This window comes from Cryptomeria japonica, chromosome 5 (genome assembly GCF_030272615.1).
Source record: "Cryptomeria japonica chromosome 5, Sugi_1.0, whole genome shotgun sequence".
NCBI lineage: Eukaryota > Viridiplantae > Streptophyta > Pinopsida > Cupressales > Cupressaceae > Cryptomeria > Cryptomeria japonica.
This window is the reverse complement of record NC_081409.1, coordinates 393999844-394071932: the sequence shown is the minus strand read 5'-3', so window position 1 is coordinate 394071932 and position 72089 is coordinate 393999844.

The following is a 72089-nucleotide window of genomic DNA, read 5'->3' as shown; positions in this document are numbered from 1 at the left end:
ATTCATCTTATAAAAACAAGTAATCAATTAGAAGCAAAAAGGGAAATCACGAATCCCTCCTAACCAAAGAATTTAACAAACTAACAATGAAATGATACAACCAAGCAAAATAGGAATTATGAATGAAATCAATAAAAACTCCCTATTCTGTGACTACGTAGAACTTCCATTGCTCTTCACCTCTTCGTGGTATGATGGCTCTCAGATATTGCGCTGGTAACCTACAAGTGACACAAAGATTCAAAGTTCGTGATTGTTGAAAATGGAGATTGGATGCTCAATTTATAGAAAATTGGAGAAGATTGATTGAAAGGTGGAACAAATTGATCAAGAGGTGTGAACTCAGGTGAGCTCAAATGAAAATTGATAGTTGAACTGCTGATTGTAGGAGTGAAACTCAATAGATTGAATCGATTAATTGTGTTAACTGATTGAGAAAAAGCTGATTGGGGGAAGAAAAAGAATGATTGGAGGAAATAAAGAGGATGACAAAGAAAGCTTAATTTAGAAAAAGCTAACTGAAAAATAGAAATAGAGATGGGAGAGATAAATGATTTAATTAATTAATTGATTGAATTAATTAATTTAGCATGTGCTTGCATTTAGATTTAGATTTTTAATTTAATCTTTGCATGAGATTTTAATTCAAATATTTGAATTTACTAATTCAATTTAGTATTTGAATATATTTAGAACTTGACTTTGATTTTCAATTTGGTTTTTGAAATCATGCACATGTATTTGAATTTGGAAGAAATTAGAAGAATATGAAATTGAATGAAATGAGAATTTGGGGATTTGGAAATGGAAGAATTAATTAGTTAATTAAATAATTTAAAGAAAATGTTTAATTATTTAGAAATGGAATTTAATTAAATAATAAAGATTATTTAAATTAAAGGATTAAATCACAATTAATTAAATAATAAATATTTAATTAATATTTAGAAGAATGTTGAATGATTAGATGATTAGAGATAGAAATTGAATAATTAGTAATTTATTTAAATAATAAAGATTATTTAAATTGGGGAATTAATCATAATTAATTAAATAATAAATATTTAATTAATATTTAGGAATGATTAAAATGATTAAATGATGATAGAATAGGAAAATAGAATAATTAATAAGATGATGAGGAAATATGAAATTCTAAGAAATAGATTAATTAAATTAATTAAATAATAAAGATTATTTAATCAATTAGAGGAATAATTAGTACATTATCAATGAGACATTTTTAGGTGTCTACATTTGCCCCTCTTTGAGACAAAGTCAGAACGATATTGTTTCAAAGAAAACAAAAAATTCTGCCCCAATATGCCTTGGTACTGTTGCATAGTGTAAATATGCCCCCTCGGAAAAGGTGGTCAGAAAATTCCAAAATTGAGACCATGTTTTCGATATCAGTGTAATGAGCAAGCGTGTGAAATTTCATGTGATTTCGAGATCGTTTGAGTAGGCTACGAGGTGTTTGAACCTGGCGGGGACCACGAGCGTCGAGGTGTCAAAAAACCCTAATTTTGAGCTATAAATAGAGATTTTTAGGTTTTCATTTGCTCATTTGCTCTTCAGTAATTCCTTGGTTTTCTCTGCAATTTGTGTGCTTTTTTCTGAGTATTTGATCATCATGGCTGGTTATAGAGCTCGATTGCACCTGTCTGACCGAGTACGTTCATATCAAAGACCTCCCGGGACCGGCGGCATGGTATTTTTCCAATTTTTTCCTAATTATGCCTGTTTTTTCAAAAAAATTCCAAGATCAAATTTTGCTTTGTGTTATGCAATCGCTTGTCGATTTTCACGCATTCGTGTTAAGTGTACCACAAATGTTTCAAATGCTACGCATGCGTCCTAAGTGTTATGCATTAGTGTTAACATGCCGCATTCATGTACATCATTACGCATAAGAGTTTATCATTACACATGCACCCATTTCATTACGCATTAGCTTTAATCATTACGCAAGAGTCATATTTGTACCGCATAAGTCATAACTGTCATGCATTCATTGTATATGTAATTTTTTGTCATGCGTTTGAAAATATTTAAGTTTTTCGGGATCTAATATCTGATATTTTGATCATTTTCTCGTTGCAGGAGAACATTGGAGTGTTATACTGCCGACAAAGCAGACCTAGTGGACTTGATCTTCGAGTTGACTTACCGGATGAGGAGATTGAGCATATCTGATAGCTTGGTCTATACCATGTTTTACATTTTCCAGAGGTTACGGTCAACAAGGCCATGATTACAGCTTTGATAGAGCAGTGGCATTTCGAGACCTATTCTTTTCATCTTCCGACTGGTGAGGCATCCATTATGTTAGAGGATGTATGGTGTCTACTGTGTATTCCCATTCATGGTGAGAGAGTTGTATTTTACCATGATGATGGCATTGCTGGACTATGTGCACTTTTCGAGTGTGAGATTCAGGACTTGTAGATCAGTGGTCATTATGAGATCCCTTGGGCCCGATTAGACTATGATGACCTGACCATTGTATTATGTGGTATTGTTGGTGGTTTACTAATACCTAACAGATGAGGTCATGGGTTTCCAGTTGGATGGGGCAGAGTGCTCCATGACATGATTGTGCATCGTCGACTGTATGCTTGGGGTCCTTGTCTACTTGCCATGTTATATTATCAAATGCATGGTATTGTGTATCTTGGATATCGTTCTATCAGTTGTGGTGTTACTTTTCTTTAGACATGGGCATGGGAGCACATTTCTATTTCAAGGCCTGTTATTCATGTAGACTTGCAGCCTAGTGAGCCTTATGCCTTCTGATACACAACAGGTATCAGGCATAGGGGTTCAGGGAACACCTTGTACTGGAGACATCGGTTTGACATATTGCAGCATTTTATTTGGAGACCTTACTTAGATGGCCCTAGTTGGCCTGATGATGTAGTGCACTTGTCTTTCTACCAACATCAGAGATATCTTATTGGGAGGACCTTTGAGACCCAACAGATTATCAAGATGTATCTTCTAGGGCAGGTTCTTAGACAATTCGGTGAGGTATAGGTGACACCTGTGGTTACTGCCTATTTTGCTCATGTATCATGAGAGGTATCTGATTGGGGTGTGTGCATACAGCCACATGTTGTTTCTACTGAGTTCAATTCTCTACAGCCATTACTCTGGGGTTGGGGTAGAGGTGGAGCGGATCCAAGGACGATGGTGGAGTACGATGCGTGGTTTGCTAGGCACAGGCTAGTGCCTTTTACCGATCCTACTGTTCCAATTACAGCACAACAAATTCACCATCCTAGACAGCAGCTGAGGATAGATGCAGGGGAGAGAGCCGATGGAGTAGGAGAGGGTGGAGCTGGGGGAGGAGATGATGGAGATGAGGGAGATGAGGATGTAGAGATTGGTGGGGACACCGAGTCTATTAGCAGTGAGGATAGTGATGATTCTTCTGAGTCATCGAGCAGTGAGGATGGAGGTGAGGATGAGGATATGCCGGAGCTAGAGGATGTGCATGGTGCTGAGGATGGGAGAGGAAATGTTGATGATGAGCTCGAGACTCTTAGAGCGTGGGTCTAGAGTTTGGAGGTTGAGGTCGCCAGATGAGATATTGAGCGAGAGACTTACCATGCAGATTATGGTGCTCTTGAGGCTGAGAGAGATCATCTCTAGAGGGAGAGAGATGAGGCAGTGCAGAGATGTCAGATTACCATGGATGCCTTTGATCAACTTTTTAGAGCAGGTATAGATGCACGTGACTAGGCATATAGGTATTTCACTGCTTTGCAGGAGTCTATTTATTATCAACAGGCATATGACAGAGCCGTCCCTAAAGGTCAGAGAGAGCCTAGCTTCAGTGCATTTATGGGGAGGAGATCGAGTAGATCTACTTCATGACGGACTAGCAGTGGTGGCATTATGGGACCACCTCAACATCCTGGGGCAAGATCTAGTGGACAAGATCCACCTACAGACAGAGGCAGTGTTGGTTGATCATGTTATCTGAGCCTTCGGGCTTTATTTATTGTATTCACACACATTGTCATTTTTGAGTTATATATATATCACATGCGGGTTTTGATAGTGATCTATGTATGTTTTGCTTCTCCTATATGCTTATATGATATTATGAGTGTTATGATGTATATCTATTCGATTCTATATGATTATGAATGCAATGGTAGTACATGTATGTATTAATGATGTAAATGAATTTTAAAATGAATGCAAATGACTCTATAAAGAATACTAATGGAATCTATAATGAATGTTATGCTAATGAACTCTATAATGAAATGCAAATGAAATGTAAATGAAATCTATAATAAAATGAAAATGAACTCTATTAATGAATTCTTTTTTGTATGATAATGGTTGAACCAATTTTAACTCAAGTACATCTTGAAGAAATGTTAGTTAAATGATAGAAAGAAAAATGGATGGTAGAAAGAATGTGATTTAGACAGAAGGTGAGAAATCAAAAAACTATCAATAAGCAAATGAGATGAAAATGAGAATGAAATTGAATGAATCACGAACCTATGTCACATATTGTATTGCGTCAATATATATTCATCACTAAGCCTTATTATTGAACATTGAAGCTTTAGCGCATCAGGGTATAAGGAACCAAGATGCAAAGATATCTCATTGAAGAAACAAACACGTAGCAGACAAGGAGTGAACCCTCCATTTTGGGAATTGCGTTAGGGGTCAAGGTATCTGTGGCGATTTCACCTTGATGTGAAGGCTCTTATCACAGACACCCACTAGAGCAATTTCCCTAGAATTTCATCGGTTCACACCACAAACAACAAACAAAGAAAAAGATAATGCCCATCATAGCTCCTCTAGTCACTTGTGGACATCCTTGAGTAGCATAGGAACAATATTTGTCACCAAATAAAAAAGATAAAGACTGACCCAGATAAAATTTAGTAGCTATACTAACCTTGTGCCTTCGTTCTCAGTTGTTTGATGTGATGGTTGATAATGTATGATCTCAGAAAGTTGCAGACCCCGTTTAAGACTGGCCTGTCTGATTTTGAGTGTATCCTCTTCTGTTTAAGACAAGATAATGATCACGTTGATATGGATATGATATGATTGATAAGATAGTTTGATCATTTGATTGCAGATGTTTGACTGGATAGTCATATCCTTTGTTAACTTCGTGTGAAGTGTTTGCTGGATATTTGCTAGGGTATTTGTTTCTCACAAGACATTTTATTGCAAGTTTTTCTGATTGATTGATTTTTTATTTTTAGTTCTTTTCCAAGAGCTTTTGCAATGTTTTTGGATTATGTAGATCGATATTTGAATGTTTTTGGTTGATCTTTTCAAGATTGTATTTGAATGTTTTTGGTATTTTTAGATTTTTCAATGTTTTTGGATTTTGTGGTTTTGCGATTTTTTTTGGATTTTGAGTTTTTCACTGTTTTTGGATATTTTTGAAGGACGTTATATGATTTTTAGGATTTTTTTAGGACTTTATACAATTTTTTGGATTTTTTCAGGACTTTATATTATTTTTTGGATTTTTTCAGGACTTTATCTGATTTTTTAGATTTTTTCAGTTATGCCCCCAGTGTGCAGACCTATATGAGATGATTATTTGTAGAATGTATATGGAGACAAATGAATTTTGGACATGACCTATGTGAATGCAATATGCAAGATGAAAATGCATTTCCTATTCGAACAAGGTTGACTGTCTCTATTTTTGCATTGGTAATACACCAATAGAAATGGAGGTGCAAAACATCTCATAGATAAGCAGTCAATTGATCTTTAAGGCCCTTTAGAACATTCATCTCAACACACTTAGTGACTAGGATTTACAAATGGAGATGCGGAAAACTTCCCCATTGGTTCTTGAAACTTTGATCTTCTTTTGCCCATGTGTGTGCAAATGCGTTAATTCCCGCTCTTGTGTTCACTAAAGATCCTTAGCATCCTATATGACTAGCTACATGATTTTTCTAACTTCAAAAGCATCTTGAATAGAGCCTTGCTGCCAGCAAGCCTTGAGAGCTCCGACGAGGTTATAGACTGTAATTTCTCAAATATTGCTCCATTGCTAGGAGGCGTCCATAGCCCTGATGGAGTTACTTGCATGTTCCCATAGTCAAGATTTTTATCACATTTGTATACATGATATTTCAGTTATATATCATTGCTCTATTTTAGATGGATATTTGGCATAGCTCTTTTTCTCTTTTTTCTTTTCTTGCCTTGACTTCTAAGTAATGAAACCTACTTGGGTGTGACAATTACAATGGCGCTGAAGTAGAAATTTAGATTTTTCACTTATTCATATGATCAACTAGGTGTCTAGAATGAATTAGAGGTCTTCTTAATGTGTGAGATATAGCAATTGATAAATTGTGGGTTAACAAGTCTCAAATAGTGAAATCACTACCCAACCATTAGTAAAGTGTCGTCACAGGGTAATGTTGAGAATGAATGACTTTAGAACCTCAAAGACTTCATGTCCAAATATCTAAGAAAGGAAATGACCCTTGTTTTCCTTAGATGCAAATGAATGATAAACTCGAATAGTTGCCTTGTTTTATTGATGCTTCTATATGAAAATGTGGAAAGTTTAAGAATGCGATGCATTTAAAAAAGAAACTATAGGTGATGCAGTGGTTTAAATGATATGATATGCAATGCAGAAAGTAAAACCTAAACTACACAACCCTTAGGTATAATATCGCTTAAGGTGCATGTTGTTCATAGGGTCAAAGAGTGGATCTCCCTCCTTGGTAGCCAAATTATATGCTCCATTGCCTATGACCCTTGTTATAATGAAAGAACCTAGCCAGTTAGGTTTGAATTTCCCTAGCCTTTCTCGTTCCTCTAGGTTCCTTTGATTCTCTTTAAGTACTAGATCTCCCACTTCAAAAGTTCATGGGCAGACCTATTTATTATAACTTTGTCTCAGTCTATTTTGATATCCTTGTAGATGGTTAAACGTTGTTTGTCTTTTTTCATCAAGGGTTTCGAGTTCTTGTAACCTTGCTACCCTATAGTCTTCCTATGATATGATGTTTTGTAAGGAGACTCTTAGAGACGGTATTTCTATTTCAATGGGGAGTATTGCTTCTATACCATAGACCAAGGAATATGGTGTTTCTCCTATAGGTGTGCGTACTCCTGTTCTATAAGCCCAGAGAGCGAGATTTAATTGGAGATGTCAATCCCGTCCTGTGTCAGTGACTACTTTCTTAAGAATTTCCAATATCATTTTATTTGTAGCCTCTGCTTGTCCATTACTTTGTGGATAATATGGTGTGGAAAATCTCTGTTGTATGTGAAATTTGTCACACAATTCTTTCACTTCCTAGTTTTTAAATGGATGTCCGTTATCTGTAACAAAGCACATTGGAACTCCGTATCTACATATAATGTAGTTGAGCATAAATTTTTCTATCTGCTTTCCAGTAATGTATGTTAAAGGAATTGCCTCAACCCATTTGGTAAAGTATTTAGTGGCTGTCAAGGTAAACTTGTGCCCATTGGAAGAAGTAGGGTTGATTTTACCCACTAGATCTAATCCCCATTGTGAAAATGACCATCGTGATGTGATGGGTTGAAGATATTATGCTGGTGTATGAATAAGGTCTCCATGCATTTGGCATTGTTTACACTTTTGTACATACTTGTAAGCATCCTTTTCCATGGTTGGCTAGTAATACCCTATTCTCAGCAATTTCTTTGACAATGGCGGACCACTTTGGTGAGCCCCACATATTCCATCATGGACTTCTTTTAAAGCAAGGTGTGCTTCATTCTCATCCAAACATCAGAGAAGAGTTCCATCGAAACCCTTTCTATACAAAGTATCAGCTATAATGGTGTATTTAGATGCCTGACGAATAAAGGTCTTCTTTTGATTTCTGGACAGATCCAGTGACATGTATTGAGTATGTAGATATGTGTATATTTCATTATACCAAGATGATTCTGGACCCACGATTGCACATACATATTCTAATAGGGGAGTCTCATATGCAGGTAGCATCAACTGTTCTATGATGAACTCAAACTGAGTTTCGTTAGCAGGCATATTCAGAAGAGGTTCTATGGTTGCCATTGCATCTGTTGCCTTGTTTTGTATTCTTGGTATTTGTTTGGAGGTAATTTTGCTGAAGTGTTCCTTGTAATCTTTGACCAGCTTCTTATAAGGCATGAGTTTGTCATCCTTTGTGTTGTAATCATCATTGACCTGTTTTACAATCAACTGTGAATCACCATAGACCTGTAAATCTTGTATTTTCCATTGTATAGCTATACGAAGCCCTATGAGGAGAGCTTCATATTCAGCCATATTGTTGGTACATGGGAAAATGATCCTAAATGACTTAGGTATAACATCCCCTTGAGGAGTAATGAAGAGAATGCCTGCTCTAGATCCATGACTTGTATATGACCCATCAAAGTATAACTTCCACATTACTGAGGTAGTTAATGTAAACACAGATTCATTTGGAAAGTCTATCAACAATAGATGATTGTCCTGTATAGGAGCCTCTGCTAATTGATCAGCTATGGTTTGTCCTTTGATGGCTTTTCTATCTATGTATTCTATATCAAACTCACTCAAGATCATAGCCCACTTAGCCAATCACCCGGTCAATGTTGCTCTGCTCAATAGGTACTTGAGTGGGTCAAAGTGTGTAATGAGTTGCACCTTATGACTCAACATGTAATGTCTGAGCTTTTGGGATGCAAAGATTACTGCTAAGCATGCTTTCTCTATGGGGGTATAATTAAGTTCATAGCCGATCAGAGTCCTACTTATATAATAAATGGCTCTTTCTTTTCCATTTTTGTCATTTTGTGCCAATAGAGCTCCTAGAGCTGAGTTCATTGCTGATATGTATAACAATAGAGGTTGTGCTAGAATAGGAGATATTAACACAGGTGTGTTCAAAATATAATATTTTAGAGCTTGGAAAGCTTCCTGGAATTGTTCTGTCCATTTAAAAGTAACTCCTTTCCTAAGTAAATGTTGGAATGGGTGACACTTATTTGCCAACTGTGCTATGAATCTCCTTATGGATTGAAATCTTCCTTGTAATTCTCTGAGTTGTTTAAGTGTTGACGGAGGTTGCATATCAATGATTGCCTTGACCTTGGCAAGGTCTATTTCAATTCCTCTATTTGATACTATAAACCCTAACAGTTTACCTGTTGTTACACCAAACACACATTTCTTTGGGTTTAATCTGACATTATATTGTTCCAACCAATCAAATATCTATGTAAGAACTGCAAGGTGACTTTCCCTGGTTTGTGATTTAGCCAATATGTCATCCACGTAATCTTTCATTATGTTATGGATCATGTCATGAAACAAAGTTGTCATGGCTCTTTGATATGTTGCTCCAGCATTTTTGAGACCAAATGGCATCACATTCCAGAAGTACGCTCCCCACGGGCATGTAAAGGCCGTTTTATGTTGATCTTATGGTGCAATTTTAATCTGGTTATATCTTGAAAAACTATCCATTAAGGATAGCATCTCATTTCCAGCTATTAGGTCAACTATCATGTCGATATTGGGTAGCAGGAAGTCATCCTTAGGACCAGCTTTATTTAGATCTCAAAAATCAATACAGATTCTTATGCCTCCCGTGGGCTTAGTCACAGGTACCAGGTTGGATATCCATTCCGCATAGTCAATAGGTCTAATAAAACCTACATCCAGCAACTTTTGTAGTTCTATTTTAACCAGTAATGCGATACTTGGATACATTTTTCTCAATTTTTTCTTGTAAGGTTTAACTCCTGGTATCAATGGTAAGTGATGCAACACTAATTCAGAGTCTAATCATGGCATGTCTGAATAGGACCAAGCAAAGTTGATAGGTTGCTGCTTGAAAAAATGAATGGATCTGTCTTTTTCTTCTTTGCTCAGTGATTTTGCCAGATGGATGTTATGTACAACCTCCCCTTCTGCTATGTTTACTTCTTTTGTTTTCTCTGTAAGTAATGCTAAACTTTCTCTTTCTGTAGGAAGATTACCCAAGTCACTTTTATCATTATGGGTAGTTTGATCCTTATCTTCTATTGGAGAAGTACTTTCTTCTCCAAAGTATGTCATTCTATTTAGGTCTATAGCAAACCCTTCTTTATGATCACCTTGCAGAAATCCCTCTCTGACTCCTAGAAATTCTAAAATTGCTTCGTCGTTTTCAAACCAATCCAGCGTTGGTCTTCCTTCTTGCCCCTAATCAATCAAGTGTGAATGTACTAGGGTTAAATCATTACTCCTTTCTTTAGTATACTCTGATAACATGAGGACTTGATTGTTTGACTAACTTTGAGTATCTTCATCATGTATAAGCCTTATTTGATTCCTTAATATTACACTTTCTGATGGGCTGGAATCATGGAGTGATAAGAATTCGTCATTATGAGAGTCTGTCTCACTTTCAATATATATTTCATCATATGAGCTATCATCACTTATTTCTTCTTGTTCCTATGCCTGATTCTGTTGTAGATTGTTTGGTCTTTGTTGGATATTAGTTACCCTTCTTAAGCCTAGTATAAGCCTTTGCAATCTTTCTTCATCTGTTTCGTTAGGTTAGGCCTGAGTTGCTTCTCATGGTAAAAGTAGTGACAATAAACATGGGTGGGATTCAGGTGGTGGGGGTAATCCTGCATCTGTTGCCACATTAGCCTGTACTATTGTGTCAATAACTGCATCATTTTGTAACTAGGTGATAGGTTCTTGCAAGAGTTGTCTCATGTCTTCGCCATCTGATTTTGCGTATGGTGATGTAGGTTCCTGATTACTTGTTTGAGATGAAGATGGAAGTGCCTGTGTGGACAAATTCCTTAGTGATATGTAATCTGATGGTTTTCTTAGTATATCAAGAGTATGATGTCTTGCTTCATTGATATGTTATAAATGCTTGTATCCCAATCCTGGATTTCCTAGATTATCATTAGGAACAATAGGTTCTAGTCTTCCTTGTTTCTATAACCCAAGGCCTGTGGTACCATCATATCTATGTCTTTGGAGTATTTTGAATCCATTTCCATACCGATCTGTGTGTATTCTGGGTATTGTCATATGATCTTCTTCTCTATATATCCAATGGTTAACATCTTCGTTCAAGGATTCTTCCTGTAAGTCACCCCATCTAATGAAAGAGCATGAATCTGTGTATCTGATAATTTCTTTTCCTTTGTCTCACTTTTGCACTATATCTGGTCGATTGCGTAGCACTAACAGGTCGATTGTGTGACAAAATGCAGACAACAAAAAAACTTAAAAACTAAAAAATAGAAAACTAAACCCGATCAGGAACCTGCGAAACCAATTGTGAAGCCCTAGCCAAATTCCTCATCATCCATTCAATATTGATTAGATCATATTTAACTATATAAGAAAGAACTAGGATATTAAATCTGTCTAAGGCCAGTTGTTCTTCTAAATCCTGTATCAATTTTTCTGCTTGGAGAACCTTTTGATAGTGTTTGGCTTCTCTCTGTTGTTTCGTCCTTCTTGCACCTGAAATCTTGAACTGAATTTTTCTTGCCATAAATTTTGTTAATCAAATCATGAAATAAAAAGTAATTTGATGTCGGATTAACTAAATTTAAGACAGAATTAAACAGAACAGATAAGAGACAGAAGAAGAAATTAAACAACAAAGCTTCCTGTGAATGTGTGATCCAGAAAGGGGCGATTGCACGATCGTGACAAGGCAATTGTGTGACCCTGTTAGAACGAATGCGTGACCCCGAAGGGTCGAATGCGTGATTCTGTCTATTCGATTGTGTGATGGAAATATCTTTTCTCAAAATTTGTGCAACCTGCAAAAAAAAAAAAAAAATCCGCACAATCTGCAAAAATCACACAGAACACATAAAAAGGTTAAATTGTTGTTAGTTCACATCGGGTTCACCAAAATGTGCGCTTGTAAAATTCATCTTATAAAAACAAGTAATCAATTAGAGGCAAAAAGGGAAATCAGGAATCCCTCCTAACCAAAGAATTTAACAAACTAGCAATGAAATGATACAACCAAGCAAAATAGGAATTATGAATGAAATCAATAAAAAATCCCTATTCTATGTCTGCGTAGAACTTCCATTGCTCTTCTCTTCTTCGTGGTATGATGGCTCTTAGATATTGCGCTGGTAACCTACAAGTGACACAAAGATTCAAAGTTCGTGATTGTTGAAAATGGAGACTGGATGCTCAATTTATAGAAAATTGGAGAAGATTGATTGAAAGGTGGAATAGATTGATCAAGAGATGTGAACTCAAGTGAGCTCAAATGAAAATTGATAGTTGAACTACTGATTGTAGGAGTGAAACTCAATAGATTGAATAGATTAATTGTGTTAACTGATTGAGAAAAAACTGATTGAGGGAAGAAAAAGAATGATTGGAGGAAATAAAAAGGATGACAAAGAAAGCTTAATTTAGAAAAAGCTAACTAAAAGATAGAAATAGAGATGGGAGAGATAAATGATTTAATTAATTGATTGATTGAATTAATTAATTTAGCATGTTCTTGCATTTAGATTTAGATTTTTAATTTAATCTTTGCATGAGATTTTAATTCAAATAATTGAATTTATTAATTCAATTTAGTATTTGAATATATTTAGAACTTGACTTTGATTTTCAATTTGGTTTTTGAAATCATGCACATGTATTTGAATTTGGAAGAAATTAGAAGAATATGAAATTGAACGAAATTAGAATTTGGGGATTTGGAAATGGAAGAATTAACTAGTTAATTAAATAATTTAAAGAAACTATTTAATTATTTAGAAATGGAATTTAATTAAATAATAAAGATTATTTAAATTAAAGGATTAAATCACAATTAATTAAATAATAAATATTTAATTAATATTTAGAAGAGGGTTGAATGATTAGATGATTAGAGATAGAAATCCTTGCATTTGTTCTTTTATCATACAAGTTTTTAATTTGCATCTCCAACTTTGTATTTCTTGTACTTGCTTCTCTCCTTGCTTCATCTAATTCCATCAGAGCTTCAATTCTCAACTGCATATCATCATCTATATCATTGTTATAAGTTTGGACAAATTTATACATTTCCATCAAATTATTTTGGGGTAACCTTGCTCATATATCATAAACCAAATCAAAAGGTGCACATTCAATTGCTTTCTTGATTGTTACCCTTTTTGCCCAAACAACTAATCTCATCTTTGAATCTTATTCTTCTGTCATGCTGAAACTTTTGGGCACAAATGGAATAATTTTTTTTAAAAAAACAAAAAACTTAGCCTAATAAAACTAAATTGCTAAATAACGCTTGACCGGTCTTGTCTTAACTAAGTTTGGAGTAAATCTAACAACTAAATCAATTAGGCAAAAATAATCTAAATTTAAAAGCGGAATATGAATTCTCCAAGCGATTATTATTCTCTTCCTTAATTAATAAATAATTAAACTCATTGAACAAAATCTCTAATTTAATTTGTAAGAGGTTTTATTAATCTCAAATAACCTATTAATTGCCTAAGAATTAAATTAAATAGCCCTAGCTCTTAGGTTAAATAAACTTATTGTTTATTTTAACAATATGCGTAATTTGTCTAAAATTTGACTAAAAGGATTAATAAAGTCCATAATGAAATTTACCCTATAAAATACAATTAATGTTTGGCCAATATAAATAATTAATTCCACTAAGGCTAAATACTAACAAAAGTTTTGCTTTTTAATTTCCTATAATAATGGAACCAAAAAGGATTTAAAATAAACTTTTAAATAAACTCCTTAATAAGTCTAAAAGTAACACTTATAATCTCCTAATTAGCCAAATAACCCCAACAAGACTTTTTAACCTGAATATAATATATATATGGGTAAATACCTATATGGGTCATTTGTAATAATTATACCTTACTATTTTACTATATACATATATGAATATATATATAATTCTTATAAAATATTTAATGAGCATTACTAAATGATATAGTTCTATCATTTTAGACTAGCTCAAATCTATGGGGGGAAATACCCTATATAAATTTTGGATAGGGTTTTCCCCCTCTTTTTTTTTCTTATTATTATTTTACTTATTCATTTACTTCTTAAAAAGAATGTAACCCTAACTTTTTGAATTCTAACCCATGCATATTTTTTTTTATTTATCTATTTGTATTTTGCCCTAACCCAAAAATTGGGTTAGGGTTTGTGTGTGTGTGTTTTCTTTTGTGCAGGGGCAAGAGAGGCGGCGGCCATGGGAGCCATGAAGGGCGGAGTATTCTTCATAGTTCGTGAGGTTGGAAGCAGCACGCATATTTCACAGGGGGCCGAGAGCATATGGTGGTGCAGGGGTACGTAGGGCCGTCGGCAATGATGTCCCTGTGGGATGCGGCCCGTAGTGGCGGCCAAGGCCGCCCCTATGGGTCGCAACCCGCAGTAACTCCGCGGCCGCCCTTGTGAGTCCCGCCCCACAATGGTGCCTCGACACCTCTGTGGGTCGTGACTCACAGGGAGCCTCGAGCCGCCTAGCCCTCCGCAGGAAGCTTCGGCCCACGGCCTTGGGGGAGCCGAAGGGATTAGCACAAACCCCCCCCATTGGGTGACATCTTTTTTTTTTTTTTAAGTTATTTAAATTATATTTTTCATAATAAAATCAACTTATATATATATATATACAAAATCATGTATATATACATCTGTTTTCTTTTTATTTAACATGCAGATTTTCAGAATGAAATATTTTAAGGTATAAATATATATATATATATATATATATATATATATATATATATATATATATATATATATATATATATATATATATATATATATATATATATATATATATATATCTAAAATATATATATATAGGTATATATTTTTACAATAACACACTTTAAGCAAAACTATAAGTTTCCTTTCTGATTAATCTTTTTATACATGCAGAAATTAATAATTTCATTTATAGCATGATAATGGGTAATATATTCATTTCTAATAGGCTGAATATGCGAGTTTTATATTCTGCCTTCTTTTCTTTTTTTAATGTCATAAGCATTCTGTAAACTAATATTTAAAATACACTCCAACAACAAGCTCTATTTTATATATTTTTCTTTTGCAAATCTTAGATGCTAACTTTAGAAATGTATCACTAATGAGATTCATTTTCCTGCAATTAATTAAATGACAGAAAGTAATAAACTATGACAGCGACTATATTAGCCTAAGAAACATTACAAAGAACAACTTAAAGTTAAATATATTAAAACCTATTTCACTAAATTTTTATTTGCATTTAACATCAAAGGCCTATGTGCATGCTTTTCCCATTTTCCATAAGTTTACTTACATGAGGAAATAAATGAACTTATATTTTTCTATATGACAAGATCACAACAAATATTCTTTTAGTAACTATAGGGACTTGATAAAAGTAATACACATTTCATTTTGCAAAGGTAAATTAATAGAATGAAGCATTTCTTTAAAGCATATTTAGTATACAATGTAGATAACAAATACAAAGGGGTTTGAAAACCCTACTAGTTTCTCTTTTCCTTTGAAAGAGAACTTTAAATAAGATCCATGCATTTCTTTACTTTTGGAAAATAAATACATCATTTGGCTATCCTTTACAAAGCTACAATAATAAGTACAACTCTGTTTTTTTTAAATCTTTTCTGCAACTTAAGTAAAAACCAACAACTAACTTCTTCCTTTTTCCTTCCCATCCCAGGCAACCTACAAATAGAACAAAAGGCTTGACCATCGACTACTCACCTCCCAGCCTAGGCTTACTAGAAGCCACCCCCGAGCTTGAAGAACCAAGCACTAGACGGGTTACACACAAACATTCACAACAAACAAAGGGGTAAACACTCAACAACAAATTTTCCCATCCAAGGCTACACTTCACCACAACTTGTGATGATTTTTCCATGGGTGGAAGTGGACCAAATACCATTGGGGAGACTGCAAGCATGGAACATCTCAAGCCACCTCATGGCAACCAAAATACAACAAAATACATCTCCACACCCTTATGCCCCCCAAAGGCATATAAGCCATATCTTCTCTCCTTATGAACCCCAAATGCATACACAAGGCTATGCAGCAAGGGTCACAAAGAACACCCTTGAGATAGCTCTCCATAAAGGAGAGCCTCTCACCCAAGGCTTTTATAATTCTTCCACCCCAAGACCATCCTACTCTCCCAAGAGTAGAAGGCCTTGGACACTCCCAATACAAGAAACCATAAAAAGAAACAAAGGAAGGAAATTACATTTTCTTCTACAAAGCAAAATACATATACACATTTTTTTCCATACAAACATTTCTCTAAACAAACATATACAACATAAACAAAAGAGAGTAAGAACCAACCTTGATCTGCCCAAAGGTTTGATAGATTTAGTTGGGGATGAGCAACCCAAATCCACACAATTATCTTCACCAACACTTGGCCAAAAGTTCTATCCTACAACTATCCTTCAAAAATTGCATAATCTCCAACAATGGAGAGTGGGTGATTAACTCACAAAGTCCCTAATCCTTGCCTAAGAAGGCCTCTCTCACTCTTTCCAACCCCTTGGGTAAAGTGAGAGTTCCCATTGGTTGGTCTTTTGAACCTCTTACATGTTGCTAAAATTGGAAAGAGAAAAGGTAAGAGAGGATGGGGAAGAGAGTCTGACACCAAAAGGGAAGATTGTCTATCCTAGGAGGAACCTTCTAAGTTGATTTTTCGCTCACCTTGGGAAAACCACTTTTTGAGGTGACTAAACAGTCAAATGGGAGTAGTCACATGTTTAAAAATACCCCTAACCCATAGGTATACCCTTTGGACCTTTGGAAAAGCCCTAAAACTGACCCTAGGAGTCCATTTGACCCCTTAGAAACCCAACTGAAGTTAACCTACGGGTCAAACCTGAGTTGACCACTCCCAAGACTCCCTACCCAAAGAAAATTTGGGACCACACTCATATGTTTGAAATGGCTTTGGTAGAAACAAAACTCCCTCCAAGAGACAAGTCAAAATCAATGACACTAATTAGCACATGTGTCAAGTGACACAATAAAATACATTATAAAACTCACACATGGAATTTGTCTCTTGTAGGATTACACAAATTAATAAAATCAATTTAACACACATGCATCATTTACTTTCACAAATAAAATACAATACAAACGGGGTGTTGTCTCTCCGAATAGACAACTCCTAGCATTACAAACGTACATAGGTCTAGGTTTGGTTCTCCATATTATTTCCATGGTCACATGGATAATTTTCCTGTGCATCTCAATTAACACATTAGTAATTCCAAATAACCATAAATATATTATTAAACACATGAATTCCAATACACATCAAATGCTCATACCATTGACAATAATAAATCAATATCTTATATATTCCAATTTGATTCCACATAAGCAATTATCATAATCCTCAAAATTGATCCATTCATATTATAAGCATCCTATTTCTATCATCAAAGTAAAGTTCTGCAAATCCAATAATTACATACATCATTTCAAAGTAATTCTATTGTAGCAACATATAAAGTTTCATATTCATAATGCATAAAAATGAAGCATCAATATACGTCAATGTTATCCAAATCATGGAATCATATAAGTTCTAAATCCATAATGCATAAAAATAAGCATCCATAATAGTCTCAGTATGAAAATAATAGAAATGGCAGGATGAGTCGGGGTAGGGCCTCACACCCTCCCCCTCTAGGCATGAACTTCCTCCAAGAGTTCATCAAAAAGGTGGGGGTACTGTGATCTCATACATGTTGCATCCTCCCATGAAGCTGTAACCTCATCATAGCAATCCCACTGGACCCTAACTTGGTCTAGCTCTCGATGTTGAAGGGCCAGCATCCGGCATGCCAAAATGCAAATGGGCTCCAAAGCTAGCTGCCCGTCCGACTCCACCTGCAAGGTATCCCAATCTAGAAGATGAGACTCATCATATATATATTTCCGCAAAACTGAAACATGAAACACATCATGGATGCGCGACAGGCTAGGTGGCAATGCTAAACGGTAGGCAACTAGTCCTATCCTCTCAAGGATCTCAAATGGTCCTACAAATCGAGGTGCGAGCTTAGAACCCTTTCCATAACGGATTGGACTCTTATGCGGTCACACTCTCAAGAAGACTTTGTCTCTAACCAAGTAGCTACGATCTATCCTCTTCGCATCTGCATACTTCTTCTGTCTATCCTATGCCTCTCTAAGATGCTACCTAATCAAATCCACCTACTACTCCATATCCTGAACTATCTCAGGACCAATAGCAACTATGTCCTCTATGTGGTGCCAACTCAACGGTGTCCTACAAGGTATGCCATATAGTGCCTGATAGGGTGGCATCCTCAAAGATGTGTGATGCCCATTGTTATAGGCAAACTCCACTAAGGGAAGGTACTCTTCCCATCTGGTCTGGTGATCCATGACGTACATGCAGAGCATATCCTCTAACACCTGATTAACCCTCTCTGTCTGACCATCCATTTCCAGATGATAGGCTGTACTAAAATTGAGCTTGGTACCCATAGCTGCTTGTAGTGCCTTCCAAAAGGAAGAAGTGAAGAGGGAATCCCTGTCGGAAATGATCTTGCATGGGATGCCATGAAGTCTGACAATGTCTTGCAAGAACACCTGAGCTACTACTGGTGTTGTAAAGGTGGTATGAACTGGTGAAAAGTGGGCCACTTTGGTCAACTTGTCAACTGTCACCAAGATGGCATCATGGCAACGAGATGACATAGGGAGACCAATGATGAAATCCATGGATATAGTATCCCACTTCCACTCTGGTATAGCATGAGATTGGAGCAACCCACCTGGATGGTGCTGCTCCACCTTGACTCTTTGACACTCGAGGCATCGGGCTACCAACTGAGCAATAAGCTGCCACATTCCTGGCCAATGGTATAACTCCCTCAAGTCTGCATGCATCTTCTTAACTCTAGGATGTGCCACATAAGGAGCTCTATGAGCCTCCATGATAATGAACTCCCACAATCCCCTAGAAGAAGGTACATAGATGCACCCTCTATGGTGTAATAATCCATTGGTCTCTAAGGAATAATCCACATATTTCCCTTCTAAAGTTTCCTGAGATCGTATAGCCTAGCAAACCTCTAAATACCATCCATCCTCTGGCAACTATTGCATTATCTGATCTCTCAAATCCGTGCCCATAGATATGGTGTATACCTTGTGACGTCTCCTACTCAAAGCATCTGCAACTACATTTTCTTTCCCTTTGATGTAGTGAACATCAAAATCATACTCGCACAAGAATTCCATCCATCTCCTCTCACGTGCATTAAGATTCGGCTGAGTGAATATGTACTAAAGGCTCTGATGGTCTGAGTGTAACTCAAAATGATGACCCAATAGGAAGTGTCTCCACCTCACAAGTGCATGCACTACTGCTGCAAGATCAAGGTCATGAGTAGGGTAATTAAGCTCATGAGTCTTAAGTTTCCTAGACTCAAAAGCTATAGCTCTGCCATCTTGCATAAGGACTGCTCCTAAACCCTCTAGGGAAGCATTTGTGCAAACCATGAAGTCAACTGAGGGATTTGGCACTACAAGGATAGGTGCGCTAGTAAGTGCCTTCTTAAGTTCCTGAAAGGCCTTCTCGCACTTCTCTGTCCACTCAAATTTCTTCCCTTTATGCTAAAGAGAAGTAATAGGATGAGCGACTCTAGAAAATCCCTCAAAAAAATATCGATAATAACCTGCTAAGCCCATGAAGCTCCTGACTTCTGTCACACTGGTTGGCGCTGGCCAAACCATAATGGCTTTGATCTTTGATGGGTCAACTGAGATCCCATCCTTGGATATAACATGAACAAGGTACTTGACCTCTGTTCTAAAGAAAGCACACTTCGACAAATTGCTATACAACTGATTATCCCTCAAACACTACAAAACCTGTCTCAGGTGCTCCTCATGCTCCTTCTCATTCCGTGAATATGTTAATATGTTGTTGAGAAACACAATCACAAAATGGTCAAGGAATGTGCGGAATACTCCATTCATGAGACTCATGAAAACAACTAGGGCATTCGTAAGACCGAATGGAACCATAGTGAACTCATAGTGGCCATATCTAGTGCGAAATGTGGTCTTGTGGATATTGCTATCCACTATCCTCAACTGATGGTACCCTGACTTCAGATCAATTTTGGAAAATACTTTGGCACCCTGAAGTTGGTCAAATAAATCATCTATCCTGGGCAAAGGATATTGGTTCTTGATGGTTACTTTGTTCAACTGATGGTAATCCATGCATAATTGGAGAGATCTGTCCTTCTTCTTCATGAAGATGATTGGTGCACCCCAAGGGGATACACTAGGATGAATGTGGCCTTTCTCTAGGAGTTTCTCAAGCTGCATCTTGAGCTCATTAAGCTCATTTGTGGTCATCCTATATGGTGCTCTTGAAACTGGACTGACTCCTGGAACAAGGTCTATATGAAAATCAATCTCTCTACAGGGCGGCATACCGAGTAACTCTGAAGGAAATACGTCTGAAAATCCCTTAAGGATAGGATGGTCATCAATAGATGTTTCCTTTTCTTCTTCTTCATCTCTATCACTAATGGTGATGGCAAATAATTGGCATCCCTTTTGCATGCTCTGCTTAAGTTGCATTGCAGAAATCATACGAAGAGACATGGGTCTCTGAATTCCAGTGATTACTATGGGAGAACCATGATCATCCTCACACTTGATCTTTTTCAGGTGACAATCCATCTTGGCTCTGTGGGCATAAAGAAAATCCATGCCAAGTACAATGCCATATGATCCAAGTGGTGTAACTCTAAGGTCTACTAAGGTGGTGGTATTGCAAATTTGAAGTTGACATCCCCTAACCTCTGATTCCACTGACACTCTAGCCCCTAAAGCTAATTCCACTTCCCAACTGACCTCTTGTCTAATTGCCACTAACCCGCAACGCTCCACCACCAATGGAGATATAAAAGAGTCAGTAGCTCCTGAATTAAATAATATAGATACACTGCTACCTCTGATCATACCTGCAACCTCAATAACCATGGCCTGATGCTCTACCTGGCGGTTGTCAACTACTGCGAAGACCCTATGGGACTTGCCCATATCCCCAACTATCGGCTTTGATGCTGCCATCCTCTGACTGCTTGCCATCTAACCCTGAGGACACTCCCTCACCATGTGTCCCATGGCTCCACATGTGAAGCAAGTGCCATGTGCTTGAAACTGCATGCCTTATGGTTTGGAGAAGGACTATCCCCTTGTTCTGCTAGAACCACTATACCCACCCCTGGAAGACCATTGAATCCTCGCTGGAGGTGTGTAAGGAGCCTGAGATTGCTGATCTCACCTCTGACCCTGTGACTGCCACTGCTTGGGCTTCACTCCCTGCTGACTTTGTGGAGGCCTTTGCCTCTAGTTCTGCTATGACTGTTGTGGAGGAAGGGATTTGGAGAACCCTGATGTGTGTCTATTGTTACCCTTCCAATGGGGTTTCTGAAACCCATAAGTCTGGGGTGTAGGGTTACGGTTCTAGAACCGATCCCTCGAGTCTTGGGGTCTGACTTGAATCTCCTTTGCTATCAAAGCCTTCTCCATGACAACCCAAAGGCTCCTTGGAGTGGCCATCCTCACCGGTCCTGCTATGCCAGTATTTAGCCCTCTGATAAATCAGTTGACGAGAAGCTTCTCGTCTTTCAGGTAGTCTACGTATGGTAAGAGTTCAAAGAACTTGTTCTCATACTGGGTCACTGAAAGACCCTTCTGCGAGAGGTCATGGAACTCATCCACCCTACGCTGTCTATAATGCTCTGATAAGTACCTCTCCCTGAATCTCTCTATGAAAATCTCCCATGTGAGAGTATCTATCACTAAGCCACACTTATATTCCTCCTGTCTCCACCATGTGGAGCCTATTCCTCGCAATAGGTGGATTGCTGCACATGCCTTTAGATTGCTCTCAGAGGAGTGCAATGCAAAGCACCTATCCAGGCTCAAAAGCCATGCCTCTTCTTCTACCCCGTTGGTAGATCCCCCAAAAGATGGTGGTTGTAGGCGCATAACCTCTCTGATTAGATCCCCTAGATCCCGACGTGCCCTCTCATAATACATTGGTGCTACTACTGGAGGTGGTGCTGGTAGGTGAACAGACTCGGGCTCATGCCTAGCCTGACTCTCTATGGGATTAGGAGGTGGACTCCTACTCCATTCCCGTTCTACTGTTCTATGGCTCCCTAAGTTCTAGTTCTCAACATGATAATCTACTGCCGGAAGCCTATCCTGGACTATGCCAATCAGGTTCTATAGAGCTACCAAGATGTCTTGGTTCAGGTCAACTGACCATTCGGGAGGAGCCTCTGGGTTCACTTCCGGAACTGATTCCTCCCTATCGACCTCTTCGCGTGCCATGCGTTCACGCCTAGGGCCTCTACCATGTTTGCGAGCTTGTCACATAGTTGGAGGCATCCTTATGAGAAAATAAAATAAAATGAAATAAATAATTAATTTTGGAGAAAAATTTAACTAATTAAAAAAATATATAATAATAAAAATAAATATAATTTAATTAATTAAATAATTAAAGCGAAAAGTAATGGACAAAGGTTCCTAGTGTTGGAAACCTTGCTCTGATACCAAAATGTCATGCCCAAACTTTTGGGCACAAACGGAATAATTTTTTTTTTTTTAAACTTAGCCTAATAAAACTAAATTGCTAAATAACACTTGACCAGTCTTGTCTTAACTAAGTTTGGAGTTAATCTAACAACTAAATCAATTAGGCAAAAATAATCTAAATTTAAAAGCGGAATATGAATTCTCCAAGAGATTATTATTCTCTTTCTTAATTAATAAATAATTAAACTCATTGAACAAAATCTCTAATTTAATTTGTAAGAGGTTTTATTAATCTCAAATAACCTATTAATTGCCTAAAAATTAAATTAAATAGCCCTATCTCTTAGGTTAAATAAACCTATTGTTTATTTTAACAATATGCGTAATATGTCTAAAATTTGACTAAAGGGATTAATGAAGTCCATAAAGAAATTTACCCTATAAAATACAATTAATGTTTGGCCAATATAAATAATTAATTCCACTAAGGCTAAATACTAACAAAACTTTTGCTTTTTAATTTCCTATAATAATGGACCCAAAAAGGATTTAAAATAAACTCCTTAATAAGTCCAAAAGTAACACTTATAATCTCCTAATTAGCCAAATAACCCCAACAAGACTTTTTAACCTGAATATAATATATATATGGGTAAATACCTATATGGGCCATTTGTAATAATTATACCTTACTATTTTATTATATACATATATGAATATATATATAATTCTTATAAAATATTTAATGAGCATTACTAAATGATATAGCTATATCATTTTAGACTAACTCAAATCTATGGGGGGAAATACCCTATACAAATTTCGGATATGGTTTTCCCCCTCTTTTTTTTCTTATTATTATTTTACTTATTCATTTACTTCTTAAAAAGAATGTAACCCTAACTTTTTGAATTCTAACCCACACATATTTTTTTTTATTTATCTATTTGTATTTTGCCCTAACCCGAAAATTGGGTTAGGGCTTGTGTGTGTGTGTGTTTTCTTTTGTGTAGGGGCAAGAGAGGCGGCGGCCATGGGAGCCACGAAGGGCAGAGTATTCTTCACGGGCCGCAAGGTTGGAAGCAGCACGCATATTTCACAGGGGGCTAGGAGCATATGGTGGTGTGGGGGTACGCAGGGCCACCAACAGCGACGTCCCTGCGAGACGCGGCCCGTAGTGGTGGCCAAGGCCGCCCCTACGGGTCGCGGCCCGCAGCAGCGCCGCAGGCACATAATTTCATTTACAGCATGGTAATGGGTAATATATTCATTTCTAATAGGCTAAATATGTGAGTTTTATATTCTGCCTTATTATTTTATTTTATTTTTATGTCATAAGCATTTTGTAAACTAATATTTAAAATACACACCAACAACAAGCTCTATTTTATATATTTTTCTTTTGCAAATCTTAGATGCTAACTTTAGAAATGTATCACTAATTAGATTCATTTTCCTGCAATTAATTAAATGACAAAAAGTAATAAACTATGACAACAACTATATTAGCCTAGGAAACATTAAAAAGAACAACTTAAAGTTAAATATATTAAAACCTATTTCACTAAATTTGTATTTGTATTTAACATCAAAGGCCTATGTGCATGCTTTTCCCATTTTCCATAAGTTTACTTACATGAGGAAATAAATGAACTTATATTTTTCTATATGACAAGATCACAACAAATATCCTTTTAGTAACTATAGGGACTTGATAAAAGTAATACACATTTCATTTTGCAAAGGTAAATTAATAGAATGAAGCATTTCTTTAAAGCATATTTAGTATACAATGTAGATAACAAATACAAAGGGGTTGAAAACCCTACTAGTTTTTCCTTTCCTTTGAAAGAGAACTTTAAATAAGATACATGCATTTCCTTACTTTTGGTAAATAAATACATCATTTGGCTATCCTTTACAAAGCTACAATAATAAGTACAATTCTTTTTTTTTAAAATCTTTTATGCAACTTAAGTAAAAACCAGCAACTAACTTCTTCCTTTTTCCTTCCCATCCCAAGCAACCTACAAATAGAACAAAAGGCTTGACCATGGAGTGCTCACCTCCCAGCCTAGGCTTACTAGAAGCCACCCCCAAGCTTGGAGAACCAAGCACTAGATAGGTTACACACAAACATTCACAACAAACAAAGGGGTAACCACTCAACAACAATTTTTGCCATCCAAGGCTACACTTCACCATAACTTGTGATGATTTTTCCATGGGTGGAAGTGAACCAAATACCATTGGGGAGACTGCAAGCATGGAACATCTCAAGCCACCTCATGGCAACCAAAATACAACAAAATACATCTCCACACCCTTATGCCCCCCAAAAGCATAGAAGCCATATCTTCTCCCCTTATGACCCCCAAATGCATACACAAGGCTATGCAGCAAGGGTCACAAAGAACACCCTTGAGATAACTCTCCATAAAGGAGAGCCTCTCACCCAAGGCTATCATACTTCTTCCACCCCAAGACCATCCTACTCTCCCAAGAGTAGAAGGCCTTGGACACTCCCAATACAAAGAAAGCATAAAAAGAAACAAAGGAAGGAAATTACATTTTCTTCTACAAAGGAAAATACATATACACATCTTTTTCCAGACAAACATTTATCTAAACAAACATATACAACATAAACAAAAGAGAGTAAGAACCAACCTTGATCTGCCCAAAGGTTTGATAGATTTAGTTGGGGATGAGCAGCTCAAATCGACACAATTGTCTTCACCAACACTTGGCCAAAAGTTCTATCCTACAACTATCCTTCAAAAAATGCATAATCTCCAACAATGGAGAGTGGGTGATTAACTCACTAAGTCCCTAATCCTTGCCTAAGAAGGCCTCTCTCACTCTTCCCAATCCCCTGGGTAAAGTGAGAGTTCCCATTGGTTTGTCTTCCCAACCTTTTACATGTTCCTAAAACTGGAAAGAGAAAAGGTAAGAGAGGATGGGGAAGAGAGTCTGACACCAAAAGGAAATGTTGTCTATCCTAGGAGGAACCTTCTAAGTTGAATTTTCGCTCACCTTGGAAAAACCACTTTTTGAGGTGACTAAACAGTCACATGGGAGTAGTCACATGTTTAAAAATACCCCTAACCCACAGGTATACCTTTTGGACCTTTGGAAAAGCCCTAAAACTGACCCTAGGAGTCCATTTGACCCCTTAGAAACCCAGCTGAAGTTAACCTACGGGTCAAACCTGAGTTGACCACTCTCAAGACTCCCTACCCAAGGCAAATTTGGGACCACACTCATATGTTTGAAATGGCTTTGGAAGAAACAAAACTCCCTCCAAGAGACAAGTCAAAATCAATGACACTAATCAGCACATGTGTCAAGTGACACAATAAAATACATTATAAAAATCACACATGGAATTTGTCTCTTGTAGGATTACACAAATTAATAAAATCAATTTAAAACACATACATCATTTACTTTCACAAATAAAATACAATACAAATGGGGTGTTGTCTCTCTAAATAGACAACCCCTGGCATTACAAACATACATAGGTCTAGGTTTGGTTCTCCATATTATTTCCATGGTCACATGGATAATTTTCCTGCGCATCTCAATTAACACATTAGTAATTCCAAATAACCAGAAATATATTATTAAACACATGAATTCCAATACACATCAAAAACTCATACAATTGACAATAATAAATCAATATCTTATATATTCCAATTTGATTCCACATAAGCAATTATCATAATCCTCAAAATTGATCCATTCATATATAAGCATCCTATTTCTATCATCAAAATGAAGTCTTGCAAATCCAATAATGACATACATTATTTCAAAGTAATTCTATTGTAGCAACATATAAAGTTTCATATTCATAACGCATAAAATGAAGCATCAATATACGTCAATGTTATCCAAATCATGGAATCATATAAGTTCTAAATCCATAATGCATAAAAATAAGCATCCATAATAGTCTCAGTATGAAAATAACAGAAATGTCAGGATGAGTTGGGGTAGGGCCTCACATCTTCTATAGGATTCATTTAAAATCTTTATCAGACTTTTGTTACTAGATTCAGCTTGTCCATTTCCTTGTGGGTGGTAAGGTGATATTATAAGAAATCTGACCTGAAACTCATTGCATTATCAAAGACTATCCACTCTGGACATCCAAATCTGGTTAATATATTGTTTGTAAGGAAATCAATTACCACCTTACTTGTTGCTTTTTTAGTGGGTATAGCTTCAACCCACTTAGTGAAATAATCGGTGGCTACTAAAATCCAAGAATGGCCACTACTTGATTTGCATGCTATTTCTCCAATGAAATCATAACCCACTATTGAAGTGGAGCTTGCACATTATAGGTCTTAATGGAAATTTTTTTGAAAATCTCTGGCATGGGTCACACTTTTTGACAAGTTGATTTGCATCTTTGAAAATTGTTGGCCACTAGAAACCAGCTCTCAATACTTTGTGTGTAGTTGTTTTATCCATATAATGCCCTCCACAAACTCCACTATGTAATTCAAACAACAACTTCTGAGCCTGGTCCTGGTCCACACATTTCAACATGACACCATCACTGTTCTTCCACCAAAGCTTCCCATTTACAATGGCATATTTAATAGATGTAATTTTAATGTCCTTTTTTTGTTATCAATCATATCTTCAGGACATTTCATCCTCTGCAAATAATATATGATATCATCATACCATTTTTAACCATCCATATCATAGTGATAAGGCTTGTTCTCTTCTTCCACAATATTTATCTAATTTGCATCCAAATTACTCTGGGCCATTAACTTTGCCAAACCCAATCCTCTCACTAATTTAGTGATTTAGATATCAATATTAAATTCCTAGATCATGTTTATCCATTGACATCTTCTTCCAGACACTTTTTGCCGTGTGAAAATGTCTTTAATTGTAGCACAAGGCGCATATGCAACCACTGTTGCCCCCATCAAATAAATCCTAAAAGCTTTACATCCTTCACTAGTGCATAAGATTGCTTTTCATTTAAATCATACTTTAATTATGCATCTTGCAAAGATTTACTATAAAATGCTATAGGTTGTTCGAAGCCTTCTGAATTCTTTTGCAACAATACATCAGCAACAGTATGAAAAGATGCAAATGAAAATATCTGCATAGGTTTTCCATAATCAGGTGTTTTAAGAACAAGTGCATTTTTAATAGCCTGTTTAATCTCTTGGAATGCCTTGACTGGCTCCTCATTCCATTCTATTTTTGCACCTTTCTTTAACATTTTGGATATAGGTCTACTAATTTCAGCAAAGTTAGTGACAAACCTTCTTAAAAAATTTATCTGTCCAAAGAAGGATTGAATACCTTTCACTGTTCTGGGCTGAGGGACTTTATTTATCACTATTACCCTTTCTGGATCAATTCTCACACCATCTTTTGAAACAATGTGACCCAACAACTTACCTTCAGTTACCCCAAAAGCACATTTTCTTGGGTTCAAGGATATCCCATATTCAATAGCTCTGTTAAATATTTTTTCAAGGTGACCACAATGATCACTTTCCTTTTTGGAATAAGTTGTAAAATCATCCTGATATAGTACTAAGAATACATTTATAATATCAAAAAATGCAACATCCATATCTCTTTGAAACATTGCTCCTACATTTGTTAAACCAAAAGGCAATCTTACATAAACATAGGTTCCCCAAGGTGTAATAAATGATGTTTTGTATTGTTCTAGCTCTCTAACCATCACTTGGTTATAACCTTAAAATCCATCAATCATGGACAAAAGCTCACAACCTATTACCCTTTGTAACATTGCTTCCATGTTTGGCAATGGATAATTGTCTTTTAATGAAGATATATTTAGATTTCTAAAATCAACACATAATTTGATATCTCCATTCTTTTTTCCGATAGGCACCAAGTTAGACACCCATGATGAATGTCTGATAGGTCTTATAATCTCAGCATCTCTTAGCTTGACTAGTTCCTCTTGCATTTTAGGTGCTAATGTTGGATTAATAGACCTCTATTTTTGCCTAAAAGGCTTGGCATTTTCTTTCAAAGGAATCTCATGCTGAAATAAATCTTCCCTGTAACCCTTCAAATCATCATACGACCAAGCAGAAACATGCTTCTATTTTCTTAATAAATCAATTAACATCTTTCTGACCTTGGGTGACATTTTCTTTCCAACATATACCTTTCTTGGAGCTTCTTCTGTCCCAAGGTTAATTTCTTCTAAATCTTCAGTGTGTGGGGCAATAGTAGCAATCTTAGCTTAATCTTGATTGTCAAACACCCTCTCTAAAACAACCAAACCTCTAGGAATCTTATTTGTCTTTAATTGAATCACTTCTTTCCCAAAGATTGTTTCTTTATCATTCTCTGTTTGCACAAAAGCACTGAAATCAATCTCCTGATTTTCATATTCATCTACACAATGTAGAAATCTTAAAATATCATCATCATCATTAAAAACCTACTAGTTTTTAATTTTATCAAGGACTGAAGGTCTTGTCTGAATCTCAATCCTTGAAATTCCAGCAAAAGTGATGTCCTCTGGCCTTAAAGCTATATTTGCCAAGAGATCAGTCATTCTGTTATGACTGCTCTCTTTCCATTCAATACCAAATGCGTCAAAGTTCTCAATTTGGTCCCATACAACATTCCTATATTATTTCAACCTTTGTTTTTTGATGCATATTTAGATCTAATCTGGGATATGACTAACTCAGAGTCTCCAACTACCTTAAGATTCTTTATCCCATGTTTTTTAGATAATTTCAGCTCAAGCAACAACGCTTCATATTCTGCTACATTATTTGTACATGGAAAGGACAAGGTAAAAGAAAACTTAAAAAGTTTCTCCTTAGGGTGAGATGAACAATACACCTACTCCTGAGCCATCTTTAGAACTAGCTCCATCAAAATACATGGTCCATAAATCATCATGCCCTAATGACTTCTCTACTTCTTCATCCAATAGTGCAGGTTGTTCCTTTTTCTTTAGTGGAGTCTTCAACCCTGAATGCATTTATCTCTATATCTACGAAACAGGTCATATTATCATCAGATTGTACTATATGTACCATCATATATGGTACCCTGGATTCTCTTTTGACCCTTATATTTTTACCATCAATGAAAAAATTAGCATAAGATAGGTCACATTGCAAACTTCCACCCATAGAGGCACTCCACTTTCTTGATAATAACATCCCATAATGGGGTGGAATATCCACAACTAGGACACTCATAATCAATTCTTTCTCAGGGAAAGCAACGAGTTTATAAGGTAGTGCCTTTATAGTTCCTATCCCAGGCACTTCTCTTGAATCCATAGCACATCTTTCGTGAGGAGTATCTACCTCTAAACCCATGGATTGCATTATCCTCACTGACATAACATTATTTGAGGTCCTAGAGTCGATCATGCAATTTTTCAAAACTCCTCCATTGATAATAACACTTAGAAAGAAGGGATCTACATTGTCGAGGCTCTCCCCCACTGTATCTTCAAGGTAAATTTGGGGAATCTGGGAAACCATTCCCTCTAACTCTTTATCCTTTTCTTCATTTCTAATTATTTGTTCCTTCATATTATGAGATATATTATTATTCTCAATTTCAACAGGATGAGAAGCACCTTTGACCCAAGCCATGGTTTTCTCCCTATGTTCTTAAATTCTTAACATCTCTTGTAAAGGAACCTTAACTGTAATCTGAGAAAGCAAATGAAGCATATCCATAGGCATGTAATCTGGTAATTCAAGTGACATACCTAGTTGTTCTTCATATATCTTGGATATGTTGTGTTCAATGCTCTGTATCCTTTGTGAATCTCCTCCAACAGGTGAAACAATTTCTTCAACTATCTTTGCTTTCATCTTAATTGGAGAAATTTTTTCAATAGGTTTTACAACCTCTACTTTTTTGGCTCACTCCTTTTTCTTGACCTCCTTAATTTTGATTCTTCTTTCACTGATTTATCCTCCCTCACCTCTTTTCCTTTATTTTTCAACTCTTTGACAAATAGACCTAAAGGCTTGCCCTAGTCTTAACCTACAACCCTGTTTCTTAATTGATAATTGCTTTATACCTGAACCACCATAGCAGTTGTTATTTTAGCAATCTCTTCATTTGAGGGTCTTCTTAAGGACACATAACACTCACCTTGTTCAACATTCCACATTCGGTCATCAATAGATAATTCCTCATCAGAAAATACATGTTGATGATATGTTTCATTTATTTTCCTTTGATTATCTATATCAAAGTCTTGAGTCTCCATATCACAAGAATATTCTGCTTCTCCAAGACAAGAAAAAATCATAAGATGATCAACATTGTCACCTTCAAAAGTTTCTTCCTCTTCTTCATGTGTCTCATCTTTAGCAGAAATAAATTATGCTATGACACAATATTCAGGTGAATGAGGTGATTGACAAGCAACACACCAGGGAGTATCATCCACCATGTTCATTGTATGTTTCTATAATAGATCAGGGGTTTGTTGTTCTTTTTACCCTTTTACTACTGGAAAGGCTTTCCATATTTCTAGTTTGTATTGTAAGGGTAATCTTGCAACCTTAGTGGTCTATTGAATTTATTGAATGGTGGCTTCTCTAGTATAAAACTCTTGTCATTTTTTGCCATAGTCAATTTTAAATCCTTCAAGGTATTAAGTACCTTGTCCCATCTTTCTTCTTCTTTAGGTTTTGTACCTAAATACTTCTCAATTTTATCTTTGGCATTCCTAGAAAATCTAGGATCCTCTCTTCTTCCTAGCTTACCTGAAGCTCTTCTATTTCCTTCCACATTTATAGCTATTCTAAATGCATCTCTTAAAGTTTGAGGATCCTTGTCTCTAAGTATATATGTCATTTTCGCATCAAATGCATTCATATATGTAGTCAGACAAACATTGTCATCCAACCTTAACACTTGAAATAACTTATGCATAACCTTTTGAAATCTGATATTAAAATCAGACACATCTTTGTTCAATGATTTTTTTATATTATTGAACTTGTTTAACATGAAACTGGGGTTTGTCATGTCACCATACTGTTGTTTAAAAAATCTTTCAAATTCCTCCCAGGAACTGATACTTGCAGTTGGTAATCCCCTATACCAATCCTTGGAATCCCTTGTTAGAGATTGTACAAATAACTTGTTAGGATTCCCATAGATACTGAGAGGGGGGGGGGGGTGAATCAGTATCTAACCGGTGAATAGAATTTCTTAACTTAAAACATGTAGAGCATATTACAACAGTGTACCGGTATTCAAGAAAGAATGCAATAAACAGAATTAAAAACAACCACATGAAAAAAACACCATAACACAATGATTTAATGAGGAAACCCAGTGTGGGAAAAACCTTGGTGGGATTTGTTACCCAGAATATTCACTTACTGGCCAATAAGAGAATATTACTTACAAGAGGGGCCTGCACATGCAGGAAGGCCAACTGCCTAGAGTTCACTACTCAATGGGAAGTCTCACTGACTTACAATGATGGATTATACAAATCCAGTATCTTGTACTGCTTCAGAATAGCATCTATAATGCCAGATCTAGTACCGGTTTCTACTCTACTTCTTACATAAACTCTTAACCTATAATTCGCATAATAGGTCTTCCTTATTTCACCTAAATATGATCTTCTTTCTTACTTCTACAACCTTACAAAATGTCTACAATGATCTCTCTTATATATAAGAGTCATTTTACAACTTGCCAAGTTGGCTTACAAAGATTTTACAATAATAAACAAAATACAATATAACAAAAATCCTGTTGGCCTCTATGCCGGTATGCTTCCTTTCTCTTCCAATGCCGGTGGTCTGAGTGTTGGTGTAGAGTCTGATCTTGCTAGTGTCGGTGTAGTGTAATGCCTTGCCGGTGTAATGTCTTGTCGGTGCCATAGGATTGTAAGGTTGCCATCAATGACAAAACCTTCAATCACCTACAATGTCTCATTGGAGTGTGCATATGCCAACAATCTCCCCCTTTGGCATTGATGGCAACACTCATGAGAAAATTCAAAAGTGTATCCAAAACTGTAATCCAAAAATATGTTACCAAAAATGTGTTACAAAAAAAATATGCTCCCCCTGAGTAGATAATTCTTCTATCGGTTATTTTTCTTATTTTATCATACTACTACTCCCCCGTTGGCATCAATGACAAAGGTTGTCAAGTTGTCAATAGAGTTGTAGCCTCAACCTTGTATCTGGGTAGTTACAATTTGAAATAGATCCGCCAAAATCAAGTTTATACTCTCTATAAACTTCTCACTGTCTCTTATTGTTGTCTCTGTTCTTTGAACTATATCAGTGAGGTGTTGCATATGCTCTGCTAGTATTCTCTGTCCCTGTACAAGTGCCTCAGATATTTCCTTTTGCATGAATGCTAGATAGTCCAATCTTGGACTCATTCTTAGTCTCAAATTCTTTGCCTTATCCACTATTCTCTCCTTTTATCTTCCTAGCTTAAGTAACTCTTCCTCAAAAGTTTTTATCTTCTGTTCAAAAACTGATAATGTATTAGGTGAGTTAACAAAACTGTCTGCAAGTTTATTGATTTCATCATGTACCTTGCTCATCTTCTTATCTATGTCTACTGTCAAAAAGTTTGTTTTGCAAGTATCTTTATACAGAGTTTTAAATTCCTTTAATATTTTTGCAAGTATCTTTATACAGAGTCTTAAATTCCTTTAATAAGTTGCACAGTTTCGGTAGAAGTGTGTCAAATTCTCTAGTACACTTCTTTATCTGATCTTCAAAGAATTTTTACTTTTCAATTTCTACCTTATTCTTCAAAGTCTCTTCCTTTATTTGCTCAATAGTCACTGTGTTCTCAGTGATGTATTTACACAAAGTATCAAGTTGTTTTACAGAATCCTTATTGTCTATGTTATAGTTAGGAGCTATTACCTTCAAAATTGGGATTGTGTCATCTATAGCTTTATAAGCCTGTGAGCTATAATCTGTTATCCTTTTGATTGAATCTAAGAGTACTTCAGTTACATTTGTTGATTGGTGGCCTGCTAAGGAGGAACCAACATTCTAAATTTTGTCAGTGGAGGAAGTAACCAAGCTTGTTGTGACCTCTGGTAGGTCTGTTTGTGTTTGCATTTCCTTAAGCAATGGTTTGTGTACTTCTCTTGTTGCTAGTTGTACTATTTCCTCATGACTCTGTTCCTGTACCTGTTCCTGTTCCAGAGCCTTTTGCTCTTCTTGTTTCTCTGTTTGTTGCTCTGTGTTATCATCTATCGGTTTCTCTTATGCTTGATTAGTTTGCTCAGTTATCGGTGGCTCACTAGCCATGTCTGTCTTACTAGTTGTATCTTTATCTATCACAATGTTGATCTTTTGTGTATCAACATCTACTGTGTATAAGACTTCAAGATTAGGATTTATATCATGTATATTCATAATTTCAACTGCTGGTTGATCTTCTGTAGTTGTTGTTACCGGTGATGTAATCAAAGGAGGTGGGGGTAAGTTGTCTTTTACTTTGATACTAGGAGGTCCACCAACCTTTCCTTTACCCTTGTCCTTGTCCTTCTGATATACCTTTATAGGTTTGTGGCTCATGTACTTTTCCTATTTTTCTTTTTCAACTAGGAATATATCCCATGCATTTTTTGTTTCTTCAGTTACTTCATTAACTCTTCCAACCATTAAAGCAATATGTCGGTGTGCAGTAGAGAATACTGACCGGTTGGCTTATGCAATTAAATCATCTATCTCCTTAGGTGAGTTTACTGGGTAAACAACTAGTAACTTTTCAATTTTGATTTTCTTATCAAGCTCTATAACAGCTTGTCTTCTTGCTTCCAGTCTTTTGAACAGTTCATCTGGTACTTCATCTATCACTTCCATCAAAAATTTCTTATACATGTCCATGTGCAAAATAACACTGTTTTCCACTTGTCCTTTTTCATCTGTTGTCAGAGTGTCATACAATTTCGTTATATTCTTTAGTTTCCCTTCCTCTGTAATTTCAATTAGCAATATGTCAAGAGGGGCCATGTTTTGTTTTGTCTTCTTCTTCTTTGGTGTATTCTTTCTAACCAGAGATCTCATTGCTTGTTGTTTCTGTCTAGTTCTCCTAGGTGAGGGTGTGGTTTTTGGTGAAGGATCTCTTTTCCTTACAACTCTTGTGAAAGTAGCTATCGGTGATACGTGAGTTTTGGGCTGTAGAGTTCCTAACTCATCCTCAGTGATACTGGTTTGTTTCAATACATCTTCTTTAATAGCCTTAGCCCATCTAGAGCCTCTTCTCACAACTGCTTCAACCTTTTTCACTCTCTTCTTATATTGAATTTGACTTTCTATGGTTTCACCACTACCAAATACTTCTTCCTTTAGTTCATTTGGTGCTTCCAGAAGTGCTTTAGCATAAGTTTCAATTATATGATCATCTATCTCATAACCCATCTCTGTTACCCATATTGTTCTTGGGATGACTGCTTCCATCCAGATCTCATCCTTTTTTATTACAAAACATATATCATCCTTGTATTTGTCAACAATGTTCTATGATAATCTGATTCTCTTATTCATTTTGGCCTTAAGTACTTGAAAGTAGTCATGAATGTTCTTTTCCTTGTCTTCACCCATGTTATTCAATAGTTTTGTTAACTGTTTTCCTACCAGTATATCAAATCCAAGTTCTTTATAGCCTATACCGGGAACCTATTTGGTTATGTGTAGCATCAAGCATACAAGCAGATTACCAAACCTAAAAGTTCCTTTCTTATCTTTCTTTATCTTGCCTAAGTTGTCAATTAACTCATCTTTTAACCATTCACATATGTCAATTTTCACATTGTCTATAATCATGTCATAAGCACTCTTAATGCATAAACTTGAAACTGAGTTGAGTCTATTTGCATGAGTAGCTTTATACCCTAAAATCATGCTAACAAATCTCACATTTATATCTATTACATCATTTACCCTCAAGGACCTTCTATCTGATGTTGCACCAGTTAGTTTAGTAACTAGGTCATTTGAGACCTTCTTAGTCTTGTCTGGTCTTTTACCGGTGGACGGTAACCTTGTGACAGCTTTCACAGCTTCCTTGGTAATTTTGTGAATTGCATCTAACTAGAAAAATTCACCATGTACCCTGCTTAAGACTATCCTAATCACATCCTTGGGAAATTTAGGAATGCAGAGGATTTCAGTAAATCCTAGGGTTTCAATGATTTTATGTTCCAGTTTTGCATTTCCGGAATTATCACATACGATAGATTTATACATTGTTTTGATCTCTTCATCTCCTAATTCCTCTATGTTGTAATGAATATAAATTTTGGGGTCTTCAGCATAAACAACTCCTTTTGGAATTTGGGAAAAAACACCTATATTGTCATCTTTCTTTGCTACCTCGGGTTCTACTTGAAATATGGGCCTAGGGCATTTTATAACCTCGACTACAGTAGGGTTTGCTATATATTCAAGTGTAGAGGTGGATGCCATGATGATAAATACCTTTTTCTACCTTTGGATGGATTGATTGCTTGAAGTGCTTCGCCTCTTTGCTTGAAATCCCTTAGCTCTGCAAATTTCGCACTCTACAAATGTTTGAAATCATGGTGAAATGAAATGGAGCCAAAACCACAAATTTATAATGTTTATTTTACCATCTACCACATTTAATGCATGCCGGTTAAGTATCCACTTAACATTGTTTGCCGGTATAGAAGTAATTTCCAACTTCTCATCTCTAACCGAGGGAATAACAACACATGTGTCCTTAGATTGCCAAACCCTCAAAGAAACTTTCTTCAATTTGATGAAGAACTTCCTACCGGTGGAGCACTACTTTGTTCTGTCGGTGGAGTAATACTATGTTCTGCAAGTGGAGTGTTGATTGGTTCTACTGGTGGAGGAGTATTCCCAACATTTAGATCAGCTTTTCTAATCCATTGTTTTGAGAATTCTTGTTTTACCTCTTCAACTTTTTCTTTCCCTTTCAAGCTAGAACTTTTGTTGTCTGTCGGTGATCCTTTGCTTCTATAGAATTTTGCAATATGTCCAATCTTGTTACATGCATAACAAGTCACATTATTCTTTTGAATAGTTTCCCCATAACCTATGCCAGTTTGTGTTCTACATTAATTAGATAGGTGTCCAAGTCTTCCACAAATATAACATCTCACATTCATTCTGTAACTTTCAGAGTTGTGACCAACTTTGTTGCATTTTGAACATTGATCGGTGGGTGTGTTGATATTCTGATAATTTCTAGATCTACATTCATTTGCTCTATGACCATACTTATTATAGTTAAAGCATTTTCCATTTAATTTATAAGCATTAGGTTGCCTTACCGGTTTGCTATGATCCTATGTGTTTGCAGTACCAGAGCTTTCACCAACTTCAAAGCCAATTCTAGAAGTGTCACCTTTAGGTTTTTGATTTTTCAGCAAGTTACCAAGTTCCTCTGAGCTTTTCTTGAATTTTTCTTTATGTTGATTTGCAGTATCTAGTTCTCTTTCTAATACGTCTTTCTGCCTCATCAGTTCATTGGAGTCATTCTAAGTGTGCATTAGATCTATCTTCAATAAATCATTTTCATAACTAAGTCTTGTGTTTTCATTTGCAGCATCACTTAGTCTTCTGGTCGAATCTTCTTCATTCTTCTTCCTATCCTCAATTTCTTTACAAAATCTCATAGTCATATCCTGCATCTCATTCTTTGTTGTCATGTTCTCTTGTTTCAACTTGTTTATCTGATCATTAAGTGATTCCTTTTCATCATTCTCATTTTGCATCTTTTCACAAAGTTCTCTTCTCTTGTTTCTTGAAATGGTAAGATTTTCTTGAAGTGCCTGAATGATATCCTAGGTTTCTTTTAGATCATCTTCTAATTTGATATTTTTCAGTTTCTCTGCATCATAGTCTGAAAGAGCTACTTCTAGTTGCTTCATCAGATTTTCCATATTTACCGGTGTCAAGATCTTCCTCAAGCTGTTAGGCTTCTAAAAATAGAGGACCGGGCTCTAATACCAATTGTTAGGATTCCCACAGATACTGAGAGGGGGGGTGAATCAGTATCTAACCAATGAATAGAATTTCTTAACTTAAAACATGTAGAGCATATTATAACAGTGTACCAGTATGCAAGAAATAATGCAATAAACAGAATTAAAAACAACCATATGAAAAACACACCATAACACAATGATTTAATGAGGAAATCCAGTGTGGGAAAAACCTCGGTAGGATTTGTTACCCACAATATTCACTTACTGGCCAATAAGAGAATATTACTTACAAGAGGGGCCTGCACATGCGGGAAGGCCAATTGCCTAGAGCTCACTGCTCAATGGGAAGTCTCACTGACTTACAATGATGGATTATACAAATCTAGTATCTTGTACTGCTTCAGAATAGCATCTATAATGCCAGATCTAGTACTGGTTACTACTCTGCTTCTTACATAAACCCTTAACCTATAATTCGCATAATAGGTCTACCTTATTTCACCTAAATATGATCTTCTTTCTTACTTCTACAACCTTACAAAATGTCTACAATGATCTCTCTTATATATAAGAGTCATTTTACAACTTCCCAAGTTGGCTTACAAAGATTTTACAATAATAAACAAAATACAATATAACAAAAATCTTGTCGGCCTCTGTGCCGGTATGCTTCCTTTCTCTGCTGGTGTCGGTGGTCTGAGTGCCGGTGTAGAGTCTGATCTTTCTAGTGCCGGTGTAGTGTAATGCCTTGCTGGTGTAATGCCTTGCCAGTGCTATAGGATTGTAAGGTTGCCATCAATGACAAAACCTTCAATCACCTACAATGTCTCATTGGAGTGTGCATATGCCAACATAACTTCATAACCACATCTTCATGCTCCACCTCATAATCATTCAATTTATCAATGAATGCTCTTAGGTGTTCTTTTCTAATTATAAAATTATTACCTACGAATTTACTAAATTTATCCCTTAAATTATTTGGGATAACATTGGAATATCCTGGGATCCCATCAAAATGTAATTGCCTATACCTCTCTAGATGGATAGGTCTTCTTTGGAATTGTCCTACTATAACTCGTCCTGCAACATTTGTTGTAGTATTAGTTGTAGTAGTGTATGTTCTAGTGTTAACACCTACAATTGTGTTGAGATCTTTAGGACATTGGGGATGACTACTATTTTGAGTATTTTCCTGACCCTTTTTCCAATAAGTGGAATCCCAGTATTATGAATATTTTGGTCATTTTGAGATGGAACACTTGTAATGATATTTGGGACTGCACCAGAAACTGCTTGAGTTTTGGATGGACCAGCAACAAATGAGGCATTGTTCAAAGTTGACAATTTAAGGAAATCAATTTTCCTTTTCATTTCTGCATTCGAGGCTTCCATCTCAACTCTCTTTAACTCTTTTGCAAGATTTTCATTTTCTATCTTGGCTATTTCCAACTCAATATCAATTTGGGATAACTTTATGCTTAAATCTGGGATAGTCAAAGACTTCTTATTATCTATCTTAATGGTAGACACCTTTTGTTTTCCCTTATCCAAGTCCATTCTAGGAACCTGAATATTTGGCTGGTTAAGATCAGCTAACTTTTGAAAGTCCATATTGATCTTAGCCTTTTCCCTTATGACATTTTTAGATTTCTTATCTAAAATCTCCCTTAGAACAGGGCCCTCAATAACAGGCTTATCATTTTCTTGCGCTAAGGCTTTAAGTGTTGCTAACTATATTATTAGACCATCTCTTTCTATCATAGCTCTAATAACCTCAGACTCTTTTTCCTTTTCTCTCTTTTCAATGTATCGATATCTCCGAAAAATTCTTCTAGATCTGGTAAGGTTATTTCAGATCCAGAAGTGTCATCTAAGTCAATCAAGTTCACATCATTCTGGTCTCGTACTGATTCGTAATTATGAGAAAAAATTGTTATGAGACCTAGAGGAGGAGGTACACCAATAGCATTCTCACTTTGACAACTTCTACTTCTACTCTGACTCCTTACCTTCTTTGAATATTGGAGTTGATTTCATTCTTTCCTTTGTGGTTGCATCTCTTCTTGTATAGGTGTATCAAATAAAAAATTATAAAATCCTAAACTATTTGATTCAAAACTTTTGAAAGATGATGCATGAACCATAGGAACTGAGTTTAACTGTGACTTACTTTCATTCTTATGCTTGGGATTCCATGATGAGGGAGCAACACTTGTTTCTGCATTTCTTCTCATTCCTTGTCTTTGCAGAGGTCCTTGAAGCTCTTCCAATTTTTATTCAGGGTGCAACTTCATGTAACTTCTGGTGCTCTTTGCTTTACTCATAGTAACAAACTGCTTCAAAAATTTGATAGAATTTTTAAAAAATATATGCACTGGCATAAACACCTCAGAGTCGCGACCCAAATTACTTTGGGATATCAAATAATATATTGCTTGATACTCCTTGAAAGAAATCTATGAACATTGTTCATAAAATGGAATATCTTTTTCACAAAAATGTAGAACACCCCATTCATAGGAAAACATGAACCAAAATACAAAACCGCAGGCTCTACCATCAAACCACAGAAATACTATGAAAACTTCTACTGCATTTCAAAACAAGAACTCTTTAACAAGAGACTCCTTGTCATCCAGTCCCCAGCAGAGTTGCCATCTTTTTTGGTGACTCAGATAGGATAATATCAACTATATATTAGGAAAATATTTTCTAACCAGAGATTCTTAATAGTTCATTTCCCCATCAGAGTCGCCATTTTTTGTTGGTGCCCAAAAAAGGGTTTACACTGACTCAAAGGAAGAGACCAAGTTGTTTTCTCCTAATAATATCTATGGAAAACCACTTCCAACTGTTTAATATTCTTCAGAATTGGACCAACAATGACAAGGATGCTAGATCCTTCTACGCTTTAGGCTCTGCAAAACCAGGGAGGATGATCCCCATGCTTATCTGTGATTTTACACTACACTTACAAATCATGCATGAAATAAAGCAGATAATCTCATATAATGACTCAACAATAAGGGAGAATGCTTAGGAATGGCAAATTCCTTAGTGATCCTCAATCCGTCTGGAGCATGAGATGACTAATACATATGATAACATTCATATAAAATGAAAGTATTATGATTTTCAACAAGTTATAGCAAACTAGTGGTGATTTTCAAATGGTAAATAACTACCCAGAGATTCACTTAACTATGATCAGTGCCTTAATCCATTGGGTACGTGAATTCATATTGCATTAGACCATACTTCTGACATAATTGATCTAACAACATAAAACCAAAGATAATATTGCCTTACAATATATCATGTTTGTAATCCCCACCCAAAACTACTTATCAAAATCCTTGTAAAGACCCCTATCACTTGGCAAATTTATTCAAGAAATTAATTGACCTATTAGACCAAAGCATGAACAAAAGGTTACATACACCACAACAGTGCAATGAATGATAAAATCCTTGATAATACACATTCAAAATGTGATAGAACAATACATTGGGGACAAATGGGTTTGAATCATATATTCATTCATTAATTTCTACTGTCTCTATAAGAATACAATCCATACATAACTCCTTCAAGAACCTGAAAAAGTCATAGACACAAGACTCTTTTCTATTTTTTTCTCTGTAAAATGACCTCTTACAATCCTTTTGTTTCACGTATACTTTTCTATTTGGAAAAATAAATTCGGAACACATGAGGGACCAAAATTCTGAACCCCGTCTCATAGCCCTGAATTCCCTTTTATAAAAAACAAGGGAGCAAACAAGCTTCAGGCTAGAGGAGACACCTGTCATTTAAGAATGACTATGTGTAACAACATTCTATTATATAAAACAATCATCCTCAAACTTTCTTATACTAGATCAAAAGTTGCAGCACCTTCTTCAAAACTCATGATGAAAATTACCCCACCTTGTCTTACGGGTTGCAAAATATTTGTCACTAGAAAACAAAAACAATTATGCAAATGATTTACAACTTTATATTCATCATTTGAATACATTCCACTCCACGTGCTATATTATTCATTGGATGGCCAATTAAAATTCATTATTTCATCTGCTTTTTCCCTATATGGAATATACTTAATAGCTACTTGGTTTTCCACTCTTTCATAAGTTTCAAAAAATAACCCTATAGCAATTATCTTATCCATACTATCTTCTAGCATATCCATATTTAGCCCATCACAAATCATTTCTACTTGGGTTTTGATGACTCTCTCTGCCTCTTCCTTCCAAGACTACAAAGGCTTAACTGCTCCCTCTCTATCTTCAATATCTGGCTAAAGAGTTTTTTCTAATTCACTAAAACTCTTCATCAACTCCCTGATCTTTCTTTCTATATTTTCTAATAGAATTTGGGATTCCTGCATTGCTTTCACCACAAATATGTTGGTTGGAGTGCATGTGGCATCTCAGTATAAAATTTAGAAGCCATATACATCATTCTAAGCTCATTTCCCCTTTGTAACCACTTTGTAAACAGGGGAATTGCTACTTCTTTATAATCATTAAACTTTTGAATAACATCAAAAAGTAAAGACTATAAGGCATGAATACTGTTCAACCTGCATTCAATTTTCTCATTTAAATGAGTTAGCACAGAGATAACTATATTCTTCTGCTCCTCAGCTAATTGTTTCTCTGATTCTTTTAATTTATTCTCTAATTCAACAATTTTCTCCAATAGTTGAGACTCATTTGGTTCAGTTGATCTTGTAGTATCAGGCTCATCATCATCATCATCATCATCATCATATGGGACTAACATGATGCCAGGGGTATTAGTACTTATATTTAATTGAGCTACCTCTTCTCTTTGGATCATATGTGGTGACCTAGATATTGATGGCTCAGATGGCCCTTCAAGTGTAGGATATGAAACCTTTATTTGTCCTTCCTCTAGGAGTTGCACTCTCATTTCCAACTCCACACATCTTTTCTAAGTTTCATTATAATCATTAAAAAGCTTATCAAATTTCTTCATTAGCTCAGCCCTCTCTGAAGATTCCTTTTTTGCACTCTCATGTGCTAGGTTAGCCACATCAACATTCATTTTTTTAGCCTCTACACTTGATGAGTTTCCTACCCTCTTTATAATAAAACTTCCCCTCATGTTGGGGTTTAAATCACTGATGTCAGGCTTCCAAAGTCCTTCTTCTAATTCCAATATAGCCAAGGTTGCATAATCATCTGCAAAGTTTGATCCCCTTAATGCTAACCCTTCTTCTTTCTCCTTTGATTTCCTTATGGCATCAAATTCCACTGCATCTACTATATCCCACTCTAGTAGTATCAGGACTCCAGCCTGACTTATAATTTTCTTGCCCTCATCAATAGTTATTTCCTTGAACTCTTCCTTCATTTCACTTTTTACTTCCTCTTGGATTTCATGGTCTAATCTTTCTGGCCTTTGGGCCTTCCTTTCGGCAATTCTTCCTTTATATTCCTCAACCTTTTTTTTCCATACTAACTGCAAAAAGGTTGGGCTTTTTACAAATACATCATCCTCAAGGAAGCTATCACATTCTGCTTTTCCTTCATCTTTGAAGGCTTTACTCTGAATATCCAAGGGAGTTAGGCTTCTCCATACTAACTATGAAAAGGCTAGGCTTTTTACAAATGCATCATCCTCAAGGAAGCTATCACATGCCTCTTTTATTGCATCTTTGAAGGCTTTACCCTTGCATCTAAGCTCATGTCCCCTTTGTAACCACTTTGTAAATAGGGGAATTGCCACTTCTTTATCATCATTAAACTTTTGAATAGCATCAAAAAGTAAAGAATATAAGGCATGAATACTATTCAACTTGCATTCAATTTTCTCATTTAAATGAATTAGCACAAAGCTAACTATATTCTTCTACTCCTCGGCTGATTGTTTCTCTGATTCTTTTAATTTATTCTCTAATTCAACAATTTTCTCCAAGAGCTAAGACTCATTTGGTTCAGATGATTTTGTACTATCAGGCTCATCATCATCATCATATGGGACTAACACCATGCCAGGAGTATTAGTACTTATATTTAATTGAGCTACCTCTTCTCTTTGGATCATAGGTGGTGACCTGGATGTTGATGGCTCAGATGACCCTTCAAGTGCAGGATATGAAACCTTTATTTGTCCTTGCTCTAGGAGTTGCAGTCTTGTTTCCAACTCCACACATATTTTCTGAGATGCATTATAATCATTAAAAAGCTTGTCAAATTTCTTCATTAGCTCAGCCCTCTCTGAAGATTCCTTTTTTGCACTCTCAGGTGCCAGCTTAGCCATAACAACATTCATTTTTTTTAGCCTCTACACTTGATGGGTTGCCTACCCTCATTATAATCAAACTTCCCCTTAGGTTGGGGTTTAAATCATTGATGTCGGGCTTCCTAGGTCCTTCCTCTAATTCCCATATAGCCAAGGTTGCATAATCATCTGTAAAGTCTGATCCTCTTAATGCTAACCCAGCTTCTTCCTCCTTTGATTTCCTGATGGTGTCAAATGCCACTGCATCTACTATATCCCACTCTGGTAGTATCAAGACTCCAACCTGACTTATAATTTTCCTACCCTCATCAGTAGTTATTTCCTTGAACTCTTCCTTCATTTCACTTTTTACTTCCTCTTGGATTTCATGGTCTAATCTTTCTGGCCTTTGGGCCTTCCTTATGATAATTATTCCTTTGTATTCCTCAACCTTTGTTTTCCATACTAACTGCAAAAAGGTTGGGCTTTTTACAAATGCATCATCCTCAAGGAATCTATCACATGCCTCTTTTCTTGCATCTTTGGAGGCTTTACCCTGAATATCCAAGGGAGTTAGAGTTTCTTTGCATTTGCAGCTAGCTAAGTAAAAATTCTAGAAGATCAGCTTGTCACCAACCATACCATCCTAAAGAGAGTTGAAGGCACTTCTAGCATTTGGTCATGAAGGAGAAACCCAACAATAGATGGTTCAACGATTCACACTCCATGCAACACAAGGGGCATCTACTAATCCTACATACTCCAACTACCATCAAATGATCTCCTGTCAATATCTAAGGCTTCTTGTTTGCAAAGTATCACCTACTCCCAACAAAGTGATGAGACCATCCTATCAACTTAATCTAAGCTTTCTAAATTGCATATCCCATCTTCACTAAGTATTCCCTTGTCCTTGAACCACACCAAATAATTTCATGCTCCCTGACAAAAATATTGATCTTCCTCTATTCTAAAGATATTTTGAGTGCCTACTTCACCTCTTTTGATATTGTGAAGGAGGAGATATCAATCCACTCGAAGCATTGTCCAATCCGACCATCTACCATATGAATGTAATCTACCACATTACAAACATAAATGACTTGGATTGAATCAATATAACCCCTTATGCCATCACTTTCCTTTAGCAACCTATGCCCATTCTATGAGTTTTCCTAAAAGTTAACCTTCCTTCAATCATTTATTTTCCATGCCAGGTTCTTTGTGATTAGTCTTATGTTGTCCCAAAGAAATTTCTACACTATCAATCCCCACTAAGAATTAGCCATTGTTAGAATCCTGCTTGAATCAATCTCATCAAGATATTTTTGTTGTAAGATTCTACACCATACTTTGTTTGGCTCCCTATACATTTTCCAAGCTAGTTTAGCACCTAAGGCAACATTCTGCATTCTCATTCTTCTTAGCCCCACACCTCCCTCAGCCTTAGGAAGGAATGCCTTCTCCTAGTGAATTAATGAGATCTTATCCTATTTGGACCCTTCTTAAAGAAATATCTTTAGAAATATTTTAAGATTAGTAACTGAGTTGCTAGTGATTTAGAAGCAGGACATCACATATATTGGTATTGTAGGTAATATTGCCTTTATCATGGTCAATCTTCCCACTAGAGAAAACCATTTACTCCTATAAGTAAAGGCTTTGATTCTATATTTTTTAACTATTTCCTAGTGAGAAGATCTACGAACACCAAAAAAAGAGTGGAGTTCCCAAGTATTTTGATAGTGGGTATCTACTATGAAACCCAAAAAGTTGGTCTTTCATTTTGGTACACCTTTCTTTGCATTGGAAAATATATCCTTGACTTTTCCTTGTTTAGGATTTGCCCAAATAGCCTTGACTGTTGGTCCAAATTGGTCTTCATCTATTTTGCTTCCCTTAGTGTGGCCTCTCCAAATAGAGCTTTGTCATTTGTAAATTGGATTTGGGTGATTGGTTATATATCCTCTATTACCATTATACCTTTCAACCTATTCCCATCCCTCTAGAGCTTAAAAGACCTCATCAAATCCTCTTCCATTATCACAAACAAAAAGGGAGATAATGAATCTCCCTATCTTAGTCCATTCATGGCTTCAAAAAAACCACACAAATAACCATTAATCAATGGAGAATTGAGTTGCGGAGACACATTTTTGGATCATTTCCAACCATGAATCATTGAAACCAATTTTTTCATTACTATCATCAAGAAGCCCCAATGTACCTTATTGTATACTTTTCTTAAATTTAATTTTATAAGAATACCTTTAATCCTCTTTTCAAAATGGTATGGATTGCATCATTCGTTACAATAATGCTATCACTTATCTCCTGAGAAAGAGTGAATCCATGTTTCTCTTAAAAAATTATTGATTTGAGTATTGTTTTCAATTGATTTGCCAATTCCTTTGCCATAATTTTATAAAATATGTTGCATAATGATATTATTGATCTATAGTGAATGAAGGATGTGTACACAAGCTTCTTGGGGATGATATTTAGCATCATTTTAATTCTAAAATCTTCCACCAAATTAAATACCTCTAAGCCCAAAAAGTTCCAACATTTTTTTATAAAAGTCCTAGAAAGCCATCCGAGCTAGGGGACTTGTCTCGATGAAGTTGACATGTTGTTTATTTGACTTCTTCCAAGGTAAATGGGGAATTAAGCATCATGTTGTCAGCCTCAGTAATGCATTCCAAAATACTAGAGAGAAGGGGGTCATCCAAATCATTTTCTACTTTAGGCTTAGTAGCAAGTAGAGATTTTAAGAATTTAATTGCTTCCATTTTGATAGCATCCTTATCTTGTGCTACAAAGCCATCCTCTCAAATTATTTTTCTATCATGTTCCTTACCCTTCTGGCATAGTAGATGCATCGAATTTTTTTTTTGAGTCCCTCGCATTGACTACCATACCAATATTGGGAAAATAAGAAGAAGTCTAATATTTCCAAGATGTTTGTAAACCCAATGTGCCTGTTTGTCCATGTGATAAATCCATTTTTTGGAACACAATCAACTACCCACACCTCACCCACAAAACTCCTAAAGTCTAGAATTGTCTTGTTTACTTTATTTTATCCACCACTTTTTTCACTAAAATCTAGGATCACATTAAGGTCCCTGCCAAGAATGAATTGTTTGTTCCAAAGAGAGTTTATCTTGGAACCAATAGTGGACCAATTACCTTGCTTTTTCTCTATCTTTATAGGGTCATCTATATAATAAATAGAAAAAAATGTAGATTTGTATTTAAGCACATCACCTAACACACCATCTAATTATGTTGGGATTTAATATTCTTGATTAACACACTATTCACTTTTTATAGTATGGTTTACATAGCCCGCCACCCCCATGTTACTATGAAACAAACCAGATTAAGACCTATCTTAGTTTAGACAAACTCAACCATCATTTTATTGTATGACACTTAGTCAAGCATGCTTTGTCAAGTACGTTAAGGCCCTTGAGATTTCATGTAACAATCTTCATTTCTCTGCAAGGGAGGGGTTTCCTCCCTTGGATTTTTTCATAAAATCTTTGATATTTGTGAGACCTATATTTTTTTTCTTACTCCTACTTTTACCTATTTGTCTTCTATGATTGTTCCCTCTTTTATATCTTCCAAGAGTCCTTGATGTGAACTAGCTGATGCACCTTGGACCGATAATAACAAGATCATCTAGGTTGGAGAGATCTCCTTCTAAACCAAAACCATCTAAATTCTAATCATCATCAATCTTCAGACTCTCCAAACAAATATTTTCAGCCATGATATGTTCCTTCTCTTTCTTCACTTCTATAGCATCCATTTCCTATTAACTTACCTTTTTTGCTTTCTTGTAAATCCTCTCAATGGTAACCACATTCTCCTTTGTTTGAATCTCTTCTATTCTAGGATTGGTAGATAAACAATCTTCCCTTTCAAAGCTAGGTCTTAGGATTCCAACCATCTTGGGGTGGGGAGGCGAAGAGTGACTAGCACTCACAACCCAATCAATCCAAGTGAAGGGGATGTTTCCACTCCTCCTTGTTTTGTGTATGGTACCAAGGCATTATTCTACCTATTTTCCAAGGCCTCTTTTCTTATCCATATTTTGACTAGTGGTTTTGGGAAACCATGTTTATAATGATTCACATTACCACATCTCAAACAAAAGAATACTTGAACCTCCACTTCAATAGCCTATTCCCAAATCCCTCTTGATGAGGCTAGTCAGATCATCTTAGGAATCACATAAATAGATACTAGTTATTGATTTGGACAAACAAATATGAATCACCTTCTCCCATATTAAGGTCGAGGACCATCCTTAGCTTAGATGTAATCAACTAGAGGCAATCTCCCAACTAATATTTGAATAGAAATTTGTATAGTTAGATTCAATACACTCATTTGTATGGTTCCAGCAATCTAGGATTGAAATTTTCAGTTCATTTCTATACATGAACCAATGATTGTCTGCACTACTAGGGAGTTTAGGTAATATATCATCCCTTTCTTTCTCCATCTCAAAATTTACTATGAAACTTGTTTGGGCATGAAATTAACCACTGCTTTAGTCAATCAGTTTTCTACGACTCATGCCCTTATCTTCTCTCTACTACCCTTTCATCCTATAATTCTTCCAATAGTTGCCATTTGTTCCAATGCCTCTTCCACTTTATCCACCACCGAAGAGACATTAATTCATAGGATTTCACCTCACTTAGGGCCTTGCCAAAGTTGTTTATTTTAGAATTGTCAAAAAATTGTTGTTGTCACCTACTCTTCACCATTTTGCATTTTTCTTTTACTTACTCTAGAATTTGCATATTTTAGATAACAAATTTAAAAGGTAGATATCTTTAATTTTTTTTACTAAAAAAAAAAATCATTTTCATTTTGTTTTATGTACATGACTTATATTTATTTCATTTTATACACTTAAGAGTTTTTTTAATTATTTATTTACTTATAAATTATTTTATTTTACTTTAGAATTATTTAAGAATCATTTTTTTATCTACTAGGAGTTATTTTATAGTTTTAATATTTTTAAATTTATGTCAATTTTTCAATAGTTTTGGCATGTAGACCAACCTTTGTAAACAACCAAAAAGGCTTGATAAATAAGTGGCTTTGTAATGTGAAATAAATCATATTTAGATAATAAAAAGAAAGTGGATGGTTGTTTCTCTGTGGATGTAGTCTGCATTGGATGAAATGCATTAAATTTATGGGTTATTGTGATTTTTTTAATTTTTGATTCTTTTATTCAATTTTATTGATCCAGTCTACCTAAATCCTAACATAAATGACCTCCTAGAATAAAGTAGAATTCACCACTAGATTTAAAAGGCCAAAGAAAAAGATTGATATTAAATTTGATATATTTTGACCATTGGGGCTTGAAGGAAAATAAATGCTCCCATATATGTAACTATTTGATCAAACAAATGTATTGTACAAAAACTACTACACTATTTATTTTTCAAATCATGGAACGATATTGAGGGTGGTAACTCGTATATTATAGGAATACAATGATAGGTTTATTGAGCACATAGTAACATAGAATATGATGTGACATTTGATAGCTATCCACCATCAAATGTCACATTGTTGATGGGACCCTAGTCTCAGACCTCGGTAATCCTATAGCCTCCCCAAGGGGTTGGAGTCTTAGAACATTTAATTAGAATTAAATTCACTTTAGATCCAACACCAACTATATTCTCATACACTACCTATACACCACCACTAAAAACTTATCACCATTGTGCCACTTGATGATCAAAATTTGTATCATGTTACCAATTGTATGAATAACCTCTTTTAGGTCCCTTTCTAGCTCTTAAAGGGGTTTCTCTTTCGTGTGGAATGAATTTTACATATAGTATCAATTTTATTTTTTTTATTATAGCAATAAAAAATATATCTTCAACCAATAGAAAATGGTATAGGTTTGGATATCAAGAATAAATTGTGTCAGCTAGTATCAAATTAGAATGGTTAATAGATGACATCTTCCATAGATGAAATTAATTTGGATTTTAAACAAGTGATGGTGATTATACGTAGTGTTCCACATACTGGATGAGGTGGTTTTCCAATTGGATGAGTAGGGAGAGGTTTGTACTTTTTGAGCATTTGTAAGAGCCTAAGATTTGAGGTATGGTTGTGTGATCATCCAAATAAATCTATGGGTGAATCTTGTGGGAGTACACGTTTTTACTAGATTGATAATATTGTATAATAATTTATTAGATTCGATGTTTCTTGTTATAGAACTATAGGTATTTTTAGAGTGTGGAATTCGATAGAGATAGGCACACAAGTTGCCTTATAGTTTGAGAACATGGTTAATATGCATGTGATACTAGGAGTCTCAATTTAGTGAGATATAAACTTATAAGTACACCAATGGTGATGATCATTGTGCCATGAATATTCATACATGTTTAAAAATTGGCACAACATGATCATGTATGTGGTTAATAATAGTGAGTTGTGATATTTAACTGATTCATGATTGCAAGTGGTGGTATGGTTCAAATTTAGGAGGTTTTTCTTATCTTAGATGATTTTTTCGCTCCTTCACTATGGTTACTCATGTACTCATTTATGAGTCAAATGAAATCTATAGTTAATTTAGTGTTTGATTCATGAGAGGTTTATAAGTTATTTTCTTTGTTTGCTCAAATTACAATTTATTGATGTGTGGTGGTGAGTTCACAAGTTGTATTAGTTTGGAATCTACAAGTTATGCATTATTTTTAGTTGGCCACCCATTGATTGTAGTGATAATTCAAACATGAACAATTGTTAATGTTGATGAAAAATTAGATAATTGGTCTTATCTATGGTTATTTTTACATTGGCATGATGAATTAGAATAGAGGATGGAATATTAGAGTACTTATATAATCAATTATTGTTAGTAGTAGCATGGTTATTTATCATGATGTCATAGATGCCTTGGTTACACATTTTTGGTGGTACCTTTTGATAAGATTTTTTTTGGTGTTCATTTATCTACTTGTCTTGGAGTTATTGATTCTACTTTATTCTTAGAATCTATTGGTATTATAGCTGAGTGTGTGTGGACCATGAGTGATCTTCATCTAGGAGATGGTTATCCTGATACGATGAATAGCTCAATATCATAGTTTAATGGGATCTTTAATAGTTATTTGGGTTGATAACTTCATGATGGATGATAAAATTCATTGGCTATGAGTGTCATGGGAAAATATTGAGATTAGGATTCTTGTAAGTAGTTAGACTTCATTTACATCTTTATGCAAGAAAGTTAAGTAGGGGAAAAACTTCCTACACTAACTTTGAGAGGAGGGTAATGCAAAAACTTTTACAAATCTTTACAACAGTTATAAAAACTTAACAAAAATAAACATAAATAGCATGCATACCACAAAATGGTGATTTACATGGTAAAACCATTTTGAGAGAAAAACTCCACACTCCAAAAGACGACCAATATAATATTTAAAAATTAACAATAGATTACATTATACTTGCAGATCAAGCTTCTTGTCGAAGTATCCCCAATGGAGATACAAAGGAAACTCAACAAATATTAGACTCTTTGAATACATCACAATACATAGCCACAATACAATGGCCTCGTAAAATAGGGTTTCCTTATAGGGAAGACAAAGTGCACAAAATATCCACTATTATATCTATGATCTAATGTTAAGTGGTCAAAATTTATAGTGATAAATTATACATAAAATGTGGCTTCGAGGGTGCTAGCCCCAAAATCCCCCACCATGATGCATGACCCCCAAACTCTCCTATGGGGGCCATTCCCCCTAGACCTCACAAGGGGGGTACCCACACCTTACAACTCCTTGTACTTATTTATCAATAGTAACCTTTTATTATTGCAAGGTTGAGACAACATTTTCCTAACACTCAAGTTCTTTTGATAGAAGATAGTTATAATCATATTATTAAAGATATTGATATCTTGACTAGTCATGGAGAACTCTATGAGTCATTTTGGAGGTGTTATATTTTGCAAAGGATCCTTTCTTGAGAGGATGTTTGGTATTGTGCCATGGTGTACTCTTGATCACATTTTAGAGTATTAGCATGGTATAGGTGCTCTTAAGATTAGGGTATATATTCATTGGAGCATGTGATCTCCTAAAAGGATATGTTAGACCATTATTTCATGACATGTTTCTAGATTCTACATATGTGTAGGTGGACATTTGATAGTGATATGCATATTTGTATTAAAATTTGTTCATGTGATTGGGAGGTTCAACAAAGTGTGGTGTTGAATTTGGAATTTGGATTTTAGCATGGATTGATTGATTATAAGAGCTCATGGATACTTGGAGATTAAGGTGAGGCCAAAGTTTAATTGATTTTAGAGACATTTGTTGAGATTACTCTCTTCAAGATATTTCAACAATAAATCCAAGGATCCCTCACCTATATATGGATGTGAGTTTTTGATGAACCTATAGAGGATATTTTTCTTGAAGGGATTCATTGTGACATCATGCATCTTAGAGGGTAAATCTTGTTGGCATGATTGGCATAACTGATGAAGATGAGATGATGATGGATGACTATACTGGTAGAGGAAAGATGACATGATCAATTATTTGTGTTGTCATCGATGGAAACCAGGGTAAACTGATGTTTAATGATGTTTACAATTGGTTTTTGGTGATTGACTTGTTGGCTAAGTGATTTGGTCTACTGGAGTGAGAGTTTGACAGAGTTTACTGGCAAGACTGCAAATTAGGACCTTAACTGGTATAGAAGATAAGTTTTGATGGAATCAAGTGATTGACGATGTTTGGTGACTTGTGGTTTGATACATAAGATTTTATGATGGATTTAAGTATGTAACCAGAACCGCATCCTATGATGGCTACTGGAAGGCATGTTTTTAATTTATGATGAAGTTTTGTCAGGGTTTAAGAAGGGTTTAAGGTCTGGTAAAGAATTCTCTTAACCAGTAATGATTTTTGGTTTGGCGGTGATCTACATCAAGTTCACGTGTTGATGATAACATGACACAAACTACGTGATGTGTTTGAAAGGTGTTTTGGCACGTTTGGAGAGTAAATTTCTTGGGAATGTACAAAGTGCTTAGCAGGATGTGCTAAGGGTTTGACTTTGTACTAGATCGACTTGCTGTGATGATTTATGATCATTCAATGACCGATATTGATTTGTAATTGATTGCAATGATCCATATGATGATTTGTGATGATATATGTAGTAAGTCTTGGGGTTTTGATGCCGACCTAGTTGTAAAAGTTATTTATGTCGATAAGGTTGATGTTTTGAAGTGTCGGTGATTTTGAGAAGTGAAGTCGAACCAGTATGGGTGAGAATATCTACCAGTGAGATGTAGACTTAGAACTTAATTGGATCTAATCAAGCAAGCAGTTGAGTGCTATACACAAATCATTCACTGTTGTTTTCTAACAATTACAGTAACTAAAATCCCTTAACTGGGTAGGTCCTAACAAGCCTCATATTGTAAAATCCCCTAACAGGGTGACTCAATATCCGAGTTCTAAATCATCTTGCAAGGTTAATCCTAACATATCAAAGCTTCTAATAGGGCTGAGGTAAATCCCTTAACTGGGTGACTTCTAATAGGGTATGCTCCTAACGGGGCATCATTGTAAGCTTCTAATTGAGCTTGGCTCCTAATAGGGTGCATTCTGAAAGAGTGCAAAATATTTGTGGGTACCAATTCCCATTGTGGTTTTTCCCTATTTGTTTTTTCACGTGAAAATCATGGTATTCATGTGTGGAATGCTTTTCTTGTGATGTTCATGTTTTATTTTTGATAACCGGTTAAGACAGTTTATGCTTGTTTATTATAGATCTTTAAGTGGTTACCAGTATTGATGATTATATGATTGATGAATCATTCTGATTAGTTAATAAGTTGGTAATAGTGTTTGCATGATCTGATAAGGAAATTTTTTATGAAGAATTGGTTTAAGTGTTGAATGTTTTCAGATCTGAGATAAGTCTATTTTGGTGTTGAAAGTTTCAGTTTTTGTTAATACATTTAGTTGTCCTTGTACTGTCTTTGTGCTTTCCTTTGGCTATCTAGTGTTGCTTCCTTTGTCTTGTGTTCTCTTTTTGTTTTGGTTGGGAACTATTCTATGTGTGGGTGATCAGGCATTGTTGTTTTCTGCCTCTTTTATGCTTTATCTTTCTCTTGCTTTGTAACAAGGTTCAAGGTTCCTTTCAAAAACCTATTTTTAATTAATCAAAACAAATATCACTCACCACACTTAGTTTACTTGAAGAAGAATTATTTAATAAGTATTTACCACCTTTTCTTCATATGCATCTTTTTTATTCATTTCCTTCTCATGGATATGGATATTGATCTATGCTTGTTAATTTAAGAGTCATTTGAGGAGTGTTTGGAAATTTTATCTCCTTGTGCATATTAGTTTGATTATGATATCATTTATGAGTATTTTATGAGATGTTTGTTGTGCGTGTATCACAAAATGCCCCATTATTCTTCCATCAAAATGAAGATCCCCTTATTTTTGCTTAGCTTTGACTTGTTGTGATAGTTAATTTTTTTCTCTCCAATCCCCAAAAGTCCCAAATCTAGCATGCCTTATAGAAAAACTTCACCATAAATTGAAACAACATTGAAAAGTACCATAAGTTTATTTTTATAATTTCACTGAATTCTTTAAAATGAGAAATTTATTTACTTATGGGTTTTGTCCAACCATAAAGCTTAATTCTAATTTATTAGTATTTTAACATAGAACTAGTTCATTAAGACTTTTATTGCAAACCTTCACTTATGTGAACATCATGAATGCAACTAACCTTCACTAAGCAATTGTAGTCAAATGCCTGATTCACTTGACCTTACTTGAATCCACATTTATTTGTTAAGTTGAATGGTTTGTAGAAGTTACACTCATTACTAAAATATAACTTTGGAGTAAGAATGTCCATTTCACTTTCTTTTGTCTATAAAAATCCTTGACCATAATCCCAATTTAACCCTTTCAAAGATTACGTACCTTATTGAACTTCCTCTCCCAAGTGCATAAAAAATTGTTAGTTTATTTTCAAAATACTGCAACCATACGATAATGATGTTAGTGTTTCATTATGATGATATAATTTAAGTTCCAAGATCAATTTAAGCTCTCACCCATTGTTAATGCCATATTCACTTTGATGATATCATCATTAAAACTTCCTATCTAAACTAGATCTTTATAGTCAACACAATCAATTCACATGGGGTTTTATACATAGCTAGTAGTGAGTTAGTTTTCCATGTTGTGGGAAGGTTACTCTCTTATGAACAAAAACATAAAGAATGTTGCCTACCAAGTTCACTATGAATTTTCACATGTCAATATTCATTTGAATTCTCACATACTTTCACCACTACATTAAATGATTATCTACCACTTCCCCAAGAACTAAATGAGACTAATTATCATACAATTAATAGAAACAAAGGTAAATTAATCAAAACAATTTTTCACAAACTCATTTCATACAAGTAAAAATGGAGATTTCACAATACTTAAGGTGATCATTCCTAAATAATAATTTGACAAGGTAGCAATTATAGAGAAAAAATGCATAGGATGAGGAGAAAAAGTAGCATACAAACATGATCTCTCAACAAGAGTTAGAGTTTTAGTTTAAAGAGTGTAAAACCCAATGTATGTACCTACATAACCCTTTATAATTTTTAAAATATTTGAGTGTTTTGTTATAGTTAAGTTTGAATTCCAATTATAAAAAATATGGCTTCGTAAATGAAATATATTTCTTGCCTCTCACTCTAGTCTTGTAAATTGCATCCTTTTACAATTTCACACTCATTTTTGATTCACTTTGGTGGTTTTGCCTCATGCTCCTAATTTATGTTTAATTGTGCTTAGTTTTGAGACTATTTTTGGAAGCTCAATGCAATTGTTAGGATAACCGGTGAACAACTGAGAGGGGGAGGGGGGTGAATCAGTTGTTAAAAAATTATGTGAATTAAAGCACTTAAAACCTTATACTAGAATAATTGATAAAGCATTAAAACATAATTGAAAACCAGAGAACCAATACCATGCAACCATAACACATAATGTTGGCATTCTACACTCTAATGAGAATAGTTGATGTTGTCATTCATGGAAACCAACTAGAAACCAACCAGCAATAGGTTTCTACACATGCACTGACATCACAGATATCATACATCGGTAGGCACTGACACCGATATGCACTTTCACTGGCATCCAATATACACCGGAAATGAAGTATACCAGTACTTAGGTCGACATGGGATAAAGTTTTGTTTATGTGAATTGTTTTGTAAATGTAATTAACTATTTGTAAGCCAGCTTGGTATATTGTATAGACTCATATATGTATGAGATCTCATAGGTCATTTTGTATGTAGTAGTAATGGAAGAATGTAATTATTTGTATAAGGTGATATAGTGGACAATGAAGGTTTTGGTTAAGGTATCTAATTGATCTTAAACCGGTATTGGACTAGTCATTTGAGATGCTATTTTGAGAAATAAATTGTATTGGATTTAATTATCCATATTGTAGTCAGTGAGACTCTTTTGAGTAGTGCGCTCCAGGTAGTTGGCCTTCCTGCATGTGTAGGCCCTTATTGTAAGTAGTATTTCTTCATTGGCCAGTGAGTAAATATTGTGGGTCACAAATCCCACTGAGGTTTTTCCCACATCAAGTTTCCTTGTTAAAATATCTTATGTTATGGTGTGTTTCTATGTTGTCTCTATTATTTGTGTTTATTGCATTAATTCTTGTTTACCAGTACACTGATTTGGGTTGCAAAGTTATAAATAAGTTTAAATATTCAATCAACCGATTAGACACTGATTCACCCCCCCCCCCCTCTCATTTTCTTTGGGACTATCATTGAATCTAACAATTGGTATCAAAGCCTAGTCCTCTATTTACAAAAGCCTAACAGCTTGAGGAAGATTCTAAAACCAGTACAGATGGAGAACTTAAGAAAATAGTTGGAAGGAGCTCTTGAAGATTTTGATGCAGAAAAATTGAGGAGTATCAAACTTGAAGATGATCTGAGGACTTCTAAGGAATTAATTAAAGGACTTCAGGAGAACCTAGTTATAGCATAAAATAAGAGAAAAGAACTTCATGAGAAAATGCAGAAACATGATGATTTGAAGGAAACTCTTAGTGATATTGCAAACAAGTTGAGGCAAGAGAACACTAACATGAGAAATGAAATGCAAGACTTAACCATGAGGTTATGTAAGGATCTTGAAGATAGGAAGAAGAATGAAGAAGACTTGACTAAGAGACCTAATGATGGAGGAAATGAAAATCTAAGACTCAGTCATGAAATTGATATGCTAAAGACAAATCTGATTCACATGCAACATGATAAAGATGAGCTTGTGAGACAAGTTGGAATTCTTGAAAATGAGTTGATCATTGCAAATGAACACAAAGTCAAATTCAAGAAAAGTAAAGAATGACTTGATGACATGCTGAAAAGACAAAAACATGATGGAGATATAATTGGACTTGGATTTGAACATGGAGAAAGTTTTGGGACTGCAAACAATCAAGATCATAGTAAACTGTTAAGACAAACTAATGCTTATAAACTCAATGGGAAATGTTTCAATTGCAATAAATTTGGTCATAGAGAAAATCAGTGCAAATTTAGAAATAATCAGAATACAAACTTACCCACTAGTCAATGTTCCAAATGCAACAAAGTTGGTCACAATTCAAAAAATTGTAGAATGAATGTGAAATGCTATGTTTGTGGTAGATTTGGCATTTATCTAATCAATGCAGATCACAAACCAATCAAGGATATGGAAAGGCTATTCAGAGGATTAATGTAACTTATTATGCATGTAACAAGATTGGACATATTGCAAAATTTTGTAGAAGCAAGACTATACTGAGGAACAATAAAGGATCTAGTGTGAAGGGAAAAGAAAAGGTAAATGAAATAAAACAAGAATTTTCAAAACAATGGATTAAGAAGGGAGATCAGAAAGTTGATGAATCTATCTTTGCACCACTAGAACACAGTAACCCTCCACTGGTAGGAGATTATTCATCTAATTGAGGAATAATCCTTAAGGGGTATTGCAACAAATTGAAAATTATGCATTTTACCCTCGGTTGATGGCAAAAAGACACATTTCTTCTTTACTGACAAATATGTTAAGTTTTCACTTAACCGATGAGAATTTAATGCAGTTTTAAAGAACCTTTTTGGCTATAAAGCACCGAAAAACCCTCATTTTTGACTCACCAAGCATTCAAGAATTCAAAGAGCAAAAAATTGAGAAAGGGCATTCTAAGGCGAAGCAGCAAAGTGATTTTCATACATTCAGAGAATTTCAAGTTAAGAGGTATTTATCAAAATGGCAACTTCATCTTATGTTCTTGAGTTTATTGCAAAACCTATCATTGTTGAAAACATCAAACTCCCTAGACCCGTGTTTAAGATTATTCCCGAGATTGCAAAGCAGGATGATTCTGTTGAAGCTTTTTTGAAAATTCTGAAGGGTGTCACATTTGCTGAAGACCCTAGAATCTACATCCATTGCAACATAGAAGACCTAGGGACTAAGGATTTGAAGAAAATGTTTAATGAGGTTATTACTAATGAACAAGGTGTGATTAAACCTAAACATAAGATTGTGGAAGACTTAGGTTTTGTAGAAATACTGAACATTCTTGAATTTCCAAAGGAAGTTGTAAGACTTGTATTGAGCAGAGTCCATGGAGAGTTCATGTGGTTAGAATCTATTTGAAAGATAACCAAGGAAGCAATTAAGGAAATTAGTGGTTTACCTTCAACTGGTAGTAGACCTGATAAAACCAAGAAAATACCTAACAAGAGTGTGACAAGCTTTACTGGAGCCACATCTGATAGCAGGTCACCTAGAGTCAATGATTTTAAGGATATAAATGTGAGATATGTAAGTATGATACTTGGATATAAAGAAACACATGCTAATAAACCGAATTCGGTTTCTAGCCTTTGTATTCATAGGACATATGAGAAGGTGAACAATAATGCTAAGATTAATGTTTGTGAATGACTTAAAGATGAACTGATTGACAATTTGAAGAAGATTAAGGGAGATAAGAAAGGTACTTTCCATTTTGGGAACCTACTAGTATGCTTAATGCTATACTTTATCAAAGAGATACCTGACATAGGTCACAATGATTTTGGTTATGATATCCCGGTAGGAAAATAGATACAGGAAGCTTTCACTGGTATGGGCACTGACTATGATAAGAACATTGCAGATTACTTTAAATCCTTTCAAACTAAGATGAGAGAAAGAGAGGGATTACCACAGAGCATAGTTGATAAGTATGACAAGCAAATATGTTTTGTTATTAAAAGAGATGAGACTTGGATGGAAGCAGTAAGCCCTAGAGCTATTTGGGTTACTAAGATGGGTTATGAGGTAGACCTACCTATTCTAGAAACATATGCAAAAGCTCTACTTGATGCACTTAGGGAGCCATCTAAAGGAATATTTGGTAATGTAGAAACTATTGCAAGTATGTATCTATGCAGAAAGAAAGGAAGAAAAGAGACAAGTTTATCAGAGATGCCTCTAAGAAGGCCAGTGAAATCAAGGAAAATGTCATGAATATCAGTGGTATATTAGCTAGTGAGCTTAAAGGACTGCAACCAGAAGCACATGTTTCACTGGTTGTGACATCTTCTGATACTGACAATGGCAAGGTTGCTGAGCTTAAGAGAGTGGAAAGGAAAAGGAAAACCCCACCGGTACCTTCTTCTCCTCCTAAGAAAACTAAAACACGGAGAAAGAACAACAGGCAGTTAGGGAACCGCAGAAGAAGCTTACACCAAAGAAGAAACAGACACCTGTTACCCCTACACTAGATGATCTACTAAATGAAATAACACAAAAAGTTAATCTAGTAAATGTAAATAAATGGTATCATTCTTTTAAAGATTCTGACAAAGTAACTATTGAAGAAAGCATTATTCTACATTTGGATATTTACAAGAAAGTTTTGATTGAGGCTGTGGATATTTTACCTAATGATCTCTATCTGAGACTTGGGACTAAATGACTATCAGTGATGGAACTTGATAATAAATTGAAAGTTGAAGCACTTTTGGCTGTACATCTGGTAAACTCTAAGGAAGAGATAGATGAGCTTATATCTGAAGCTAACCGGTCAGTATTTGTCAGTGGGCACCGACAAGTAAGCCTAATGGTTGGAAGGGTTACAAAGATTGCATATGAGACTACAGACAACTAGGACATATTTTTTGTTGAGAAGGAAAAGAAAGAGGAAAGAAACGAACCAAAAATGGACAAGACATTCAAGGTATATCAAAAAGATAAGGGAAAAGGTAAAGTTGGTGGTGTTCCTACTATAAAGATTGCAGATAATCTTCCACTACCACCTCAAAATACCCCTCCGGTACACATAGCTAATCCACCGGATGTGGCTACTGAAGGTGTAACTCATGATGATATTAACCTAGAGTCTGAAATACTTTTCACAATGAATGTAGATACACAAGATATAAAAATTATTGTAGATAAGGAATAGGTAGTTGATAATGAAAATATAAAGGTATCTAAGAAACCGACACACACTGTAGACTCTTAGGAGACTAAGAAACCGACACAAACTATTGATTCTTAGAACACTGAGATACTAGCTCAAGCAGAGCAACCAAAAACTAAGAAACCTACAGAGGATAAGACAACTAACACAAAGAAACATGAATCAGAGAAACCATTAAAGGAAGAGGTACATACACAGACAGATCCACCGGAAGAAAATGTAAGTAAAGAGAAACAAATTATTGGCAATAAGGAACAAATAATAAAGGTAGTTGGAGAATCTATCACATTAGCAAGAGAATTCAGACCGACTAACATCACAGATGTTCTTTTGGATTCTATCAAGAGGATAATAGATTGCAATTCCTTAGCATTTAAGGCTATTGATAACACTTTACCTATCTTGAAAATGATTGCACCTACTTGTAAGATAGATCACATTAATGATTCTTTAGGTAAATTGGACACATTGTCCAAATTTATTTCTGAAAATGTTCTAACTCTGGAAAAGGTGAATGAGGATAGCATTAAGGAGAGAGTTGACAAAGAGAAAAATACATTATTTGAGAACACTATAAATAAATGTACCGATCACTTGGACACACTTTTATCAGTACTTAATTCTACAATTTTGGAGTATAAGGAGCTATATAGAGAAGCATGTAAACCTCACTGTTTGACAAAGGACATTGATGAGGAGATTAAAAAGACACAAAAAGAGATTGATGACATAATGGACAACATGATAGGTTCATCTGAACTTATCTCAGTTTTTGAGTAGGAAATGGCTATTTTTGAGGAGAAGTTGGAAAAACTTGAGAAAGAGAAGGCAAGGATAAGGCTGAAGGCCTAGGAACTAAAGAATAAAGTTAGTCCAAGGTTAGATAGTCTGATTACTCTAAGAGCTAAACTGACTATGGCAACAATTCCTGGAGAATGATCACTAGACCAGCAATGCACTATCTCACTGGTACGATCCAACTAACTAAGGAAACTCTAACTAACAACAATAAGTTTATGCAGAGTTTGAACCTAGTCTTGGCGGACATTTTTTAGATTGTAACCAACTAGTTACAGACGATGAGGTAGAATTTTTGTATTCTTTGATTCTTTTTGACATCCTTTGTCATTGATGTCAAAGGGGGAGTAGTAGTATACAAAAACATAAGGAGTAGTATGGAGAAAAATGCATGTACATAGGAGATCACTTGCTCAGGGGGAGCACATCTTTTTGGATTTCATTTTTGGATAGCTTTTTTGGATTTTTCTCATGAGTGTTGCCATCAATGCCAAAGGGGAAGATTGTTGGCATTCTACACTCTAATGAGAATAGTTGATGTTGTCATTGATGGCAACCAACTAGCAACCAACTGGAAATAGGTTTCTACACAAGCAACAACATCATAGATATCATACACTGGTAGGCACCAACACCAACAGGCACATTCACCGACATCCAGTTTACACCAGAAATGAAGTATACTGGTTCAGGCCGACATGGGATAAAGTTTTGTTTATGTGAATTGTTTTGTAAATGCAATTAACTATTTGTAAGCCAACTTGGTATAGTGTATACACTCATATATGTATGAGATCTCATAGGTCATTTTGTATGTAGTAGTAATGGAAGAATGTAATTATTTGTATGAGGTGATATAGTGGACAATGAATATTTTGGTTAAGGTATCTAACTGAGCTTAAACTGGTACTGGACCAGGCATTTGAGATGCTATTTTGAGAAGTACATTGTATTGGATTTAATTATCCATATTGTAGTCAGTGAGACCCTTTTGAGTAGTGCACTCTAGGCAGTTGGCCTTCATGGATGTGCAGGCCCTTATTGTAAGTAGTATTTATTCATTGGCCAGTGAGTAAATATTATGGGTCACAAATCCCACCAAGATTTTTCCCACACCAGGTTTCCTCTTTAAAATATCTTGTGTTATGGTGTGTTTCTATGCTATCTCTATTATTTGTGTTTACTGCATTAATTCTTGTTTACCGGTACATTGTTTTGGGTTGCAAAGTTATAAATAAGTTTAAATATTCAATCAACTGGTTAGACACTAATTCAACCCCCCTCTCAGTGCCTTTGGGACCATCATTGAATCTAACACACAACACCATGATTTGTATGTGGAAAACTAGGTAAAGGGAAAACCTGTGGTGGGAAACCCTACCCATAGTCAAATGATAGTTCTACAGAAAGTATATGATTACAATAGGGCCCTGCACATGCAGGAAGGCACACTACCTAGAGCACATTTCTCATCACAATGGAGTCTCACTAACTACAAAAGAGGCCAACCACCTCAAGATATTAGGACAACAATCCAGAAAGAAGAACTATCGGTGATAGCATCAAACATGCCAGATTACAATTCTGGTTAAGCTCAATACCGAAGGTCTAAAACCTCTTACATAAACCCAAATCAATCACCTATGATCAAACAAATCCTTTACACAAATTATTATTACATTATTTGCTCCTTGCCCATACATAAATGATCTACAATAAGATCTAACATATATTTATACCAACCCGGGACCTAACCAATTAGGTCGGCCACGCAAATGATAATTTAATAGATCCATTACATAATCCTGAAATAAAATCATAAAACATGTCGGCCTAAGGCCAAACAAACATAATCCAATCAATAAAACATCCTAAAAAATGCATCGGAGGATCCACCAAAACGTTATATGAAAACCAATCCATAACCTATATAGCAACGAACCTAAATTAGATCCACACATGCCAAAGCACTGACACCAATCAGTCAAGGCACGAACACAATCACCATCAACATCCTTAATCCCTTCTAGAATCTGCACCAACACCACTTATACATTACATCAAAGATCTTCAATAAATCTCTACTGGTGAAACCCTGACCAGACCTATAAAGTAATCTTACTAGAACATAAGATAGTATCCAATCATCAAGTCAATACCAACTGACTGAAACATACTTCAAAAGCATATGAACCATCCATTCAAACTTATTCCATCATCCAGATCATACCGGTGACAATCAAATGATAATATTCCCAATCCAATCCTTTTATCAAAAGTCAGTAAACAACCATAACAGTTAGTGTTGACATCAATGACAAAACATCAATGCAAAACATAATCAATTCCATCATATGGCCAACAATATCTCCCTTTGGCCTTGATGGCAACACTAGATGTGAAAAATGTCCAAGTGCCAAGATATGCCAAACAAGTCTCCCCCTATAGAAGACCGCCAACAATCTCCCATAAAATGATATAGCAATGAAGCTCTGAACCAAAACTTAATCAAAAGACCAAATACCGCCAAACTCCCCCTAAGGAGTACAATCAATCTTAAAAAATAAATAGAAATGGTTTGGTTTTTCACATATATTCCTCCCCCTTTGACAAAAATGCCAAAGATATGACATAGATATCAAATGGAATATGAAAACTCTAAATCTCAAAGCTCACTACTCCCTCTGAGTAGTAGCAATATTTCATCAATCCAAAGCAGAAGATAGCTCTGATAATACATCCAGACTAATACACATCTGCCTCATTTAAGTCTCTACTGGAGGGGTAGAATCACCCAATCTATCTCTCAAATACTCACATGATTCCTAGGACAAAGGTTTAGTGAAGATGTTTGCTATCTATTATTTAGTGTTCACATAAACCAATCTGACTTATTTTGCTTCTACTTTTTCCTTCAAAAAGTTATACTTGATTGATATGTGCTTAGTCTTGGAGTGAAATACCGGATTCTTGGATATGTCAATAGCTGCAGAGTTATCACAATGAATAAAAAATGGATCATTACAACTCACTTGTATATCCTTCAACATCTGCTTCATCCATAGAACTTGAGTACAACTAGTTGCGGCTGCAACATATTCAGCTTCAGCAGTAGATAAAAAAATGCATGACTACTTCTTATTGATCCATGAAACCAACTTCTTCCCAAGAAAGATTGCTCCATCAGATGTGCTCTTCCAGTCATCAACATCACCTTCCCAATCTGCATCTATATATGCACATAAAATAAATTCATCATCTTTAGGATACTATAAACCATATTTAGTTGTTCCTTGCAAATATCGGAGTATCCTTTTTATTTCACTTTCATGATTTTCTCTTGGATTACTTTGAAATCTTGATATAATACTGACTACATTCATTATATCCGGTCTAGTCTGAGTTAAATATAGCAAACCACCAATCATGGATTTATATCTTGTAGAATTTACTAAAAGGGATACATCCTTAATTGACAATTTCTCACTTGTAACTATACGAGTACTAACCAGTTTGGAATTTTCCAAACCAAATTTATTCAATAATTCCCTTTGACTGATAAAGATGCCTTTGTTAGTTCGAGTAATCTGAAAACCTATAAAAAATCTTATTTCTCTAGTCATAGACATTTCAAATTCACTCTGCATATTATTAGAGAATTCCATGCACAATTTTTCTTCACCTCCAAAAATGATATCATCAAAAAATACTTCAATAATCAGAATATCATCATTAGTGATCTTATAGTATAGGTTACTATCAGCATTACCTTTTATAAAATCAAGCTTCAAAAGATACTTATCCAACCTTGCATACCAAGCTCTAGGAGCCTATTTTAGTCCATTTAGGGCTTTCCTTAATCTACAAACCATATTTTTGTCATCTGTTAGTAAAAAATCCATCAGGTTGCTCAATAAAGACTTCCTCTTCAAGTTCTCTATTCAGGAATGCACACTTAACATCCATTTGATAAACCTTGTAGTTTTTATAGGCTGCATAAGCAAGAAATAGTCTAACAACTTCAATTCTAACTATCGGTGCAAAAGTTTCACCATAATCAATTCCTTCCTTCTGAGAGTATTCTTTGTAGACCAATCTAGCCTTGTTTCTTACAACTTGTCCATCCTCATTCAATTTGTTTCTAAAAACCCATTTAGTTCCAATAACATTCTTATTTTTCAAGTCGAGGAACCAAAGTCCAAGTATTGTTCTTTTCTATCTAATCCAAATCATCTTCCATAGCTTTCATCCAATATTCATCTTTACAAGCTTCAATTACTGATGTCGATTCAATCTAAGAAATGAAACATACCTCTTGATTTTCCAATCTTCTCCTTGTCATAACTCCCTTGTTTTTGTCTCCAATGATCTGATTTTCAAAATGATTTAGCCTTACATACCTTGATGTTTTCTGATTTTCAGGTTATTTGTGCTACTTTTCAGTTATAGTTGAGTTTTTTGATGATGTCGGGGTAACTGGTTTAGTATTCGGTTCTAGTACAGGTATTACTGGATCAGTTATGATCATTTCTACTATTGATTCACTATCATAAGATTTAGCTTGATCTTTGTACCGCTCATCCACTTTCACATTAGCACTCTCCACAATTCTCTGCAATCTTTTGTTATAACATCTATATTGTCATGCCCAAACTTTTGGGCAAAAATGGAACAACAATTTTTTTTTTTTAAAACAACATAAATACATTAAATAGTCTACATTAAAAATGCAATAGATAAGTTTTGTCTTAACTAAGGGTTAACTCAAGATTAAAGAGTGGTTTACTAAAGTTGATTTAATTAATTAAATCAATTTGGTGACAATAATTAGAGAAGACTAATTATTCCCTACAAGGGGTCGTCACAACTTAATTAATTAATTTAACTAAATTAATTAATTTCCCCTAATTAAAATTCTCCAATAAAGAATTGAGAGATATTTAGTATCTCAATAGTATTTAAAATACTTAAGGCTAAATAAAATAATGATAATTCATATTTAAATAATTAATTGAACGTACGTGATTACACTTTTAAATATAACTAATAAAGTTAACTAATTCAATTATAACATTTACCAAATAAATCTATTTTATAATAAAGTCGAATATTAAGTCCCCTTAGACATCTAAATTTCAACTATTAAATATTCGGCCAATAACGACCTCATAGGCTAAAATTTTACATTATACATTTAATAAATTTCATTAATAAAATCCCCCAAAGGAATTTTAACCCAAACATCCATATTTATTTAAATATGAAAACTAACTATATAAAATTCTCGTTAATAACCCTTGTTAATAAAATTTAATCAATTATGCGAATAATATAGCTATATAAAAATTAATCCCCAATTTTAATTAAACCTTGATAATAAAGACTATATTAAAAATCAATTTCACCCTAGTCAATATTAGGAGTTAATTAATCCCACATATTGACTATAGTTAAATGGGGGGGAAAATTCTTTTTCAAAATTTAAAACGAATTCCCCCTCATTTCATTTTAATATTATTTAATTACAAACCCTAACTAGGGTTGATCTATTCTTATAAATTAACCTATTCTTTTTATTCTTTCCAAATGCTAACCCTAACCCGAAAATGGTTAGGGTTGCTTATCTTAACACATCTTTTTTTTTTTTTTTTTAATGCTAACCCTAACCCGAATATGGGTTAGGGTTGCTTATTTTAACATATCATATTATTATTAGTTTTTTTGCCTTTGGTGTGTGTGTGTGTGTTTGTGTTGCAAGTTTCATGGTAGCGAGGATGGAGAAGGGAGGCCGAAGAGTCTTCAAAGGGGGTGGCGGGGTCGAACAGGTTCACCGTAGTGGATGGCGGCAGCGGCTCTTGGGCACCACTGCGGACACCCACAGTGGCGGCCGTGAGCCGTCCACTATGGTTACCCACAGTGGCGGCTTGTGCCGTCCACTGTGGTTAAGCTCTCAGGCACCATTGCGGACACCCACAGTGGCGGCCGTGAGCCGTCCACTGTGGTTACCCACAATGGCGGCCCCATGTCATCCACTGTGGTTACCCACAGTGGTGGCCCATGCCGTCCACTATGGTTAACCACAGTGGTGGCAACCGCCCACTGTGATTTACCATAGTGGCTCGGCTAGGTCGAAAACATGCATTGTTTTATTTAATATATATATATATATATATATGACTGTGCAAGCATGCATAACTTCAGTATAAATCAAAAAAAATAAAAAAGACAATATTTCATATTCCAGAATATATGTGACAAATAAAATATATATATATATATATATATACATTGTACATGAGCATTTTTTTTTTTGCGAATTGTTATTAGGATTTTAATATGGAAAACTCAGAATACTAAAATAAATTAGCATTTCCTCTAATTCCAGGTTTCTCATATTTTACTAAATCTATATTTCTTTTGTCAATAGAAACAAGATGTAAAACAAATTTATACTAACTCTAAAATGTCTATTTATTTATTTCAAAAATGTCTATTCATTTATTTCCTACTTAACAAGCATTTACATAATAGAAAGATTAGCAGAAATTTATTTATTTACAGTTGCAACAGAAATCTTTCTACTATACATGTTTTTCAGATTAAAAAGAGAATAATAGTAAAGATTTTATTTAGTGCTGCAACCCTATTTTTTTAAAATCCAATCAAACAATAACAGCAAGATACAATGCATTATCAATACTAATTCTTAAAATATCTATCTGTTTTTCCTTTGTATCTGAGCTATAGACATAAGCAATATTTCCTTTCTTTACTAATAACTGCATTACATATTTGAATATATTTCATTTCTTTTTGCATTAAACAATTAAAACAGAATATAATATCATTTTCCAATCTTTTTCCAGCAACTAAATCAATACAGAAATAATCCAAAAATGTATTCATCTCATTTAAAGGATAAATACTTCAGGTTACAATGCAACACCTTTTCTTTATATTTCATGGCAAAACTTAGTCAAATAAATACATTTAATACTTCAAATTTAAAATACATCTCTTTTTGTAAATACTATTCCAATAGATACATTTTCTTTTCTGCAACTAAATACATAAAGACGTAGGATCATCTCAAATTTTTTTCCTCCAATCTTTTCCCAAGAAAAACCTATAATAAAACTTGAAGGTTGTGACCATGGAGGCTCACCTCCCAACCTAGGCTTACTAGAAGCCACTCCCGAGCTAGGAGAATCAAGGCTAGATGGGAAATAGACATTCAAACACATACAAGCAGAAAAATCATAACAACAAAAGACACTCCCAACCCAAGGATTAAACAATATCACTTATGTGACTTCTCAAGTGGGGTGAAGGTGGACTAAGTACCTCGAGGAGAATTCTGCAAGTAGAGAACATAATGCCATAACAAGGCTGCAAATAAACACATCCACAAGTTCTAAACTTGTCCCTATAATCCCTTATGTCCCCCAAGGCATACAAGCCAACAAAAATCCCCTTATGACCCCCATTGCATAAACAAATCACTATGCAGCAAGGGTCACAAAATCCCTTGTGATTCACTCTCTTCCAAAGAGAGCCTCTCACTCATAGGCTGTCAAACAACCCTTCACCCCAAGGCCACTCTACCCTCCTAAGGGTGAGTTTGGCCTTGAAAACACCCAAAAACAAAACTCAAGGAAATAGAATAACAAAAAGAAGGAAAACTCATAGGGAAGAACTTCAACAATCTTCCCACACACAAAGTAACCAACATTGAAATCATCTTATAACAAAAAATTTCAACAACACAAAAACATACAAGAATTAGAAACTAACCAACCTCAAATATGCCAACAAAAGGGTGATGAATCCTTTGGAGAAGAGCTGCCCAAATCCCCTATCTTTCTCCTTCAAGACTTGGCCAAAATCCTCTACCAAAAACTTGCCAAAAATTACTCAAAAATCTCTCAAAAATGGAGAGTGGGTGATCAAACTTCTCCCTCCCAAACTATTCTCTATGAAGACACTTCTCACTCTTTCCAACCCACATGGGAAGGGTGAAGGATGTTCATTGGTTGGTCTTCCCAATACCTTACAGACTCTCTAGCCAAGACACCTCAAAAAAGGTAAAAGGAATGGGGAAGAGCAATGCCACTCATGAGGAGGGTTATCTAACCTAGGAAGGCTCTTCTAAAGATTAAATTCGGCCAACTTGGGAAACTCAATTTTTGGGGAGGCTAAATAGCCCCTAGGGAGTGGACACATGGCTAAATTTGGCCTTCATCCATAGGTACATCATATGGCCCACTAAAAATGCCTCTAACTTGACCCTAGGAGTTAGTTTAACCCCCTAGAAGTCCACCCAAAATTTACCTATGAGTCAACCCTGAGTTGACCCTTCTAATGGCTCCCTATCCAAGGTTTTCTTGGGACCATTCTAGGATAATTGAAAAATAATATGCATTGATAAAATAGATTTCCTTCAAAAATGGACATGTCATTGCCAACTCATCTTACAACACGTGTCAAGTGACACCACAAAAAGAATTACACATCACTAAAATACACATGGCAAATGCCCCTTCTTTTTGGAATTTATGAATTAAACAATTTCCAAATTAAACATACATCCAAGCATAACATTTACAAATTAAAACACATTTACAAATGAGGTGTTGTCTCTCCAAATAGATAACCCTTGGTTTCACAATTGCACATAGGCCTAGGCTTGATTCTCTGAATAGTTTCCATGGTCACATGGAATAATTTTCCTGCACATCTCACTTGCACATTAGTAATTCCAAAAATCACATATAATATTATCAAAAAATAATACAATTCAAACATCGCATACAATTTCAATTATAAAAATCAAATATCCAATTATCTGATAACATCCACATAAATAATCTACTAAATGGCATCATCATCATAATCATGAAATTAAATCACCTATAGAGCATACATCCATAATTTCTAGTATACAAATGAAGTACTGCAAATCAAAGTAAATGACATAATCATATCAATGTTATCCACAACACGAGATCATATAAAATTCAAGTCCATAATGCATCAAAATATAGTATCCAAAATAGGTCCAACATGAAAATAATAGAAATGCTATGTCAGCTCGGGGCAAGGCCTCACATATATGCTTTGCTTTTAGTTGAATAACCAAGAAATATTCCTTCATCACATCTAGGGTCAAACTTTCCAATGGAATCATCTCTTATGATATAACACTTACTTTCAAAGATTCTGAAATACTTAAGAGTAGGGGAATGACCAAACCATAATTCATAAGGTGTCTTATCAATATCTCCTTTGATATGAACTTCGTTGAATGCATAAACCACTGTACTTACTACTTCTCTCCAATAGATATGAGGCAAATTAGCTTCCATCATCATGCTTCTGACTGCATCCAATATGGTCATGTTCTTTCTTTCCACAATGCCATTCTGCTGAGGTGTCTGGGGTGCAGATAACTGTCTCCTAATGCCATTTTTCTCACAATAGCTATTGAACTCACCGGATGTGAATTCACCACCTTGATCTGATCTCAGACACTTGATTTTCAACCTCATCTTTGTCTCAACCATAGCTTTAAAGATCTTGAATTTATCAAAGGCTTCAGATTTCTCCCTTAGAAAAGCAACCCGCATCATTTTGGAATAGTCATCAATGATTAACATGAAATATCTATCTCCTTGAAAGCTTCTTGTATTAGTAGGACCACATAGGTCAATATGAATCAAATCAAGAATATCGTTAGATTTATCAGGTATCCTCTTAAAAGAAGTTCTGATTTGCTTACCCATTTGACATTCCTTACATACTGGATTACGAGGCTTCAAAATCTTAGGTAAATCTCTAACTACCTTAGTTGAACTGATCTTTACAGTGCAATCAAAATTTACATGACACAACCTCTTATTCCTTAGCCAACTTTCATCAATATGTGCAATCAAACATGTCTTTTCAATGGAGTTCAAATAAAATATGTTACCTCTTGTCTATGTACCGGTTGCAATCTCCAATCTCGATTTGCTAATGATTTTGCACTTTCCATCCTTGAATTGTAATTGAAATCCTCTATCTACCAACTGTCCTACACTCAAAAGATTATGCTTCAGACCTTCAACATAATAGACATTATCAGTTTTATGCTTACCATCCAATGAAATGGTTCCTCTTCCTTTGATCATGCATGCCTTGTTATTACCAAATCTGACTTGACCACCATCAAATTCTTGTAGGGTTAGAAAATTTCTTTTGTCTCCTGTCATAATGAGAACATCCACTATCTATTACCCATTCATCTTTGTCTTCAACTTTTGCTGCAAGGGCCTTTTCCTCATTTATAATAACTGGTTCCAGATCATCTTCCTTCAGAGCATAAAATACCCAGCCTTTTCATTGCCGGATCCACTAGCTGAATCTCCTACTGGTTCTTCTTCCGAGTCATCAGTTACTCTGTCCTCATCAGCATAGTAGCATAATTTTTTTTGTTTCTCCTGTACTTATGCTCAATCTGATATTTAGGGTTAGGCTTAAAATATCTTCTTGCTCTTTCTTCCAATTTTGAATTCCTTTCAGGACATCTAGATGCAAAATGACCTATCTTATTACATGCAAAACATTTGAAAGGAGATTTTCCTTCATAATTACTTGTTGTTGGACCTGTAGGTATCCTTCTAGCAAATAGGGCTTCAAGTTTCTCAATCTCTTCATCTTCTTTCCTAATTTCTTCCAATTTATTTGCATACAAAACTT